The sequence below is a fragment of the Hirundo rustica genome, chromosome 20 (assembly GCF_015227805.2).
Source record: "Hirundo rustica isolate bHirRus1 chromosome 20, bHirRus1.pri.v3, whole genome shotgun sequence".
In the NCBI taxonomy this organism is placed as follows: domain Eukaryota; kingdom Metazoa; phylum Chordata; class Aves; order Passeriformes; family Hirundinidae; genus Hirundo; species Hirundo rustica.
Genome location: NC_053469.1, coordinates 2,293,820 through 2,360,805, shown reverse-complemented (window position 1 = coordinate 2,360,805; position 66,986 = coordinate 2,293,820). Strand labels below are relative to the sequence as shown.

Genomic DNA, 66,986 nt, shown 5'->3' with positions numbered 1-66,986 from the left:
CAGCTGAAGGCTTCTTTCCAATAGATCTTTGGCTGGCAAAGCTCTCTCCCCTGTCTTGGAGCGTTGTTCTGGGTGGGCTGAAGCTGTGGCTTTCCTTGGGGAGCCCTCTCTGCCTTAAAGGTGCAGCTAGGGGGGCAAACACAGAATAAAGAGTAACAATACGCTTCAGGGGGGACCATTATTACTCCAAATTTTCTCAGACCAAGACTCTGTCAACAATAGCAAAGGAGCTGTGCCAATGCACAGGCCCCACCGCAGCTCCCGTGATAAGATCACACTCGAGTTCTGTGGGAAATACAAAGAGATTTGGCTTAACTTCAGCACCTGGAGTCACTCGATCCCTCACAGTAAAAATCCCGAGCACCTCGTGTCCAGCAGCAATATTTCAGGAGACATCTGGTCTGCTCCGTGCCCCTGCCTGGTCCATTGTCAGTGACCAGGACAGGAGCACAGCTTTGCTGGATTTGCTGCCCACGAGCTGCCAGGAGCAGGGAAAACCCTCCCTGTGGGTGTCAGCCCATCTCCAGCAGGGACAGAGCTGCTCCTGCAGCACCTGCCGGCGACACCGGATCCCAGGCTCCCAGAGGAGGAGGAGGAGGAGCAGGAGCCAAGGTTACCTGCTCCCACCCCCAGCACTGCAGCACTGACTCGTGAATCAGGCTCTGACAGCGCTGACTTGCTGCATCAGTCACATCACAGACACTTCAACCCAAAATATTCCCCTACAGAAAGGAAGGGGAAACACAGACCCATTATGCCAGTCTCATTTACATGCTTAGCTCGGAAAAATCAAATGCCTGACTCCGTCTCTGGCAGTTTCACGCTCTCATCGAGGGTATCATCATCTCCCGCGGAGCAGACACGTGGCCACCTCCTCCCCTTTCCACCTGGCCAGAGTTATTTGCCCTCCAAGGGTGACCTGAGCGTCGATTTAAAGGCATCTTGCTCGTGTTTCTGAGCACCTACATCAGCAGCAGTGAGGGCTGTAAGAGGGTCTGGAGGGAGAGCCTGAGCACCATTTCCTGGCTCAGCGTTCAACTGAGCGGTCAGCTTCAAATGATTTAAAATCATGAAGCAAGAAGGACTTTGAAAGAGTGATGGTTGTACCAAAGGAATGAGCCACACCCTGAGAGGGTCTGCACGGAGTTTGGGTTGAGAAACACCGTGAGGGGCTGCTGGGTGTCCCCAGATCCCCCAGGCTGGCCTCAGCCACCCCTCCACATCACAGGGGTGCCCAGGGAGCAGCTTTACCTCCTCTGCCACACCCGAAAGAGAAGCTCCTTCCCAAATTTCCAAACTCTTTAAAGCAAACCCCGACTCCAATGCAGCAGGAGCGAGTCCCTTGGAGAGCTGCCCCAGCCTCCCAGGGCTCTTGGATCCGGCACCAACGGGACGTCTGCTCCCACAGCCAAGTGTCAGATGGTTCATCTGGGGAGCAGAAATCGTGGGCAGAGCCCAGAGAGAGAGCAGGCAGCCAGAGCAAGGCCGGTGCTGTCCTGTGAATTGCGCCAGCTCGACTTAAATACCATTTCTGAGCTTTAGAGGCAATTAAATATCAGCATCATTTACCAGAGGAGGTTCCATCCACCAGCACGTTGAGTCCTTGAGATGAAAGCAGACACATTTATGGAAATTTATTTTAATGCTGCTCCTGGGAAAACAGTCTGCAGGCCGTGTCCAGGGAGGTCAGAGGCTCCGGGGCTGGCAGCCTCAGCCGAGCCAGGCTGTGAGTACCTGCCCCGAATTCACACGGCCAGGAAATGCCTCCCAGGGCTGGGCTTTCTCTTCTCCCACTCGCACAGGCACCGCACCATTATATAATAAATAATTACTAAAACAGGCCAATGAGACGTGGTTTTCTGTTGTTGTCCTGCTCTCACCTCGGGGGACCCAGCTGGAAACAAGCGGTGCCTTGCGCTTCTGGAGCAATTCTCCCGGCAGGATCTGAAGGATTTCTCTATTTACTAACAAGCAAAGCCTTTTTACACACAGCCTTGTGCCAGTTTGGTCAGGACAATGCAGCTGCCTTGGAGACATCTCATTTCTGTTTGTTTTAACTTATTCCTAATCATTTTAATGTAACTCAAATAAGCCTGGCTGGAGTTGAAATAACCCACATCTGCACCGTGTCAGCTGTGCACAGGGCGATGCTCGAGCCTTGCGTAGAGGCTTCACGTAAAGAACTCAGAGATTTATTTATGTTACTCATAAAAAATAACAGCTTTACCTTCACCCCATCCCTGGAAGTGTCCAAGGCCGGGTTGGAAAGGGCTTGGAGCAGCCTGGGATAGTGGAAGGCGTCACTGCCTTGGACTGAGAAGGTCTTTAAGGTCCCTTCCAAGCCATTCTGGGATCCCGTGAACACCTGATTCCATCCCATTACCCCGCCAGTGCCCGGAGCAGTGAGGTGGCCGAGCCTGCCAGCAGTGCTCCCCTCTCCTGCCTGACATCTCGGGAGCGAGGCTGGGAGAGCTGCAGCCCTGCCAAGGCTGGGAAGGAGAAAACCCCACGGAGAAAAAAAAAAACAACGGCCCAGCTGAGCAGGCACCAAAGACAACGAACAAAATGCTTTCCTGGGTAAGGAATCACCCCCCTGGGTGCTGTGGCTTTGGCTGAGCAAAGGTTTCAGGGGTTTGTCCCTAAATGTGGTGTTAGAACCCCAATCCCTCCCCCTGTGAACGGTACTGCGGGCTGTGGGGATGCTCACCAGTGGCAATGGCTCTTGTCACCAGAGGCTGTGTGGCAGGGACCTGGCAGGGAGCTCAGGGAGCTCAAACACCCTCAAAACACCGATTGTGGACCCCGAGCTTCTCGGGAGAGCTCTGGGGGCTGACATGAAAACATTGCTGGGCTGGAACGAGCCCCCCCGTGACCCGGGAGAGATTTACTGGAGCAGGGTTTGAGCTTTCCCAGTGGAATCCAGGCCCGAGGGGCTCCGATGGGAGCAGAGGGAAATCCTGGGGCGAGGAGGGAGATGGAGACACCACAACACTGGAGGCAGGTGAAGAAGTCCCAGGATGGCCACACGTTGTCATCAAACCTCTTTTTCTCCCTTTTCCAGGAGGAAAGGCGGTGTGGAGCTGCCGTGAGCCCCGGTGTGAGCTCCGTGGCTGAGTGGGGTGTACCTGGAGAATCCCTCCTTGGCCAGAGGCTCTGCCCTGCTGACTGCCCCGAATCCCCCACGGCACCGGCTCTCCCCTCACTCACGGTGTTATTATTTCATTTTAAAGATTGCCTCCATTCCTGCGGGAGGGAGCCCAGCTCAAACACCGGCCACACGTTGGGCTGGGGAGATAAAACTTATTCTACCTACGAAGCAAACGGCAGAAAAAATCCTTCCTCGTACGACAATCGGTGTGCTTTGCAAAGCCCTCTGAAGGATTGCCGCAGGATGAGGAGTGTCCCGGCAGACTCCTGAATTTTTGCATGTCTTCCAGCATCCCTCCCAGCCCGGAGCTGCCCTGATGGGCGTTCAGGGTGATCCCCACGGCCTCAAAGTGCTGGGAATCAACCCCAGCCCTGTCCAGGGGCATTCCCACAGCAGCATCTCTGGGGGCAGGAGGATTAGAAAGACCTCGAAAGCCTTGTTCGTTACCGAGTTTGCTGGAAAGTCAAATAAATAAAATAAAAATGCACAAAATGCATCAGAGATTGGTGCAGGGGTTGATGCTTTGCTATGGGCTAGTCCTCAGCCAGACATCCAGAAATACACCTGGAAATCAAGCTGCAAAGTGGATTTTAGCCACCCCCAGTGGCCTCGGAGCCCAGAGTTTGGAGAAGGAACAAAATCCCTAAAGCTTTGAAGCGAACAGCCAAAATTCAGCTGAAGATCTGCTGCCAGAAAGGGTTAAAGGCACGTGGGATGCTGCAGGATTGTTTCTTCTGCTTCACCAAACCACTGCTCAGATGAGGGGGAAAAAAAAAAAAAAAAGTTAGCTTTTCTCCTGCAAGAATGTAAATGTTGGGTATTTCATCAAGTGATTTCTTCAGCCCTCAAGCCATTCCTCAATTTGAAATGCTAGATTGAAAAAAAAAAACCCACACAGGCAAGAGAGAGAGAGAGAGAGAAAGAAAGACAATATTTCCGCAGCCCAAGAACACTTTGCAGACATTATGGAAAATGTTGCCTGGTTTGTTTCCTCTACTCACTGAACCAATCTTTCGCATTAAAATCAGCAGAGTAGTAAATAAACATGTTTTCTCTAGCCCCGGAGCCATCCCGAGACATCAAATGGTACTTAAGAAATGTTTCTTTCTCCATCACAGAACGTTTTTGAGATGCCCACGGCTGAAGGGAGGGAGGATGCTCCTGGGCTGCAGCACTAAGGGGCTCTGCTGGCTCTCGGAGCTGGGGAGGCCCTGGAGGAGCCACAGAGCTCGGATTTTCTCTCCTGCTGGAGCACTGGAGGAAGAGCAGGAGTTTTCCAGCTCTGCAGCTCCCCGTGGATGTGGCTGGATTCCCTGAGAGCCTCAGAGAGGTTCCAAACCCCGCGTCCCTGCCAGGCAGAGCACGGAGCCGCTCAGTGAAGCGCCTCGGGACGACGGGAGGTCCCTGGGTGGTGTCCCCACGTCCTCTGGGGCGCTCAGGGAGGGACAGGGGGACAGTGCTGGTCACCCCACAGGGGTGTTTGCCCCCGAGGAGCAGCGCTGTAACCCCGGGATGTGGTTTGGGGCATCTCCTGTAGCAGGGAAGTTCTTGTAGGAGATATTTCTTGTATTTCACTTTTCCCCGTCCCAGGTTGCTCCAAGCCCTGTCCAGCCTGGCCTGGGACACTTCCAGGGATGGGGCAGCCACAGCTTCCCTGGGCACCCTGTGCCAGGGCCTGCCCGCCCTCAGAGGGAAGGATTTCCTCCCGAAAATCCCTTCTGACCCTGCCCTCTCTCAGCTGGAAGCCGTTCCCCCTTTTCCTATCACTTCCTCCTGAGGCTGTTGAGATGCTTCAGTGGAAACCCAGGAGCTGGGACTGTCACACTGGAAGGGTTCTACGACCGCTCTGCCTCCGAACGAGGTCTGGGGACAGATTTCTCATGCATCATTTCTAAAAAAGCTTAAATAAAGGAATGAAATCAATCCCAAATTTATCTTGAGCAGAAAAGCGAATGTGTTTGTCCTGACCTGACACTGTTTTTTAAAGTGTCAAGTGCTAATGAAATTCCTCAGCCTTGAGCAGTTCTCGGCATTCGGTGCTGATATTTAAAATATGGGGATATTTTGCTGCAGATTTTAAGGCAGCCTCGAAATGATGAACGTTCGCGGGTGCGAGAGGAAAGAAACTTCCAGATATTCAAAGAAGTTCTGACATAATCTCGCATGCAAAGCAGACAGCAAGAGGCTCCTGCTTTAAAGAGGTTTTTTGTTACTCCTTTGAAATTCCTTTAGCAGACGTAGGGCCAACGCTGCGCACTTTCATCATGCAAATTTGCTGATTTTAATATTTTGGGCTTAGGGAGGCAACAAAGCGAAAAGACTTTTTTTTTTAAATTTTTTTTTTTTTTTTTAGGCTACAGGATGAAATTTGGAATGGAAATGTGCCCACAAGGCTCGAGCAGTCCCACCTCAGATTACTCTGCTTTTTGTGATGCTTTAATGGCTTTTCCTGCAGGAGGAGGGTGCGGAAGAGGGGCAGCCCTGGAGAGGTGGGTCAGGGCTGTGACATGAGCTCAGAGCCGGGATAAAGACCAAAACTCCAATGGTTTTTCCTGGGGATGGAAGCTCATTATATAATGGAATAATTACGGTAATAAAGGTAAATAAAAAATAAATGACAGGAATTAGATTGAATGGGAAAAAAAATATTAAATGAAGTGAAAAATTAGAAGAAAAAATAAATTACCAGGTCAAAAAAGAAATGAAAAGGAAATCAGGAAGGAAATTGACATGAAATGAAATGAAATTAAATGAAATGAAATGAAAGAAAAGGTGATAATAAGATGAAATGAAAGTAAAATAGACTAAATTAAAAATGAAATAAAACAGATAAAAGTAAAATATAAAAAATATTTGGAAAAAAAATAAAATAGAATAGAAAATAAATAAAAGAAATTAAATTATATTAAAAACAAATAAATAACATTTAAAAGAAAGAAAGAAAGAAAGGATAGAATAGACTACAATAGAAAATAAATAAAAGAAATAAATTATATTAAAAATAAATAAATTACATTAAAAATAAATAAATAAATGATAGACTAGAATAGAATAGAAGTGAAAATAAATGGAATGGAATGGAATGGAATATAAAATAAAATAAATAAAATAAAATAAAGTAACATAAAATAAAGTAACATAAAATAAAATAAAATAAAATAAAATAAAACAAAATAAAATAACTAGAACACGTCCCGAGCAGAAGGCAGGAGCCCGAGCCCCGCGGTTCCCGCCCCGCTCCGGGCCGTGCCCGCCCCTCCGGGGGCCGGGGCCGTGGGGAGCGGCTGCGGGGGTCCCTCCGGGGTGCCCTCCCCGGGCCGGTCCCGCCCCCGGCTCCTCCCGCGGGTGCCCCCGGGCCGGTGCCGCCCCCCGCCCGCCCCCGCCCCGCGGGCGGCCCTGGCGCGGAGGCGCTGCCGGTGCCGGTCCCGCCGGGCCGGTCTGTGCGGCGGCTGCCGGCGCTGCTGGGCGAGGTCAGGGAAAGTCCATGTGAGGAGCGGCTGGAATCACTTCCTGCCGCCGCCCGGCCCCGCCGCGTCAGGCCCAGGGCAGCCTCGGGGGCCGGCGCCCCGCAGGTGAGCGCGGCTCCGGGACCCCCGCGGCGGCCCCGACCCCCGGCCCGGCCCCGGCCCGGCTCCGGCAGCGCCCGGGCCAGCGCCGAGCCGGGCTCCCGGGCCGGGCCGGGCCGGGCCGGGCCGGGCTGGGCTGGGCTGGGGGGCACACGCTCGTCGCGTCCTTCCCCCGCAGCCCCGGGGGTCCCGGGGGTCCCGGCCGGGCGGGGAGTGCGGGGAGGGGAAGGGGAAGCGGGGACCCCCCGGGCTGTGACCCCCGGTACCCCCGCGGGGATATTTTTGGGGGGGGGTGTCGCGGAGGTCCTGGCGGGATTGGGGCTGTGCGGGGAACCCCCCCTCGGCCGCTGCGGGAATGGAGGTCGCGGTTCGGGGATAAATGCAGGCGCAGGCTCCGACTTTGGCTCCCGGGGGAGGGAAAGCGCTGCGAAAAGGGAGAGACCGGAATCCAAAACCCGGCCGAACCCCGAAATTCGGGATTTGGGGACGGACCTCCGAGCCGTGGCGGGGGCTCTGGGGGTCGCCCCTTAGGCGGGGGAGATGTGCCCCCATCCCGGCGTGGGGCTGGAGCAGCTCCGGCGGGGCCAGAGCCGGGGATGGGAGCTGGCTCCGGCGCTGCCCTGCCCGCAGCAGCCTGCTGTAGTTACAGCGCTCAAGGACTTCTCCGAACATCTTCCCTGCCCTAGGAAAACCCAACGCCGGCGGTACATGGCGTGCTGCTCCGCCGGCCCGGCCGACGGCGAAGTGCAGGATTACTTCCAGCCAAGTCTCCATTACCCCGCCGGCTCATTAATTTGAATATTCCCTTTTTTTTTTTTTTTTTTTTTTTTTTCCTTCTCCCTCTCCTCTCCTCCTTTCCGGAGGCATTTGCGAGGCTTGTGGGCAGCTTGATGTGCTCGCTGCCTGCCAAGTGTTTGCCTCTCGCCCTGCGTAATTGAGGGGCTGGCGTGCCCGGCTCACCTTCTCCAGCTGAAATATTAAACAGCAGGAGAAGCTGGGATCGGTAAACAAAGCGGGATGATTGCTGCTGCTGCTCCGTGGGGACACTGCCCGGGGGGTCCTCGGGAGAACCGGGGCTGCTCCGAAGTGCGGCATCCCAGCACGCCTCGCCCCAAATTTCCTGCCAGGTTCGCAGCCTGCTCTGAAATTCTGGGAGCTTTGAACTGAGAAGGGCAAAGCTGAGCTGTTCCTTATGGCCTGGCTTGCCCAGGTTAGGACAGTAAGGCTGTGACCCCCAGGTGAGGATGATGGAGGTGATTTGAAGTAAGTGGCAAGTATGTAAAAAAAAAAAACTTAGGGGTGTCATCCTCTCCCTCCTGAGAGTAAATGTCCTCCTGTGGCTGTAACTGCTGTGTTTTGGGGTTTTTTCCTCTTGCAGAGGCCTCTTAATTAAGGCTCCACCGGGTAAAAGCTGTTGTTTTGAGACACTGAAGGGTGGGGATGGATTTCTGAAACCTGAAATCTGTCCAAAAAAACCCTCCCAAGGTGGCTGGAATTACAGAGAGCGGAGGAAAGCCAGGCATCAGGGCAGGAGCAGGGGGTCCCACTGGGGCCAGGGATGTGGTTTGTGTGCTGGTTGGGCTGTGGCCGTGCAGGGCAGCGTTCCCAAAACACTGTCCAGGGCTCCCCAAGCTTTTCCCAGAGCCCCCCTGTGTTCTGAGAGATGGATGCCATTAGCCAAGATGCATGCGTTGATGCTGGATCACTTTGGAAGTGATATTTTTGGAGACCTCTGGCAACATAAAAGCCTTTTAGCTCCCCCAGCCATGACTGTGCTTTCCTGAGGGAGCCCGCTGGAACTGGAGGCAGCTTTTGGCTCCTCTTGGAGGACAGTGATGGGGTGCCAGTGGCAGGGCAGCATCCCCACGCTCGGGGGGGACTCGGAGCATCCTCCCTGCTCCTAAATCCAGGGAAGAAAAATCCCTTCTCCTTGAGCTTGAGCCTGGCTGGAGCATCCAGGTGAGTCCCTCCGGACTGGGCTTTGGCTCAGATCCCAGTTGGAGGTGTCAGGAGGAGCGAGGCCACTTTGCAGCATTGCTGGCCGGGGAAGAAACACCAGCAAAGCTCCTGCCAGAGCCTGATGCGCCCGGGGAGCTCTGGGCTGGCTTGGGAGAAGCCTCCAGCCTGCGCTTTCCCGGCTGGGGACGCAGCCCAGCTCACCTTGGATTGGGAATATTTATTTCAGGCATGGTTGCACAGCCCGTGGTCCCTGCCCGGCCTCCTGGAGGGCTCGTGCCAGGCTGTGGGATGGGCAGGGGTGGGATCAGAGCTGGCACAGCGGCGCTGGGGTGACGAGGATTGGGGACAAACATCCTGCAACAACCTGGGAAAGAGTGCTGGGACTCGGCTCCTGCTTTGCTCTGTGTTTAAAAATACCCGAGCCTGACAAAATGGGGTTAGAAGGAGGATTCAGCCATGGCTTTGAATTTTTCCAGGTTTCCTGAGCCAGCAGCTTTTGAGGTGGGGAAATAGGGTGGGATGTGCTGGGCCCAAGGGAACTGCTCCCAGACAGCTCCAGGGATGCTGAGGAGCAGGGGGGGGGGGGGCTACGCTTGAGTGGCTTTTTCCCCCCTCCTCTTTTCTAACCTGCCTTTGAGTTTACTCGAATGCCGCGAAAGAAATAAACCCCAGGCATTCAGCCGGAGGAAATGAAAGGGAATTGTGAGTTCCCTGCCATACCTAATGGCCAGAGCGAGCATCGTATCTTGCTGCAATTAGGCTTCAAATCGAGCTGAGCCTGTGTTTGGCATCCAAAGAGCAGCTTCCCAGCCCATTTATTCCTCATCCAGGGAAGTGGCAGCGGATCCATAGCCCTCAGCACCCACCGGGATGGGCACACCTACGGGAGGGCGTGTGGGGTTGTTGGGTTTTTAAATTTTATTTTATTAAATCAAGCCTGTAGAGCGATTGAGAAATAGGTGAAGCGTGCTTAAAAGAGGGTGAGGCTGTTGGTTTTCTCTACCTGACTTTATTTGCGGAGTGACAGGAATTTTGACAGGCTTTGTGTCTTTTTTAGCAAATCAAGTGTCATGCCAGGTTTGCCTGTGGATGAGATCATTTGCAAAATATGTTTCCCAGCTTGCTTCAGGCATAATTCATTGTGTCAACTGCAATTGCTCATTTGCTAGGAGCTGTGATTCATTAGTGGTTTATTTTTTGTTGGGGTTTTTGTTTTTTTGTTGTTTTTTTTTTTTTTAAGTTCGGCTTGTTTTTAAGCGAATGTTTGGAGGCAGAACAGGAATCTGAAAAAGGAAAAAAAAGAAAATTAAATCTTACAATCTTCGTAGCCACAAATTCTGCTGTGGAGGGAAAACTTGCTAAAATGTTCCCGGGGAGGGAGAGGCGATCCCAGGCGAGCTCCCCGGGCAGGATTGCGCTCGGGTTCGTCATGTGGTTACTCCTAAATGGGGACGGAGGTAATAAAAATCGGACTGCTGGGGCAGAGGATGGAAAGCAGCCTGTGGAGCTTCCTCCTGCTCCCTGCTGGGGGGTTCAGCCTGGTGAAGGATCCCAGGGATCCAGGCTGGGCTGGAAGGGAGGGATGGGGGATGCCAGTGCCGTTGGGGCAGCGGTGACGAGAGCAGCTCTTTGGTACGGCGACCAAGACCCCCTGAAAGCTCCTGGCTCAATGGGATAAAATGAAGATAAATAGCCCTTGGCACAGGTTTTGTGCTGTGTGTGTTCCCGGGGCTGCTCGCAGCCCGGCGCAGTTTGGCCTCGGGCTTTTCAGAGGTCCTCGCGTCAGACTTTTCACAGAATTTTTTGCCTGTCAAGTGCATTTTTTGCTGTTGCGTTTCCTATGAAGACAAATATTTCAGTGCATTTTGGTTTTTTTTCCCCCGAGGTGGGTGGATTGGGGAGGGCAGGAATCTCAGCCACAAGCTACCCTGCGCTGACAAACCAGCCTGTGTGGGCTGCATAAATTGATACGCTTTCCGCCAAAGGATTGATTTTATTTTTTTTTTTTTTCCGTAAAACTTCTAAGTGATTACGTACGTGAAATGTACATTTAAGCAGAAGTAACTTGACAGGTTGTGGTTCTTTTGTCTTCCCCCCCCGTACAACAATTCTCTGTAAAGCGCTCTTAAAATGTTTCGAGGTTGGGGTGGTTTTTCTTGTTTTTTCCTTGAGTATTTGCGCATTCTCTCTGGTTTTTAACTGATAGAAGATTTTTGCTAGCCAGGAAAAAATTGGGAAAGGGGGAGAGAGAGCACAGGAACGTGGGGAGTCTGCTGACTTCTGGCGCGCCGGCGCCGTGCCCAGGCGCTGCCAGTTCTGCTGCGGAGCCCAGTGCCAGGAGCCAAGGGCAGCGGAGCGTGAGCGGAGGGAGGTGGCTCCATCAGAGTGACCATATATAGTCACTGGGGCGAGATTAAACACTTCACCTCCCCGGTGTCATCCCCACGGCCCTAAAGCCGTTATCAGGATCTATCCATCATGCATTAAAACAACAGCAGGAAATTCCTCTTTCCCCCTCCCCGCTCCGCTCCCAGCAGCATCTCGTTGGGAGCGGTCAGGGCTCCTCTGGATGTGGATGGAGGGGGGAGCAGCCAGGTGTTTTCCGTCCCTTGGGGATGGATTTCAGCAGCACAGCCTGTGCAAGGAGCTGGGAGTCCAGTAGGGCTGAGGTTGAGGTGGGGAAGGGTCCTGAGCGCGGGTGCCGGCGCTGGCTCGGCTCCACGCGCCGTGGCATCCACCGGGAAGCATATGGCAGCCCGGGAGATATATTTATATAGATATATATATACATTTTGTGTGGGGGGAGATGTTTTACATGCCAGTTCTCCCTGTCATAGGACAAACATTTACTCTGGGATTCTATGGAGCGTTAGGGAAGCAGGAGAGAGCGTCGGTCCTGGCTGTGGGAGGCTGTGGGAGACGCTGGGCAGGGGAAAAGGGGAAAAGGGGTGATGGTGGTTTTGGCCCTCCTGAGCTTGGTGGGGTTGTGCTCCACAGAGGTTTAACATGAGACATAAATAAAGGGTTGGTGGTTCGTGGTGTGCCGTGCAGAGGGCGATGGACGGGCGCCCAAAGGAGATGGGGAGTGAGGATTTATGCATTTGAGGGTGGATAAAAGGATTTGATTTCCAAGGGAAGAGGCAGAGGTGGGGTTTGCTGGGAGACTTCCAGTGGGATGCACGAGCCTGGCTGCCCTGTGGGAGTACAGACCCCTCCTGGCAGAGGCACTGCTCCATGGCTGAGATCCTGTGGGATGAAATCCCCACAAGCAGGAGCAGCCTCTCTCCATAGGTGCCCCTTCACAGGAAGCCTCCCTCAGCACCTCATCAGCTGGACTGAACCCGAGTAGGATAATGTGCATTTTGTTTGTTTGTTTGTTCTGTTGTGGCTGGAATCACATCCTCGTGGCAAATTTAGGGATTATAATTTCCTAATGGGGCATGAGGAGGCTTTGAGTCCCTCTGGCTGGATCTTCTCCCTTCTAAGAAGTTCTGATGGACTGGGAAGGGAAACGTTGTGGGTTTTGCGTCACCCTTGGCCTCAGGGCAGGTGACAGAACCGTATCTGTCACTCATTTCTACAAACCAAAGTTGTTTAAAATTTCATCTGTCTGCTCCCCAATTATCTGTGCCTCCGTTTATCCGTGCTAGCACCATCAATACATGCCCATGCTTAATGAAACGTTATTGCTTAGGTTTAATTGTCTGCTAATTGAGTAAAATAGAATTTTGCACGGCGGTGGCAGCAGCATCTTTCCTGTCTGGGAGTTCTGCTGTGCTCGAGCCCAGGGAGTGGTGACAGCCACAGCAGTGCCATGCCATGGAGAAGGGGATGGACAGCAGCAGCAGCCTCCTCCCCTGAACCTGCTGCTCTTCTCTGTCACCCTGGGTAAATTAGATTAATTGCCAGCAGCTTTTTTTTGGTTTTTTTTGGATAAAGCTCTGCATTTGGCCAAGCTGCTGGGGTTGTTGCTTCAGCACATCCCCCGTGACAGACACGACGTGGGGTCGTGCTGAGCACCTGGGGAAAGGTGCCCCTGTTCAAAGTCAGGGCGTGCAAGTGTGGGGCTGAATTTTTGACTCTTGTCTGAGCACAGTTTCTACTCTTAATGCATCATTAACATGGTTCTCTGCATTTCATTCAGTTCCCATTACAGCACTCGGTTCCGTCTGTTAATTTTGGTATGTTGATATTTTTGTTGTCAGCAGTTTTTTTTTTCTTCTTCTTCTTCTTCTTTTGAAGCATATAAAAACCATTAGTGTGAAAGAAGATTAAAAAGATACATTACAATTAAAATGTTAATGAAATCGGCATCATACAACTTTTGAAACCATTTAGGCATTAATCTTTCTTGGTCTCATGTCCATTAACTCGGGCGATTCTTATTCCACACTGACCCCTGCTGAGAGAGTCGTGCTATAATTGGATTTTAAGAACTGGGGGGAAGGAAAGGAGGGAGAGAGAAAAAGCCTTGGAAAAAAGGGGGAGTTGGGAAGCTTGCCTTCGCTTTCTGCGTGGTGCCCGTGGAAATGAACCCAACAAATCCCAGCCCTGCTGCTCCATCACTCCCCAGCCGTGTGTTCCCCCCAGGTCCTGCCTGGGAATGAGGGAATGCCGGGGTCAGAGGCTGGGGCAGAGCCCTGGGAAGCTCCAGGCTGGGCTGTTCCTGGCTGTCACCGTGACCTTGGGCAGGACACGGGCACCGGACTCTGCTCGATCCCAGTGTAACGTGAGCAGGGCCGGAGCGGGATGGCGAGAAGCCTTTTTAAGGCTCTGGGAGGAAGGGAATGGGAGAGCAGCGAGGAATCGTTTGTCATTATTGCTTCAGCTTTCCCCCGGTCCCTCCAAAATAGTATTTCTGCATATTTTATCTGTTTGGGTCTGGTTTGTTTGGTTTTTTTTAATAAGAGGCTCTTTTTCGGCTTACACAATGTTTGAATTGGGACCAGCCCCCCTGGTCCCCAGGCGAAAGAGGAGGATTGACTAATTCACAGGCTGTGCAGTGAGTCCAACATCAGGACTTCTTGACTCATCACACGGCTCCCAGGATCCGTGCCATGGCTGCATCAGGGCCATGGGCCGTGCTCAGCCCATCCAGAACACTCTGTGCTGCTCAGTCCGAGCCGTGCACGCTCCTGGACGCCTTCTCCAGGGCTCTGCCTGTGCTGCCCAAGAACTTTTCACCTCCTGTGGGATGTTGGATAAATTGGGAAGGGCAGGTCCTTCAGGGAAGAGCGCTCTCCTTGCCGGCATGGGGTTTGGGATTTTGGGATTTTGGGAGGGTGGGTGCGCTGCTGTCCGGGCAGTGATGCTCCTCAGGACTGGCTGAGCTGGAAGGCAAGGGATGAGCACATCCCGCCGAGGGAGGAGTGGAGTACCAGCCCAACTTGTGTTTATGCTGCAAGCGTGACATTTTTATTTATATATTAAAAAAAAAAGAAAAAAAAGCTGAGCAGATCCGTGGAAGCCGCAGCGCTGCGCTCTCCCCGCTCACGGCCTTACGAGGCGGGCAGGAGAGCGGGGATGGGTGGTGGTGGGCTGGCCAGGGAGCCCACCGGAGCTGAAACATCTGCAGGGCTCGGGAGAACACGCTGGCAGCTCCCCGGGGCTGGGTTGATGCCGTGGGAAGTGAGGCGTGAAGCACAGAGCGTGCTGCTGGCACCGCATCACAGGGACGCGGGCGTTGGGCAGCCCGGGCCGTGGAAGCGCTTCCTTGGAGCCCTGGAGTGCTTCTGCACACACAGCACAGCCTGGGGTTTAATTGTTTTATTCCTTTTTTAATGTGGGATTTAAAAAAAATAATAATAATAATTTATAGCGGCGTTGTTTGGTGTGGAGGCATCGCGTGGATTTATAACCTGAGGGAGTTGGGGATGGGGGATCCGAAATTGTCAAATAATGGCAGGAAGGGGGGAGGCCTTGCTGGAGTGTGACCCATCCTTGTCCCAGCTCAGCTGGTCAGATGGGCTGGGGGTTTGTTCTGGCACAGGGGGTGGTTTGTGCCTTTGGGTGAAACCAGCAGCGTTTGTGCCAGTCAAGTTAAATGTTCCTAGGGAAAGGGAAAGTTCTAGGCTCAGGAAGAGGGAGCAAGGAAAAGCAGCCCTGGACATTCCCAGGAATCTTCTGGCCCAGCACACAGGTGGGATTTCTAGCAGGGTGAATTTCTGTGCTGCAGGCTGAGCGAGCAGCGCACCAGAATCAATATCTCAGTAGTCCAATAAAACCTGTGGGAATTTCATTTCAGCTCATTTCAAGTGATCTAATAACTGGCCTTTCAGATGACTGCCGGGCCTTTGGATTCTTTGTGCAACTGTAAAAATGTAGATTGAGCCCAGGGTGCTTGCAGGGCTTTGTTCTGGCAGTGGGAGCTCCATCCCAAGGTTTGCTCTGGGGTCGGGCAGCAGGGGCTGGGGCTGTGTCACCACATCGGGGCTTTGGCTCTGGCTGGTTCTCAGATCCACTGGTGGATCCTAATTCCAGATTGCAGCACTGATTTAGTGTCCATCCCACCTCTGCATTCCCTTGGGAGCCAGGGGGAATTTTAGCAGAGCAGCTGGAGGTACCGGAGCCGAGGGGCACCTTCATGAATATTTTTGCAATCAAGTTTAGGAAGTTTCCTCATTTACCTTCCCTTTAAGATCCCAAACTGGCTGTTGCTTTGTTTGTGAGTGCCTTAGGAGAGGTGCATCCTGCAGTAGTTGCTGACTAATCTGCATTTGGCAGGAGGAATGATGCAGGAGGGAGGACTTAACTCCTTGTGAAACCAAGAGAACCTGCAGCCTGTCTGGTCCAGGCTGTCACCCAGCACAGCTGGGCAGAGCATTGAGCTTAATTTTCTTTTTTTTTTTTTATTTGCTTGACCATCATCAGGGAACTCCAGTGGCACATCGGTGATGCCCACAGCGCCAAGTGTTGCAAGTGACTTTAAACAGAAATAATTCCAGTGGCTTTTACTAGTGTTCTGGTGGGGTTCTCTAAAGTGACAGCCGTGATTTCTTGGTTCTTTTTCACACCTCCCAGGTGGTATTTCCCCCCCAAAATCCCTGAGGCACTGTGGATGCAGTTGCAGTTGTGTTTGTGGATCAAGTGCCAGCCCCACCGGAGCCTCCCCTGGCTGTGCCTCAGGGATTTGTGCTGTTTGGGTGCTTCGGTGTCCCCTCCCCAGCCTGCAGCCTGCTCCTGACCTCTCCTGTGTGCCTCAGGAATGCTGTGTAAGGCCCGAGGTGCAGCATTAGCGATGGAAATATTTGGTTCAGGCGGTTCCCACACCCTGGTGCCCGCCCCGGCGCACGTGCCGGCGGCTGCGGTGTTCGCTGGGACACGGGAGAAGTTTTCCTTCCTGGTGTCCAGGTGACGGCTGTCCAAGGTGACAGGAGGTGGGTTGGGAGCTTAGGAATTGTGTCTGGTGGTGCCACCCACCAGTGTGGATGGATATGTCAGTTTGGGGAGAAAAAAGGGAGAGATTTGCTGGGGGTTTTTGGAGAAAAACCCTTCCCAATGCTTGCAAACCCACTTGAGGAAGCCTGGGATGAGGCGCAGCAAGGAGCTGCTTGGAACTTGTTTCAAAAGGTACGGAAAGGGGAGATGGGATGGGGTGAGGGGTTGTTCTCCTGCCCGTCACTGGATGTAGTCGGTCGAACTCTCCAAGTTAACCAAAAGCTGTTGAGGGGAGGGATGATCTCATGAGTCTGGGGTGGTTCCGTACCCAGGGCAGTGGCTGAGCTGCCTCAGCGAGCTCAGACTGACATCCCCAGAGGCTCTTTCCTCCTTGCCTTGGCTGCTCAGCTCTGCTATTTGAATTTTAGCCTTCGTTTTGTAGGTGGGACAGGACCCACCCGCCCTGCTGCGTGTGTGTCACGGGCGTGGGTGGCACTGGCTGCCAGGGCCCGCCAGGCTGGGGACAGCGGCTCTCTGGGACACGCTCTGCTGTTGGCGCTGCCCTTGGGAGCACAGCCCACCTCCTGGGCCCTGCTCCACGCTTCACCCCAAATCTGAGTCGCATCATTCCTTCGACCGGTCCCAAAGTGTCTTTCTTTGCTCCTCGCGCCGCTCCTGATTCCATCCCGGCTGTCCCAGGAGCCTGCCTCTGCTCCTCCTACTTCAGGGAAGGTTAGCTCAGGTTTAAACCGCTCGGCTGTGGCTGTTAAGCCTTAGTGACATATTAAGTATTTAATATCCAAGTGCATTATCTTCCCACCCACATCCCCCTTCGGAGATGGGCTGAGGGAAATCGCCGGCGCCCACATCTAATAGGATGCTGCCCGGCAGAGTTGTACAAATGGCTTCCTCCCGGACCTCTGCTTTTGTCGTTAGTTCCTGGCCTAATCAGCCGTGAGCGGAGATCTCGTGGCTGCGCCCAGCGCCTCGTCCCTGGCAGAGGCTCCGGGAGGATCCCTGGCTGCTGGAAGCGACGCCTGCCCCGCTGGGGTTGCGGCAGCGGCGTCACACTCCGAATTCCCATCTGTGATCCGGCTGGGCGCAGGCTGGAGTCACCCCGATAAACCAGAGCCCCCTGCACGTGGTGGCGGCAGGCAGGGCATGCCCTGGTGCCGCCACCTCTGCCTGGTGGCACTGTGAGATGGGAGAACCCTCCTGGTCGTGTTTCGGCTTCGTTTCTGGGCCCTTGCTTAACCCCTGCAGTGCATCAGAGGCTCTTGTGAAATGCGATGCGCCGGAGCAGCGGCGCAGGAGAAAAAGGCTCTGCCTTCTGCGAAGCCAGACTGTTGCAGCGTAATTTGTTTTGTAAGATTTTGAAAGGCGGTGTTGCAATCTGTAACAGTAGAATAGTGGGAAGATGGTCAGGTGGTTCTTGGGACTTCAACAGACAGATTTCATGTCTGTGTGTTTTTGCAACACCTTTCTATAAAGGGAAACATAATTTAAAATATGATTACTTAGTGTTGTAACAGTCTTCTCAAACGTTTTTGCATTATGCAGAGATCATTATCAGAGGCTGATATTAACTTGCAAAGAATATTATGCAAATCATTCCCCTGTTCTTCTAAAAAGAAATTTCCTTCATAATGCAAAGCGTGACAAAAAAAATTGTGCAGAGGCTTTTGGCAAAATTACATTCAGAAGATGTAACAGTTTTTCTGCTTACTAGCACAATCCGTTTCTGCCTTTTGACTGGATTTGCTCAACTCAAGCTGATAAAGGCTGAATTTTAAAACCAGGGCCGGGGTTGGGGGGAGCGCGTTGTACCTCGTGGGTTCGGGGATGGTCAGGGAGGGGTTTTATGCTTACATCGTTGTTTCAAATCCATCCTGGTGGCGATTCTGGGCTCTGATATCCTCAGCTGTTTGGTGCCCTCTGAAATTATGGGGTGGTGCCTCGTGCCCCACGGGGTGGGGATGCTCAGCATCGCCCTCAGCACGAGCAGCAGTCCCAAGGAGCAGGACTGGGGTAGATTTCATGGGGACAGACTCTCCCGGGTGTCCAGCATCACCAGCTTCAGCCTCTGGATCACTGGGACCAGTCAGACCCCCCTGAACGGGGGGCACTGCAGGGGGGTGGGATGGGATGGGATGGGATGGGATGGGATGGGATGGGATGGGATGGGATGGGATGGGATGGGATGGGATGGGATGGGATGGGATGGGATGGGATGGCTGCTCCTGCCCCGTGCAGCCCTCACAGAGTCACAGGATCACCGAGGCTGCAAAAAACCTCTGGGATCATCGAGTCCAACCCGTGACCCATCCCCAGCCCAGAGCGCCGAGTGCCACGTCCAAGCCTTCCTTGGACACCTCCAGGGATGGGCACTCCCCGGGGAAATGCCTTTCCATGGAGAAATTCCTGCTGATGCCCGGGCTGAGCCACCCCTGGCACAGCTGGAGGAGCTGTTTCCTCTTGTCCTGTCCCACCCTGGCTGCTCCCTGCTGTCAGGTGGGTGTGGAGAGCAGTAAGATCTTCCCTGAGCCTCCTTTTCTCCAGCCTTGGCATCTTCCTCGTGTTTCCCCAAGCATCAGCACGTTCCTGGAGGTAATCCTGGCCCGGCTGGAGCCATTGAGGATTTTGCCACTGACTTCATCCCTCCTCCATGTGGTTTTGTGTGTGTGTGTGTTACAAACTGGTTGTATCAGTTCCGAGCTGCCCCTTTCCCACACGGAGTCCAGAGCGTGGTGAAGTCGAGCCGATTGTTTTATAGGTATTGGCTGTTCTGCTTGAGTTATGGATTAATTGGCAAAAATAGAGCCTGATAAATATTGTAAATGACTAAAATACCTGCAAGCTGTGCATCATAGTCAGCTTTGGAGAGGCTCATTTGCTGTAGAACCCTGTTTTCCAGGCACTTAACACCATTTTGAGAAAATGAGGCCCTGAAGTTTTGTTGGTTTTTTTAAGGCGTTTCTCAATACAAATGTGATTGAGAAAAGTCAGTAATATTCAGACATGTAGATTGAATTACAGCAACAGGGAGAGTTTTCACTAGCACGGGAAATTTTCAGGCTCTCTTCTTGTGTTCTGGTTAGATAAATCAATACTTAAAAATCAACCCAAATTAGATAAATGAGCTGGAAGTCATAGTTAGCATTCGTCAAGCAACTTAGGCTGGATGTTCTGGCGCTGCCTGGCTCCACCTCTAGCTGCAGGGTTTCCCTGTTATGAACGGCTGAATACTAATCCCTGTTTATTCCCTGCTGCAGAGGAATGGATTTATCCGGAGCTTTCTGCCGTGGGAAGGAGCCCTGGGTGCCGGCGGGGTCGGGGCGGGTGCGATGCGCGCCGTGGGTTCCACCCTTCACGCCTTCCGCCGGCCCCAAATCCTCCATCTGGGTGACACAGAGAACTTTTAACGGCCCCAAAGCGGCCCCAGGGCGCGGCTGTGAGGTGAAATTCGGAGCGGTGAGGGGTTACACGGGTTTGCTCTGCCCTCTGCTCCCCTGGCATCGCCCGGGCTCAGGGTGGGAGCTGCTGCCTGAGCCTGGGGATCCGTGCTGGAGCCCACCGGGCGAATTATTTTTATTTTTGAAACATCGCAAGGAGGGGTCAATCAAAGCGGGGAGGTGTTTTATTCCAAGCAGCGTGGCGGAAAGGAATCTTTTTATCTTCTGGGTTTCTTTGTTTCCGGAATGTTTTGTAGCAGAGCGGCGTTAAGCACATTCCTGCGGATCTCTTTCTGGTAGCCTCTGGAAAAGGGTGATGCTGCCAAAATCAAATATTTAGCTCTAAACTTTTTTTTTTTTTTTTTTTTTTTTTTTGCGTCAAAGGATGCCTCTTTATGAGTATGTGGGGTTTTTTTGTTTTGTTTTGTTGTATTTCTTAGAGGAGCATTTGCAGTGTTCAGCGAGCTCCTTCCAGAGAAGCTGTGGCTGCCCCATCCCTGGAAATGTTCGAGGCCAGGCTGGACAGGGCTTGGAGCAACCTGGGACAGTGGAAAGTGTCCCTGATGGTGGCAGGGGTGGCCCTGGAAGGACTCTAAGGTCCCTTCCAAGCCAAACTCCTCCTGGATTCTGTGATTCCCTTTGTTTTCCCCCTTTTCCCAATTAACCTCATTTTAGGCTGTGAGCAGCAGCAGTGGCTTTTCCCCTCTGCTGCCCCTCTGCATGTTTTACATCCCCACCTGCCTCACTCCAGCCTGGTTCTTACCACCAGGCACGAATAAAACCAGAGCAGGGGCCAGCGTGATCATCCCCTGCCTCTGTCTGCCGCGGGGAAACTCTTCCCAGCAGAGTGGAAATTGCGAGTGGGTATGGAAATTATGGGGCAGGGGAGAAAGAGCATTCCAGCCTGGTTTAATTTGTGAGTGGATGTCCCGGAAATAAGTTACAGCAATGCATAGCACAGGTGGTTCCAACGTGGATGACGGGCTCGCCCTTGTGCGAGCGTGATGCTGGCTCACAGTGTGGGAGCAGATATTATAACCTTGAAGAACCTTGTAGGACATAAAAGTTTTAATTAAAAATCCAGCTTGGTTGAGGGTATTTTGGTTTAGTATGAACGTCTTCATTTCTTTTGAAAAAAGAATTAAATGAAACCCTTAGTATTCCCCCCCCCTTTCTTTTTTTTTTTTTTTGATTCCTGCATATTTATTCTTGAAGTTGAAGCATTAGAAAATAATTGAGTAAAACAAAATCCACAAGGCTTCAAATTACCTCTAGCTTAATGTTTTATTTAAAAGGTTTGCTAACTGACATTCTTTATAATGAATTAGGTCACGCGGCTCCGAAGAGTGTTGTCGGTTTTCTTTTTTACATTTAAATTTGAGGCTGCTTCCCTTGAAACTTGGGCTCTGCTGCCAGAGCCGTGCTCGGCTGTGACTCCCTGGCTCAGGGAATCTCACTCTAATTATTCTCAATCACACCAGTGCAAATGAATATATCCATGTTTGGAGGATCGAAGCGGTGTTGTCATGGCAATCTCCGTAAGGTCATGAGAAACTCGTGGATATTGTTCCATGCCCCTCCTGGGAGCCTTCTCCTACCTTTGCAAAGGCCCTGGGTTTGGGGAATAACTTTGAAGCAGGGGTTTGGTTGGAAGGATTTGCTGCTCTCCTGCTGGGGGTTCAGGTGAAGGTGGTGAAGGGCTCGTGGCTCGCTGCTCCTCTGGGCACCACATCCCAAGTCAGGATGGGGACCAGGTTTGCCCTGGAATGTGGGATCCTTCCAAACCTCAGGGGCAGCAGGAAGGTCCTTGGGTTGCTGCTGGTTCCTGGGGCTCAGTCAGCTTTGGCTTGGGTTTTGTTGGGAGAGCTTTGCCCGTATGCGACTTGAAAAAATAACAAACCCAAACCCCAGATAACAACGAGGCCCAGAACAACGACAAAACACCCAACTTCTTTTTTCTTTAAGGCCATGTTGGCTGGAGCAACCTGGTCTCGTGGAAGGTTCCCTACCCACAGCAGTTCTGATGGTTTTACAAATAATCTGATGTGGAAGGCCGAAGGAAATCACTGAAATTGGAATTCACTGAAACTGGAATTCACTGCTATTGGTGTTTTGCAAGTCTTGGTTGAGGCGATCCGTGTAGTTGTGGTTTTATGGTTTTCTGTTTCTAAATTCTTCTTGTTTTTAAAAGAACACCAAAAGAAAACGTAGCCAAAAAGTAAACATTATTGATAGAGAGCCATCGAAGCATTTTAATTTGCAACTAAACGCCTGTGAAAACAGTAATTATTTTGCTGACCCATGACATGCATCTATACATACATGCACATAAATATATATATAGATCCACACCCCTCTCTCTTTGAGCCTTCAGGCTGCTCTGGCACGTCCCTGTGCCAGGTTTTTTTTTCCGTGCAGGTGGCTTGGCCTGAAAGATCTGACATTATTTAATGATTGCTACCCATATTCTACAAAACCACTGAGAACTGAGAGAAAATCTTACACTTCGCTGGCCGTAGAGGAGCCGTGGCTGTGCCCGCAGGGTGTCGGGTGAGTCTCTCGCATTATTTGTGTTATCTGCACTTAATTGCTTCTGGTTGCTGAGTCTTTGGAGGTGTTGAGCCTCTCTGATCTTCTCCTCTCACACCCAAGGTGTTCTCACGCAGCAGGGGAAGGAAACAGGTTTTTCACAGGGTTTTTCACCTGCCAGGTGTGCCCTGGTGGCCCGTCCCTGCCCTGCCCGGGTGTGTCCCTGGCCACACAGGACACCCCGGGCTGGCACCTCTGCCCTGCCACTTGTCTGCCCACCCTGGGTCTGTTTGGACCTGGCTTTCTCTGGGACTCGACACGCTGGTGGGATCAAAGGAGTTTTAAATTGGAATTTTAGGTAGGCGGAGTCAGAGGCGTAGAGATGAGTTGGTGTTGAAACCCTCAACGAAACACCTGAGCAAGAGGAATTTGCAATTAAAGACCTGTTTGCATTTAAAAATCGTTTCTGCTGACCTTCTGGCCCTGGGGCTTTCTCATTGACTGTGGGATATCCATTGACACTTCCAGGTCTCCAGGATTTGCCAAAAGCCCTCTGAGCAGCTTTGATCCATTCTGCCTTGCCCACCCAACACCTGCAGGCGTGGCCACTGAGCAGTGAGGGGAGAAACGTGTCTGATGAGGTTAAAAAAGGCACAGGGGAGCCTTTAATGCTGGGAAAACAATTAGCTGCAGCTTCTGCAGTATTTAACAGGGCTTCAAACCCCTCTGATTATCCCTGGCGTTGGCTTTTTGTCGATCATTTAGTTGACTAACACATCCCTTTCAGCTTTGGTGACAATAAAATGTGAGTAAGCAGAAAACTCAAATTTCTAAACGATGGCTCGTGGCAATTTCCTAATTTCCTGAGTGAGCAGAGGCTTCTTGGCGTTTCATTCCTGTGCCAGAAAGACTATTTGCTCATACAAAGTTCTTCATTGTAATAGGAAAAAATCAATTTGATTACTTTCATGTCAGCATGCATGTCTAATGGCTTAGAAGTTATTGCAGCCATAAAATATACAGTATCATTTCTCTCTCACTCTGAAATTTGACAGGATTAATATAGTCAGCATGAAATCTTAGTCATAAAGTCGACCATAAGTGATGGTAAAATTAGCTGCTGAAATCGTCTGCTTATGGAAAGCATCTTCTGTTTTTCCTTCAGGGGAAAAAAAAAAAAATATCAAGGGGCTGGGAAGGGATGGGAAGGAAGTGTTTGCTCTGATGGGAACCTGTCCGTTTTACTTGATGTCCGTGGATCTGTGATGTCCCCAGCAGCCCCAGGTGTGCCTTCAGCACCAGTTTGTCGCTGCTGGGTGCTGCTGGTGGGGCTGTGTCCAGCACAGCCCTGCAAGTCATTCCCTGTGGGAGAGGCAGGGAGTTCCCTGCGGGGCCTGGAGAGCATCATCCCCTGCAGAGGCTGGCTTTGGGGTTGGAAGCCGGGGCTTGTGGAGCGTCCCTTGGCGCCGTGTGCTCCCCTGGCAGGCCTGGGGTGGGCTGCTCTGCTTTATCTCGTGCAGAGCAAGCCTTGCCCTGGTTGAAAGCTGTTTGTTTTCTTCCCTCGGGGTCAGTGAGGTTGGAGGGAGGAGAGGTGCAGCCGAGGTGGGTTTTGGTGGGTTTTAGTGGCTGCTCTTCCTGCTGGTGCTGCCTGCTGCCGCCTTTCCTGTCACCCGCTGTCCTCCTTGGGAAGTGGCCGAGCACCTTTGGGGGACGCACAGAAGGAAGCTCAGAGCTGAGGTTGAGAAAGCTCTGCTGGAAGTTGAGTTCCCTTCTGCGTGCCCGCCCTGGGAGGCAGCGGATGGCCGGGACAGCCTCTCCTTCCTGCTCCCCCACCTCCACACCTGCCCTTGGAAGGGGAGGCGAGCTGCTGGCTTAGGCAGTGTGTGATCCTGCTCCAGCCCAGCCTCTGAACTCCTTCTGAATGGTTTTGTTTCGTGATGTCTCTCTCATTCCAGCTGCGTTGGGTAAGGTGCCCGTGCTGCTTTTTCTGCTTATGAAGCCGATTCCAGGAAGAATTAAGGAGCTTGGTATCTTTAATAGCAATGAGCTGCTATCTTTAATATCAACTTTTAAATGAAAACCAAGGGGAGGCATCATCTTACGGACATTAATTGCCCATTCCAGAAGGTCCCAGAGCTGGGTTTTATTGCCGGCCCTCGCCCTGCTTGGCTTTGCAAGGAGAAATTTCTCCTGTTCCTTGAGCGAAGACACTAAGTTTTGCTCCTCCGGGAGGAACCAGGAGCTCCTCACGTTGCATCCGGATGTTCCAGCTTGGCTGGAAGCTGTGTCCTGCTGGTTTCACATGTTCTGCCTGCCTCGGCAGCCCGTGGTGAAAAGTTAATATCTGGTCATTGGTTTTGGCTGCATCTCCAAGGCAACTTCATTCATAGGCAGCTCCCGGTTGATACCAATCCGGACATGCCTGGGTGACTAACTGCAGCTCCTGTTACATCCCAGAGGAGCTTTAACTCCTTCAGCCCAGGCAGGGAGTGCAGCAGGGAACGGGCACAGAGCAGGTGGACGCCGTAAACACCCAGCAAATCTGACCTGCTCTGTTTTGGTTTCCTTCCCAGCGCCTTTTTCAGCGTGCGGAGAGCAAAGTCGCTGTTTTAAGATCCTTCTCAGTGCAGGAAGGTCTCAGGCTAAGTTCATTTCTCCTGGTGTTATTGTGCTTCGTTGTCCTCTGGTTTGGGCAGAACGTTGCCTTCAGGGTCTGAGCTTACTGCAGAGTTTCATCTGGGAGAAAGGAGCTTGGCTGCGCTCTGCAACGCGCTCTGAAACGCGGGAAAAATGTGATTTTGCATTTGTGCAAAACCAAGGGAGGATTTTCCTCCGAGGGGCGGGGGATGAGGTGACACCACCGTGTTCCCAGGTGTGATAGGATACACGTGCACAGGTTAAACGTGGAGATGCTGGTGTGCCTATTTCTGTGTGAGTTCTCCAGATCCAGATTTACACACACTGCTTTGATCCTCACCAAAAGACGTAGGAAGGGGGAAATGAGCCGACCTCTGGGATTTTTTGCTCTTTGTTTCTCTCACAGCAGTGCAGAGAGGTGCTGTTCCAGGAGATGATGGTTTGTCCCTAAAACCCACGGCGCTCGCTGGGATGGATCCTGAAGCACGTGCGGTGGGACAGGGAAGAGTCATGGAAGAGTTAATTAGACACAGGATGGATTATCCCAAGGACCTGGGGTGCAGCTGGGGTCCCCTAAAACCTGTCTGGCCGACCTCCCTGCCCCAGATGCTGCTCTCCCTTCCTGGGGAGGAGAACCTGCTCTCCGACTCTTACGGGGCCGCTAGAACTCTCAAATTTTAATAATAGATTACCATTAGTCCCAGCCTTATATAATGCGCAGCTCATTATTGCTTACTCCGAATAATTTTGCAGCCTCCTTATAGAACCTTGGAACTTTATTTGCTGAGTATAAAATATGCAGAAATGCATGAATAGTTTTAAGACTTAGTACCCTAAACTAATACAGTGTGCTGCTTTTTTTTTTTTTTTTTTTTTTTTCCTCCCTGCGCCATGATTGAAGTCAAATTAACATATTTACCTTCAGTGCTCCCAGGAGTAGCATTAAAAAATTCAAGAGGTGATTCAGAATAGTCTCTGATTTACTGTGTTTAAAGCTGGATTTCATTTCTCAGTAAAGCCATGCAAACACTTGACTCCCTTTCAGCTTTCCAGCCTCTTTGCTCCCTGTGAAGATCCTTGGACTTAGCAACAGATGGGAGCAGTGTTTTCACCAATGAGTTCCCAAATGAAAGCATTTTATTTTATTTTATTTTATTTTATTTTATTTTATTTTATTTTATTTTATTTTATTTTATTTTATTCTGTTCTATTCTATTTTATTTTATTTTACTTTATTTTACTTTTTCTTTTAACTTTATTTTATTTTAGTGGTTTTTCGGGGTGGTGGAGAAAGCAGGGGCAGAGAGTAAGGGAGGAAATGAGTTCTAACAAGTGCCACTGCAGTGTAGCCGCTGTTTTAATCTGGAGTAAGGAGAAGGATGCAGTGTGGTGGTTTCTGTCTTTCATAGGAAAAATCATGGAGCCTAATTTTGGCTCTATGTTCCCGTTTTCCCGGGGGGGGAAAAAAAAAAAAAAAAAAAAAAAGAAAACGAAAAAAAAAAAAAAAAGCTATGTAAAGGTCAGGGTAGGAAATGGAAACTGTTACTTCATTTTGTAAAGCAGCTTTTCCCCGGTAGTTTGTTTATCCTTGCAAATGACACCTGTGCCATCCTGCTGTGCTTTATCCCTACAGCTATAGGGTGTGGCTCCTATAGCTCCAAGGATTTCAGACCCCCCCAGTCCTGCTCCAGAGCCCCCAGGCTGCTCCAGCATCACCTCTGTCTTTAAAACATGTAAGTGCTGCAGGAAAAACTTTGACCTGAACACTTTTCCTGCCCCAGGGAATAAATATTCCAGGGGTAGGGTCTGTGGGAGGCGGCTGGGTCGGGTCAGATCTGCCTGCTAATTCTCTTCACCGTGCACCAGAGGTACTGCAGTGGGTTTTTTCCATGCCTGCTGCTAGATTAGGAAGTTGTTTCAGCAGATGTTGTTTCCTAAGAAAATGGGTTAATGCTTGGTGGTTAGGACGGTGTGGCAAAAAAGCTTATTTGTGTGAGGTTTTGGCTAATTGCCTTGCAAGAGTTACGGAGCGTTGCAGCAAATTTCCTGGATTTCGCAATCGCCGCGGGTCTGGTCTAACTGGCCAGAAAGATTTGCAAAAATACACAAATAAGTGGAAACGTAGAGGCAAAGAAATCACTGGCTGGCTTGCTGCAAAAAAGCTGGAGGGGCTTGTGAAGAGGTCTCCGGGTCTGAGCAGGTGTCTGGGGCTTGGGACTGAGTGGATCTCGGGGTTTTATGGAGTTGCAGAATGATTTTTATTGGAAGGGATCTTAAAGCTCATCCCATTCCATCCCCTCCCGCTGTCCCAGGTTGCTCCAAGCCCTGTCCAGCCTGGTCCTGAGCACTTCCAGGGATGGGGCAGGACTGGCTCATGGGACTGGTCCCAGCAGCACTGATGGAGCTGGGAGCTGCTCCGAGCTGGGAGCACGGGGAGGAGTTTCTGTCTGAAGGCAGGGATTCAGTAAAATGGGCCAGGAGAAATGCAAATCAAGTGTTGCTGTTTCAGAGGGTATCACCGCGAAAAGACTTTTACTGCGTCAAAAAGCACGGCGGCGACGAACTGGTGGGGCTGGGAGGGGCCTGGGGGGGCTCCTGGGAGCTTTGGGGTGCTCCAAGGAAGGGTGACCATCCTTCAGCCACTCCTGCCATGGATAAAACTCCATCTGGGCCAGAATTCCCAGTGCTGGCACAGCTCCGGGCCGGGGGCTCTGCATCCCCCAGTGCTGCCTGAATTCTGAATTCTGTCTGAGCAGCAGCATAAACCAGGGATAAATGGACTTGGCTCCATAAACTTAGCTCTTCAATATTTTCCCAGGCAGTGGGGAAAAAAACCAGGAAAAACAAACCACCAACATTTGCTTTCCATGCAAAACACATAAATCTTGGAAAAGTTCCCGAAGTTGCGTGTTTAACCGTTCCTATCTGTGTGTCGGTAGGGGAGGAGTGGTTATTCCCCTGGCACAGTTATTTTTCCTTTTTTTAAAAGGAAGCTGGGATGTTTGTGAGGAAGACATTTTAAGGCAGTGGTGGGGATGAAGGAGAGTTGAGGACAGGGTGAGGTTGGATGGAGAAAGGAGGGAGCTTCCCCTCGTTCCCTCCCTGCCAGGACTAACCACGAATGCTGCTTTGACTTGCTGTGTTTTTGGGGCTGTTTCTGCTCATCTGATGAGTTTTAGTGGAACACTGATCTGGTTGTTGGTTTCTTTTTAATCCTACCCCAGCACAAGAGCTGTTAGTGGAGTTTATTTAAAGCTGAAATCGCGGATGCTGCGTAAAGCACAGCTCTTCCCTCCTTCCCAACGCCGCAGGTGGATGCTCCGTGATTTCCTGCTCACCCCGTGAGAGACCCCACTGTAGTTATTCAAACAGAGGCGCAGAGACACATTTATTTTTTGTACAAAAATCACTGTTTCTCAGAAATTCCCCAAGGAGATGGTGTGGAGAGCCTTCACTGGGGCTGGGGTGGCGCACAGCTCACGGTGACACCTCCCTGTCCCCGTCCTGGGGGTGCAGGTGGCGCTGGTCGTGGCACTGGGGTGCAGCTGGGGATGGGCACTGGGCGTGGAGGAGAGGCTGTGAGCTGCCTGCAGCAGGGCAGGTTGGAGATTTTCCAGCACACCTTCCCTTGGTGAGCACTGCGAGCGCACAGCCGGGTGGAAACCGGGAGCTAAACCCACCCGGGTCTCCTCTGCGGAGGGGAAAAAAATCCCAGCCACCATCCTCCAGCTTCTCCCCACAGCCCTCTGCGCCTTGCTGTCGCTGCAGTCCCCGTTCCGGGGCTGGAGATGTTTCATTTATTTGTGCTCTCCTAACACCTTTCTGTTTCATAACAGGAATCACTCCCTGGTTTGGCCGGGAGGCAGCGGAGCTGCTGCGCTCCCTGTAATCCAGGAGTGAATCAAAGCAACTTTTTACAAAACAAGATTCTCTCTCGCTGTTGCAAAAGAGCTTTGGGGAAATCTGGTTTTTGTGGTTAAGGATCTTACTCTTGATGCACAAGGAAAATTATGTGTAGCTTTTATTTGGCCCAAAGGATTCTTACAACATTATCCGTATTTCCTTTAATTTGTGGGATTTCTAGTAAATGGGCTTAAAAATAGGTCTGGGCAAGATGCCAGGGTACATACGGAGAGCAGAAAAGCTTTGCAGGCTGTGAGCTACTCGCTTTCACTTCTCCCTGGGCACGGGCTGGGGGCACGGGGCGGTTGCTCACCGTTCGGGGTTAAATTTAATGATGTCTCTGGAATTCTTTGGGAGTTGGTAGGACAGGGAGAAAAAAAAAAAAAATCTTTTCACTCTTTCCAGTTGCTGAGCCGGACTCAAGTCTGGAAAGGGGCAGGGTGAGCTGCAGCACCAGGGGAGGGCAGGGAAGGGGAGGGTGCGAGGGGAAGTCTGGATCCGTTCGCTGATGGGGATTTAGGGACCCTGGAAAACCAGAGTACAAGTAGGAGCAGAATATGGCAGTGATAATACGGTTTTTTGATTTTTTTTCCCCCCTTCTTTCCACTTTTCATTCTCAGAAGCCTCTCTAAGCATTTTGTTAAGTGGGAGAAACCTCAGGAGGGAGAGGCAGTGGCTCGGAGCCGGGGTGGCCACGGTGTGCCCGCCTCACTGTGCTGGTATTTAGCTGATTCCTTCAAAATCAGCCCGGGTTCAAGTGACTTAAAAATGCCTTTTCAACCCTAGGGGACAGCCTTTCCTTAAGATGTGGTGGGTTTATGCAGCTGGAGCCCCAGTGGGAAAGGGAAGGTAAGTGGGAAAAGATCCGTGTGGCATCCAGCCTTCCTCGCTCCAAGCTCCTCCGCCAGGCCAGGGCACCTCGTGCCTTCCCAAGGAGTGGGATTTTTGTCCTGCTTTTGTAAAATTAATTTGATCTTTGGGCATAAATCTGTTAAAACTTGGAGTCTTGTGGATGCCGTGTCTCTCTGCTGTGAGTAGTTTCTTGGGAGGTGAAGAGTAGGAGTGGGGAGGTGGATGAAGATCAGGAAGGTTTGGAGCTTCCTGGGAGCAGCAGCAGTTGGGGTTGGATCAGTGTGGTGGGCAAGGAGCAGGGTTGGGTTGAGGTTGCAGTGCTCTTGAACTAAAAATGTGCATTTTCACATGCTGGTGCTGATGGACCATAAAATCAAGAGGATTTCCATAAAGGCTTTCCATAAAATCAGGAGGATTTTATGGTGCCCGATGCAGAAGCATCTTTGTGCCACTGTCAGGAATGTGCTAGCAACACTTTTTTATCCAAGGGCGTGGAGGTGCTTTGCAGATTTGAAGTCTTCTGGTGCCTCTGTGGGCTGGGGGAGGTGGGCTCAGCTCGCCCGTGCAGGTCAGGACACCTCACTCAGTTTCCCCCAAGGGTGCAGCCTGGCCCCTCGGCTGATGCCACGCTTTTTTTCCCTAAAAGCTGATAAACCGAGTGTTTTTGTGGAGCAGTCCTCCAGGATTGTGGTGGCTGGGGACTGAAGTCCCACGAGCCAGCAGCACACAGATCCCCAGGATCCTTTCCGAGGGAGGCAGGAGAATTTGCTGCAGCTCCTCTGAGAAGTGCTGATGTTTGGGATGTGTCAGGAGGGAGCACAGGGCTCCCTGACACCAAACCTTCCATGGCAGCGCGTCAGCAGCAGCTGAATGGGTTCTTGAGCTTGTCCACAGGACTGGTGCCCCACTGAGGGGCAGCTCCTGCCTTTGAGGGCTCTCCCATCTTCCGGGGAAAAACACAGCAGAGAAAAACACCCTGTGCTGCCGCTGCGTGCTTTTGCTACGCCGTGTGCAGGAATCAGCTGTTTCCTTCTCCACACGGAGCTGCTGAGCACCAGCACCCCAAAACTTTCCTCGTTAAACAGTGGGATTGAGCAGCTCCCAGCCCCAGGGCCTCTCTCCTTGCCTCTCCCAAACCCAAAGCCCCGACCTCCAGCCAGCCCAGCGCCGTGGCACAGGTTCACGTTCGAGCTGATGTTTCAAATTCGCCTCCTTTGCTGGGGATCAGCTTTCCCGGGCACCCCGGAGCGAAAGGCTCCTGGTGTTCCTCCAAAGACCAAGGTTAAACGGGCAGCTGCAGCCCAGCCCCGTGGGAAGGGCAGGTTTTTAGGGGTGGTTTTGGGGAGACGAGCTGGCACTGGTGGGGTGGCAGCTGGGAATGCTGCTGGGTCCCTCACCAGGGCTGGGATGTGTCAGCTCCTCTTCAAAAACAGACAACGTGAGCCCCTTTGATATTTCTTTTTAAAAATAATTGGGTTTGTGCGCCTGGTTTGGGGGGGGTGATGTTTAAAAGATTTTTTAACCGAGAGCCAGCAAATTTTAATATTTTCAGTGTCTCGGCTGTGTTGTGATTTCCATTTGATTTTAGGCATAATTAGAAATGCAAGCGGAGCGCTTTGTGTTTTACCTCTGCTTCAACTATTTATGGCATGGTATGCAAATGAAGCCAAGCCATGAATATTAAAGATTAGAGCGCGTTACAAAGTATCACTGTCTTTAATGAGTTCGGTAATTGGGCGCAGGCTTTGGAATATGGAGGTGTCTGCTGTCGTGCGCCGCCTTGGCGCTCCGCAGCTCGGGCTTTGCTTTCATCCCAGGAGAGCAGGGCTGGGATTCGAAGCCTCTCCAGCCCCTGCTCGGCTGCAGTAGGTAGGTGAGATTCCCCGGCGTTCCCATGACAAAGGCGGCTGCGGCTGCCGAGGGCTGCTGATGGATTATTTCACGGAGGCTCTTGCAGTTCTCGTCTAGGTCAATCCGCTTCATCCGCGCCGGCGTTTGGAGATGGAGCTGGGAGCGTGAAAAGCGCTCCTCGACCTTTCAAGGTGCTTCGCGGCGCTGGGAGGGAATCTTAAACGCGCTCCCTTTGCCGGCGTGGGGGGGCCCGAGAAATTCCCGGGGCTGCTCCTCGAGGGTTAGGCTGGGAATGGTTTGGGGGTGTCTGAAGGAACATCTTATCCGCTGGAGAGCAGAGGGAGTGGGAATGGGGCTCCTTGGATTAACCCCTTCTCCGTGGAGGAGTTAGGACAGCCTGCGTTTAGCTCTGGGTCGCTGGCTAATTTCTGCTTTAAATCAGTCACTGGTTTTAATTCTGAATCAGCCACTGGCTTTAGCTTTAAATCAGAAACTGGTTTTAGCCCTAAAACAGTCACTGGTTTTAACTCTAAATCAGCCACTGGTTTTAGCCCTAAATCACTGACTGGTTTTAGCCCCAAATCAGTAACTGGTTTCAGCTGTAAAACTGGTCACTGGTTTTAACTCTAAACCAGCCACTAGTTTTAATTCTAAATCAGCCACTGGTTTCAGCTTTAAATCAGTCACTGGTTTTAGCCCTAAATCACTGACTGGTTTTAGCCCCAAATCACTGACTGGTTTTAGCCCCAAATCAGTCACTGGTTTTAGCCCTAAATCACTGACTGGTTTTAGCCCCAAATCAGTAACTGGACTTAGCTCTAAATCAGTGTTTTTTACCTCCAAACCAATGACTGATCTTATCTCTAAAGCAGCGACTGGTTTTATCTCCAAGCCAGCCTCAAGAGCTGTAAAAGAGGAAGCTGGCTGTGTTTTGGGGTGCACACGGAGGCTCCACGCACGGCTGCCCTGCGGAAGCAGCTCTGCTCCGGCGCTGGGATCCCTGCGGGATGCTGGGGGGCTGCAGGAGGAGGGGGAAAACCCAGGCAGATCCAGAAAGCAGCGGATTTTATTCCAAGTGGGGCTTGGGGAGGGGGGAATGCAGCGTGCCCCGGGGAGCGTGCTTTTCAGATTTGAGGTATTTAAATTACAAATTTTGATGAGGAAGATTGTCAGCAGTATTCAAAACAGTGCTTAAATTCTTTTGAAACACTGTCGAGCTGTGCTGTGGCAGTTGAAAAGTTTGGCACACAAGAACTTGGCCCAGAAGTTGCTGCTTGGGGTTTTTTTTTTTTCGGGGTTGTTTTTTTTTTTTCCCTTTAAAACTCAATTCATCTGTATTCAAGTATCCCACATGCTTAAGGGAAAATAACCCCACCAGGCTCTGAGACAGAGCCTTGCCTGCAGGAGAGGCTGCAGAAGTGATTGATCTCTAATATTAGGGGGGGTTCTGTGCTGATTAATCAGCATTAATAAGTATTTATACTTGGTAAAAAGAAAGGATTTTGTTTGTGTCTGCTCATGAAAGCAACCAGCAGAATGAACTGGGGTTTGGCATTTCTTGTGATTCACTGGGGTCTGTATGAATTAGATAGACCTAATATAAATTTATATATGTATTTATATTTATAGATATATAATCTATATATATAATAGACCTAAAAATATTTCTATTTTTGAGGGTTGGTCAGTGTTTGTTGAGCTCAGGTCGTGAGCACTGAGGAGACTTTCTCACTCCGACCTCTTCCCCCTCTCTGCTGCAGAGATTTAAAAAAAAAAAAACAACAGATTTAAGGAATTTCTGTGCAGGGCTCTCCCAGCGGGTCAGAACTTGTCAGATGTTGGTGGACATAGTTTAGCCTATAATATATATATTAAAAAATAATATATTGATCATACATCATCTATACTATAATATTTCATATATGTAACCATCAGCAGTGTATATATAATGCAACATTCCAGGCTGCAGCGTTGTCTGGGGGTGTTTTAGGGTGTGATACAGAAATAGTCACGTTCTGGGGCTTTGGGCACAATTTGTTGCCCCCAGTGAAGGGTTTTGTTGCAGGAGGAGAGGAGGCAGAAATGAAAAGTCAGTGTTGAGGCTCCTGTACTCGATGCTCCTGGGAGCAGGGATCAGTCTTGGAGGGGTTTTTCCCCCAGGGAGAGGGGAGACAGGGAATTCTTTGCTGGAGTACAAGCAGTAAATGCGATATATTAAAAAAAAATGCAGATTTTCAGCTTTGCCGTCACCTTCCTGGACATCAGGCTGGGGTGGCCTCCTCATGTCACCACTTTGAGGTTTCTCAGGGTTTTTGCTGAATGACCAAGCCCCTCGTTTTTGAAGAACCTCCTGTGCAGTCTCGTGCTCGCCTGTCTGAGCCCAGAAGCGCAGAGTTAAATTTCTGCAGTCTCCAACTTCCCTTGTCTGCAGGCTTCTGTTTCCATTAAGGATCAAGCTCAGATGCAAATTGTAGCTTTGCTTTATAGAGTATTAAAAGTTTAATGTATAAATGTCTCCCTTCACCAGAACTTTTTGGCAGCCCTGAAATTCCTACAAAAACAAAAAGATCCCAATTGCTGCATGGGTTCAGCTGCCCTTGAAGGGTTAAATATATTATGTCCTCTTCTTTTTTTTTTTTTTTTTTTTCCTTTTTTTTTTTTAAGCAGGGAGAATAAGCTGTAGCCAAAAGTAAAAGTCATTAATTTTAAGACAGAGATGTAAGCAAAGTTTCCTTCCCCTCTGCAGGTTGGTCAGGGTAGGCTATGCAGTAATTGAAAAGTAAAGGCAATTGAATTACAGGCTCCCGTCCAAACCGAGTGCGATTTCTTCTTCTTCTTCTTTTTTTTTTTTTTTTTTTTTTTACAACCTCCATTGCATCAGAACTAGGCAGTATTCCTGATGTTCTCATGTGTGTTAATGCTGACTCACAGACTAACTTGCACAAGAAAAAAAAACACACAGGCAGCTCCACCATACTAGGTAATGAGCTCTAGCAAGAAGCAGCGTCTGATGTTTTGTAAGCCTTTTTTTAATTGACCTTTTAAGATATTTACTTTATTTTAAAGCTTTCTGTTCCGTAGTGGCACGGTGCTAGGACTGAGTCATGCATGTTATATATTTGCTAGCTCTGCTGTTGTGTACTAGGAGTGAGGAGAATAGGATTCAGCATGGCACTTGTCTTTTTTTGATGTGTTACGGATGGGAATTAGTGCTTGTGATGGGATGCCGCAGGCAGGGTGATGGGGTGCTCTGTGCTTTTCCTGTAGCCATAACTTACTCGGGGTCTTGAGTTTTTATTAGATGGCAAAATACTCCGTTCTGCAGAATAATTGTATTTTCTAGCCGTGTCTCTCTCCCTTCTCCCTTCCCCTTGCAGCAATCTGAAAAAAAAAAAAAAAAAAAAAAATTTTAAAATGTTGCATTTTCTATTTTTGCTTCTCCTTGCTTTGAGAGCTCTTAAGATCGGTGTTAGGGAAGGGGGAAAGAGAAAGAAAAGAAAAAAAAAAAAACAAAAACAACTAATTAAATAATAATGGCAGTAACACGCTTCGCCTTGGCTGAATGACGGCACTTTTGGGAGCTGCCGGGTGGGTGACCTCGAGGAGCCGCGGTGCACCCGGGCTGCCGCTGCCTTCACCTTGCAGCAGGACACAGCCCGGCTCTGCTGGCACCGGGGAACCGGGGCTGGGCCAGGGGGAGCAGGAGAGACCCTCAGGAATGTGCCAGGGGGAGCAGGAGAGACCCTCGGGGATGTGCCAGGGGGAGCAGGAGAGACCCCTGGGGATGTGCTGGGGGAGCAGGAGAGACCCCTGGGGATGTGCTGGGGGAGCAGGAGAGACCCTGGGGATGTGCTGGGGGAGCAGGAGAGACCCTGGGGATGTGCTGGGGGAGCAGGAGAGACCCTGGGGATGTGCTGGGGGAGCAGGAGAGACCCCTGGGGATGTGCTGGGGGAGCAGGAGAGACCCTGGGGATGTGCTGGGGGAGCAGGAGAGACCCTGGGGATGTGCCGGGGGAGCAGGAGAGACCCTGGGGATGTGCCGGGGGAGCAGGAGAGACCCTCGGGGATGTGCTGGGGGAGCAGGAGAGACCCTGGGGATGTGCTGGGGGAGCAGGAGAGACCCTGGGGATGTGCTGGGGGAGCAGGAGAGACCCTGGGGATGTGCTGGGGGAGCAGGAGAGACCCCTGGGGATGTGCTGGGGGAGCAGGAGAGACCCTGGGGATGTGCCAGGGGATTGGGGTGAGACCCCTCAAGGCTGTGTTGGGGTCCCTGGGGCTGTGCCAGGGTCCCCACAAAGAGACCCCTCAGAGCACTGCAGGGGGATCAGGGAGAGACCCCTTGGAGCTGTGCCAGGGTCCCCACAAAGAGACCCTTGGGGATGTGCCAGGGGATTGGGGTGACACCCCTCAGGGCTGTGCTGGGGTCCCCACAAAGGGTCCCTTGATGCAGTGCTGGAGTCCCCATAAAAAGACCCTGGAGCTGCAGGGGGACCGGGAGAGACCCCTTGGGGGTCTCTCCAGGTTCCCCATGGAGAGATGCTTGGGGCCGTGCAGGGGTCCCTGGGCAGAGACCCCTCAGGGCTGTGCTGGCATCCCTGTGGCTGTGCCAGGATCTTCAGAGAGACCCCTTGGGGCTGTGCCAGGTCCCCAAGGAGAGACCCCAGGGCAGTGCCAGGGTCCCAAACTGAGCGCTGCCAACCCCATCCCCGGGCTGCCCTGGCAGTGGGGCTGCCCACACCCCCTGAGCTGCACCACCAGCATGATTTCAATTCACTTTTCTATCTTTCCCCCCCCATCCGCTGCCCCAGGCTCCGGGTCTGTACTTTCTGGGATAACTTCGAGGGTGCTGCATGTCTGCTGCGTGTGGGCTGCCCGTGTGTTACTGAGTAATATTTGCAAATTCACTTTTCTGCTCTTAATAAGGCAGAAATAATCTTCTTTCACCCATTGCCACTGGCTGCTACACTAAAAATAGGGTCCGTCCGCGCCGCTTGCCACTTGCAGCATTTCAAAAATAAATACTTTGGAGCTGCAGATACCAGTGCTGCAGGAGAGGAGTCTCGCTGCCATTCGATTCCTGAACTTAACCTTGTTTTTCTTCCCCCTGCCCAACGCTGTGCAGGAATCCAAACCTGTGCCCCAGTCCCTCTCCCTCCCCCTCCTGGGTTTTCTCTCCTGGAAGAGGGGATGCTCAGTTTTTGGGGTGGAGGTGCAAAGACTTTGCATTTTGGCTTTTTGGCTCCCTGGCACAGCCGGTGATGCAGGGGTGGGGGGGGGAATGTGCTCAGCCTAGACCTGAAGTGCGTTTTATTTGGCTTTATTTAGCTATTTATTTTATTTAACTCATTCCTTTACTTAACTCTGTTTTGTTTAACTCTTTCTTTTATTTGCGGCATTACAGCATCTCCGGGCTCAGGGAAATGATCCTTGGCCACTGAGTTTGCAGTGAGCTGTTGCACATTTTCCCCCCGGGTTTATACATTTCCTTTGCATTAAAAAATGGGGAAATAAAACCCTGCAGTGAGAGCAGGGCAGGTGCCACCCCTGGGCCTGGGTGGCTTTGGGGAGTCCCCCTGCCCAGCTGGGTGACATCCCCCTGCCAGCCTCAAATCCAAGGGTGGGATTTTCCGCCCCTCTCTCCTCATTTACAGAAGAAAGGGAAGTTTCCTTTGACCCTTTGGGGCCTTCAAGGGCAGGACTTTTCAGCTCTTTTCTTTCCCGGGGCTTTGGCTGGGGGGGGTGAAAGCCTTTGGCTGCTTTGTCTCCCACCCCCGGAGGGTCCCTGTCCCTTTGTCGCCGTCCCAGCTGCTGCCCAGCTCACCTTCCTGGGGATATTTGGGGGCTTTTTTGGGGGGCATGGTTCTCCACCGAGCCTCTCTGTTGTTTGGCTAAGAAAATAGACAATTTCAGTGCATTATCTAATTATTTCTGATTACTCCTGGGGGAGCTCTGATGGCAGCATCTTATTCTATCTAGGTCGATGCTTTTTTTTCCTTTTGTTGCTGTCGCCTCGCCCTGACCTTTCAGGCCTCGGAGCAGGGAATTAGTTTGGAAAAGAGCAAACCTGCTTTTTTTTTTTTTTTTTTTTTTTTCTTTTTTTTCCCCCAAAGCAGATGAATGCACAAACTGAGAATTCCCAAACTCTCCTGGAAGTCGTCTCAAATAACGGCTGCATTTTTTATGAACGTCTTGTGACAAAGGCTATGACTTTACAAAAAATCAGGCAGACACGTACAAATTATCCTCCTGTATCCACGAGCTGGGGAAAGAGGGCTGCCATCAGAAAACAAAGTGGTGTTTTGCTTGAATGGTCACATACGTAAAATGACCAAGGTGGGGGTTGTTTGGCTGCTTTTCATCCAGTTTTATCCAGGTTTTCCCATTTGGAGATGTCCAGTTGATGGTCTGTCACGTGTAGGACACTCCAGCCCAAAGGGGACTGGATTTTTTGGGGTGATGGTCGTGCTGAGGGCTCCTCCTGCACCTTTGGGACACGGCTCATCTTGGGAGATGAGATTGGAAAAATACAGTTTGCAGTTTAATTGCAAAGGTCATTTCTCCTGCAGCGCAGCTCTTCCTGTGTCAGGTGGGCTGAAGCCATTTCAAACCCTTCAAAAGTCACTTGGTGCTCTATTTAAAAGAAAAATGATCATATTTAATAGAGGATTTTTCAAGTTAGAAATGATCAAGCTTTATTGCATTTGCTGTCTAATCGCAGTAGCTTTTTGTTGCTGTTGTTTTTAGGGAATGTGAGGTTTGGTGGTGAGCAGGTTCTCCTGGGCTTTCAAGACTGTTTCATTTTATTTCTTCATGATTTGGGCTTGTTGGTGGTTTGAGGTTGGGTTTGGGGAGGCTTTTTTTTTTTTTTTTAATATACTCTTGCCATAAAAAGGAAGGGGCAGAAGGAGGAGGAAGAAGAAATTCCAGCAGTCCTGGCTGATGGTTTGTTGGGGTGGTTTGGGCTTTTGCAGCTTCCTTGTGTGGCTTTGCTCGTGTTCCTTGATGCTCTTTCTAAACCAAACGCTGTTATTTCCCCCTCCCCCATTTCCCTGAGAGCTGCATTTTGGGAGGGACCAATTGTGTGGAGCGTCTTGGTTCAAGCTCTCCTGGGAGGTTTTTATCGGAGATTTGCCAAAGATTTGGGATGCTGGGGCACTTTGTTGCTTCTCTCTGGCTTAAACACACCCTAAAAGCAGCACAATTTGGTGTTTTTAGGGAGAGACAGGGGTTGCTCCTGACAAGCCTGTTTGTTTATAGAGCAAATTCTAAGTAATATTAATAATTGATATTTATTTTAAGTTTGGCTTGTTCTGCTGTTGTTGCTTGTTCTTACCGAGCTGTCCTTGGCTGGTCCCACACATCCTGCCCTGCTGGGTCCAAGGAGGTCCATGCAAGGTCTTCTCCAGCTCTGAGGGAGCCCTTCCTGGAAGAAAAGAGGAGGAAATCCTTCCCCACCCACGTTCTTCCCATCACCATGGATGAGGCTTCCTTAGCGCCTGGACACTGATGGTTTTTCTGTAACTCATTAATTTTTCTCAGCAATTTTCACAGATCCCAGAGTGGATCTTTGACTGCCAGGGCAGACTCCATCCTGTCTCCAGCAGAGTGGGGTGGTGTCGTGGCCGGGAGAGGTTTTGGGCTCTCGGGCGTGGCCGTTGTGGTGTCACCTGTGGCCTCCTCACGGGATGTCACCTGGGTCCCCTCTCGGCGCCTTGGCCTCCTCAGCAGCGCCGGGCAGAGACCCCGGTGAGCTCCCCGGGGCTTTGGCTGAGTGTGTTGAGCGTTCCCAGGGCAGGGGTGGGAGCAGCGTGGCTCCAGGCTCCTCTGGGACTCGGGGCAGCCGTGCCAGAGGGGAGCGCGGCGCTTTTCCGCCCTGGCCTTGCCCTGGCTGCACCAAACTTCCCTCTGCATGTGGAAGTGGAGCTGTGAGCAGGGTCAGGAGGGAAGGGTCAGGCTGGAGCATCAGCAGTTATGCTCCCTGCAGTTATCCTGCTCTAGGGATGGCCTCGCCTCTCATCCTGGAGTTTTAACGGTGTGTGACCCTCCGAGCGCGGCAGCTGAGCCAAATCCGGAGGCCGATGGCACAAGGAAAAACGCTCTGGGCGAGGGAGAAATAAGCAAAGGGAGGCCCCACCCTCTTTCCCAGAAAAAAGCACCAAACATGCTCAATAAATGCGAAGGTAATTTAAAATCTGAATCCAGGAGACAATGTGACTGGGATTTCATTACTTAAGCAAATGGATTTGCTTTTAGTGGATTCAGCCACAGACTGAAAGAAGCTTTCCCCAAGGGGTAAACGTTTTTCCTGCATTTGAAAGGCTTTCTTTGACTGGGGGTAGATCTTGGGGTGGGCAGGAAGCAGGACTGTGGCTGCCCAAGGAGCACCTTTATTTTGGGCAGATTTGGGCATTCCCAAAGCCGTGCTTTTGGGTGGGTGCTTTTGGGGAGCTCTTGGGGTGGGATGCTGGGCCAGGTGGGAGGATGCTGGGGGGGATGCAGGGAATGTTGGGGTGGATGCAGGGGACGTGCTGAAGATGCTGGAGCGATGCAGGAGGATGCAGGGGATGTACTGAGGATGCTGGAGGGGTGCAGGAGGATGCAGGGGACGTGCTGAGGATGCTGGAGGGGTGCAGGAGGATGCAGGGGATGTGTTGAGGATGCTGGAGGGGTGCAGGAGGATGCAGGGGACATGCTGAGGATGCTGGAGGGGTGCAGGAGGATGCAGGGGACATGCTGAGGATGCTGGAGGGGTGCAGGGGATGTGCTGAGGATGCTGGAGGGGTGCAGGAGGATGCAGGGGATGTACTGAGGATGCTGGAGGGGTGCAGGAGGATGCAGGGGATGTGCTGAGGATGTTGGAGGGGTGCAGGAGGATGCAGGGGTCGTGCTGAGGATGCTGGAGGGGTGCAGGAGGATGCAGGGGATGTGCTGAGGATGCTGGAGGGGTGCAGGAGGATGCAGGACGATGCTGGGGGCATATGGGGGTAACGCAGGAGAAGGTTGAGGGCATGCAGGGGTGCTGCAGGAGGATGCTGGAGGGATGTGAGGGGATGCAGGGGATGCAGGAGGACGCTGGGGGGATGCAGGGGATGCTCCCCACCCCTGCTCTGTGCCTTCCCCCGGCCGCAGGAGTTAACCAGCAGCAGTGCCAGCTCTGCAGACTGTTTGGAATAGTTTAAATGCTTTGACACTCTGGATGTACTAGATGGCAGGGGAGGCAGTTTACAGCGTAATTCATATGCAAAACTGCACTATAAATTTAAAACCTGTCTCAGTTGCCGTGGCACCACTAAGCATTTCATCAGCATACAGTACAGTATTTCTGCCATCTTTGTTTGCATTGCAGTGACTCATCAAAAGTCTGTCTTGTACCAACACTGAGAGCATTCCTCTGGCACTGATATTTCTCTGTTTTTAAAGCTTCGGTTTGAAACTGGCATTTACTTCAGGTCCCTAATCAAAGGGCTCTATTCATTGCAGAGAGCAGCCTGAATGTTAATCTGCATCCGGCCTATTCATTTAGATGCTGTGCGCTGCCGGGGAGATTTGACTTGGTAAAAGCTTGAGCTCCAGCAGATACAAACCCAGGGCTTGATACTATATTTTATTTTCCCCCTCCCCTGGGCACTCGGGGGAGCGGAGCCCCTCGGCAGCGGCAAGGTACGTTCGCTCCCGGCCAGGCGAAGGCACCGCGAACTTCCTCGCTTGGAAGAATTTTTTTTTTTTTTTTTTTTAACCATGCAGATACAATTAAATTGGCTCCGAGTGTGTTCCCTTTTCTTCCTGTTACCCCGTGGCCTTGCAGATAGGACTTTTTTTTTTTTTTCTTCTTCTTCTTCTTTTTTTTTTTTTTTCCCCTCGGCAATGGGAACAGAGCAGCTCTTTGTGGGTTATTATTTTCTTTCCAGAGATTTTTTTTTTTTTTAAATCTTTCTCAGATAAACTTCTATTTCCCCCCTCCTCTTTTTTTTTTTTCTTTTTTTTCAATTTTTTTTTTTTTTTTTTTTTTAAATATCGCTCTTCCGAGCTTTCGGTCTTAGTTCACCGCAGTTTTTCTCCAGTAGAATTGCGGGCAGACAGGGTTTTAAATCTCCTGGACTCTTTGGGGAGGGAGCACGGGGGGTGGTTCTGGGCTCGGTGAATCCGCAGTGATTTGCTCCGCTGGAGTTTCGGCTGCACCAGCGCTACCTGCTCCGGCTCTCTTCCAACGCCAGGCTCTTTTTATATTATTATTATTATTATTTGCGGGGGGAGGGAGCTGGAAGCAGGAATTCTGCCCATGGCCAAAAGGTACAGCTGGCCCTGAAGAGCGGCCGTGGAGGGATGCGGAGCCCGGGGTCGCGCGGAGGATCCTCGCTCCGGTACCCGGGGGCACCGGGCTGGGGGCCGGGGGGCTCTGCCTGCACCAGGGGCTGGGCTGGGGCTCCTCCTGCCCCCCTCGGGATGTGGGGGAGGAAAATCAGAAGACAACTTGGGTAGGCGTCTCGCTGCGGCAGGCACGTTGGTTTGTTTTATTGGGGCTCAAATATCTGGCTTAATTTGGAGATAAGCCTCGTTTTGTTGGAGGATAAATCTGTTGAGAAGGGGTTTAACTGTTGAAATGCTCCCTCTTTTCTGGTGCAAATGGGAAGATTGCTTTTCAAAGTGCTTTTTCCTGGGAGCTCTCTGCTCAGGCAGAAATCCTGTATTTATTTCGGGCAGAATGGCACATTGTTTTATAAATATCTTTTCTGTAGTTTCAACATAGCTGCTGGTTGTTGTGTTTCTTATATAATGCTACCGAGATCTGTCTGACTGCCTTTCCTTTGCTTTACTGTTCTCTCCCATTATCGTTCAGATTTTCCTGCATAAAGTAAAAAAAAAAACCCCGGGGGAATAAATCAGTGGTGCTTATTTAAACAGACCACAACTTGAAGGAAATATTTGCATTTTTTTTGAATATCCTTTGCCATCCACCAGTAGCATTCCCAAAGTCGCTCGAAACCATCGATAAGTGATTTTTATAAGCGATTGCTTTTCCGCCTTGGCTCTCAGAGCTCTGCTTGGAGCCTTTGATGTCGGGCGAGGTGGGTTCCCGTGCTCCTGCCTGCCTTGGTGAACTGTCTAAAAACGCTGTTCCTCTCTCCCCTGCCTTCTCCCTTTTTCAGATGTGCCCTACTTTGGATACTCCTGCGTTGAATGTCTGAGGAGCTCCGGCCGATCCTGAGCCATGTCGCAGATGTTGCACATAGAGATTCCCAACTTCGGGAACACCGTCCTGGGCTGCCTGAACGAGCAGCGGCTGCTGGGGCTCTACTGCGATGTCTCCATCGTGGTGAAGGGCCAAGCCTTCAAGGCTCACCGGGCGGTGCTGGCCGCCAGCAGCCTCTACTTCCGAGACTTGTTCAGCGGGAACAGCAAAAACGCCTTTGAGCTGCCGGGCACCGTCCCCCCGGCTTGCTTCCAGCAGATCCTGTCCTTCTGCTACACCGGCAAGCTGACCATGGCGGCCAGCGAGCAGCTGGTGGTGATGTACACGGCGGGCTTCCTGCAGATCCAGCACATCGTGGAGAAAGGGACGGACTTGATGTTCAAGGTCAGCTCGCCCCACTGTGACTCTCAGACCACCATGATCGAAGACCCCAGCTCGGAGCCGCAGAGCCCCTGCAACCAGCTGCAGTCGGCCTCGGCGCCCTACGTCGTGTCGCCCTCCGTGCCCATCCCGCTGCTGACGCGCGTCAAGCACGAGAACCTGGAGCTGCAGGCCCTGCCCGGCCTCCCCGGCAAGCGGCCCCTGGAGCCCGGCGCCCGGGACGGGCCCGGCGGCGCCGGCGGCGGCTCCAACGCGGGGCCCCTGAAGCTGTCGCGCGTCTCCTACTACGGCGTTCCCAACCTGGCCACGCTGCTCCCCAACGTGCAGCAGGTGCAGTACTCGCAGGGGGAGCGCACCAGCCCCGGCGCCAGCAGCATCCCCACCACCGACAGCCCCACCTCCTACCACAACGAGGAGGACGAGGAGGACGACGAGGCCTACGACACCATGGTGGAGGAGCAGTACGGGCAGATGTACATCAAGTCTTCGGGAGGATACTCCGGTAACGGACGGCTCTCTCCTCGGGTTTCCCGCCGGCCGGCAGCGCTCGTGTGGTCCTCGTCCAGCCGCCGTGGGCGGTTTCGGGTCGTTCACCAGGGTTTTGGCTTTTGGTTCGTTGGGTTTTGCCCGCGTGGCGGGCTTGGTGCTGGTGTTCAGGTTTCCCCCGTGCCGTCGCTCCCCGGCTGGGAGACTCTTTAGATGAGAGGCTGCATCGTCCACCGGGGTCAGCTCAGCCCTTTGCTTTTTGGCTGAGGCTGCCAGCGAGGATCCTGGTGGTTGCATGAGGCCTGGGGAGGTGGCATCCATCCCAAGGTGGTGGCTGAGCTCGCCTGCCGTGGGACATCCATGGCAAGGGAAGCCCCAGCCCTTTTGGCCCAGGGCGAGGTGGTCGCTTTGGGAGTTGTCTTCTCTCCTGGCTTTTCAGAATAAGGGTTTCTGAAAAAGTGATGAGGGTGTGATATTCGGAGGAAGGGAGAAGAACACCAACTAAATCAATTTTATAGGAGTTAACTAGGAATATCTGCAGAAAGAAGGAAAGGTGGACTTTTCTCCCCACTGCCTGAAGTGCCCCTCTCTCCTTTGCCAGCCTTGTCCCACACATCGCTGTCAGAAAGGGAAAAGCACTTTGGGGGCTTGGTGTTCTTTTATTTCCCCATTAGGAACACAATGCCCAGAGCTAAGTAAAATCCCTCTCCAGCCCTTCCAGGATTTGGGATTAAGGGATGATGAGTGCGAATCCCTCGATGGGCCTCAAACAGAGGAGGCAGCTTCACTTTGGTGGTGCTCAGCCCCAAGGTGGGCACGGGGACGCGAGATGTCCTTCCCCTCCCACTTCCTTGCAGACACAGCCCCTTTCCCTGGGCGCCTTGCAGGGCTCAGACCCTCCTGAGGAGCCAGGACAGGTGGGGTGCAGATCCAGGGGCTCCATTCCGGAGGGGAGATGCCCGCTGGGTGCTGTCCCGTGTCCATCCCGCGTGGAAGCAGCTCCCAGCACGCCGCCCAGATGGAGCTGGCAGCGTCCCACGTGGAAGCTCAGCCTCGCAGTGGCCTCCCCGCGGGAGCTGCAGGTGTTTGTGGCAGCAGCTTTGATCCCCAGGAGCTCCCCAGGGAGGGACATCTTCCCGCCGGCTCCGGCCGCACGCAGCATCCCCTCGCCTGGAGCTGCTTTCCCTGCTCGGCCTCCTGGAACTGCTGCGCTAACGTTGCAAATATTTTACCTCTGCTTCCTTGGTGAGCTTTCCTCAAAGCTGTTTTAGTCTTCACCAAGGAACAAGATTTGGCAAATATAGGACGGGTTTTGTTGCCTAAAGCCAGGCTTCCTTAGTGCTGAGAATGGGATCACCCCTACACAGTGTCCCATCCCATCCCAAACCAGGAACAGCAGCTCAGCACCCTCCTGGCACGTTCCCCTGCTAGACAGCGAGCAGATAAGCAGTATTTTCCAAGGTTTTTGTGGGTTTTTTTCCACCAAGCCATTTGAAAAAGGGAGAAAACATAGCAAAGTTTAATATTAGAAATATTTGCTAGGAATGAGTGGACAGGCAGTTGTAGGAAATGAGCCTCAAAAGCCTGAGTGCTTCTCCCTGCCCTGCTTCAGGTCATAGTGGTTGGGATGGGGCAGGAGAGGAGTGGGATCAGGGGTGGGACAAGGTCAGGGTCTCGTCCGTGGCTTCTGTTGGAGCCAGACTGGACAGGAATTGTGCTTGTTGCCCGCTTGTTTGGGGTTTATTTTGCTTTTCCCCGCTGTGGTGAGTAATGTGGGTTTGCCCTCAGCGTTATTCCTCGGAGCAGTGGGATTATGCCCTTGGACTGTGTTTTCTATCGCTGTCACGGGGCCAGTTCCTGCAGAAACAGAACAAAACCAACTCAGAAGGCAAGGACAGGGCCAGCCCGGGGATGGGATGGTGCAGGCAGCAGCTCTGAGTCTGTCCCTAATCCTTGTCGGGCAGGAGTCATCCCAGTTGGAAAAGTGAAAATCCCAGCAGCTTTCTCAGGTGTCACTGCAGATGCTGCAGCCCTTGTGCCAGAGCTGGGCATCCCACAGCCAAGTTTTCCTGCTTGTTTTCTGTAGGGAGAACCAGGTGGTGATGCCGAGGCCATGCAGGGAAGAGGCAGGTTGGAAGGCTCTAAATATCCCGCATTTCTGCTAAAATTCCTCTTCCTCACCTGCGCCTTTGGAGGGAGTTTCCTGTTTGAACTAAGCCAGCTATAGGTATCAGCCTTCCTGGGAAAAGAGGGCACACGAAAAAAAAAAAGAGATTGCAAAGAGCAAAACCGAAGCTGTTCCATTACGGGTTGGAGTTGCAGAGCTAACTGTGTTTTAATTACTGGGGATAAACTGTACCCTCTCAAAAGGTGCGGAATAATGAAACCGTAAGATGGAAGAGAGAAGGCAGCTAATCCTGCTCCTGGCATGGAGATCCCGACAGCCTCACAAAGGCCTGGGGGAGGGGGGAGCCCTTAAAAACAGGGATTGCCGAGGTTTCCAAGAGCCCTGTTAGTGAAAACAAAAACAAAGCCAAAGAGGAGCAGGGCAGACGAAGCTCTGAATTGCAGAGAGGGTTGCTGGGGATTTTTCTCTTTCTTTTTCTCTGCTTTTTTTGTTCCCCGTCTGAAGTGTTGGTGCTGGTGAGGGAGTGGTGGGACGCTGGTGGCTGATGCTCTTCACCTGCCTTCAGCATCACCCACCGCCCATGGAGGGGTCACCAATCCTCTTCTTGCCCCAAGGCTGGGGGTGTTTTAATTTATTTTCTTCACCCCTTTTTATAGTCAGAACCATTCCAAATCTCCAAAGCTGGATCGGAGCCACATCTCCACACCAGAGAATCCTTAGGTTGGAAAAGGCCTCCAAGACCAAGCTCTGACCAAACACCACCAAGAGCACTGAGTGCCACGTCCAGTTCCTTGGGCACCTCCAGGGATGGGGACTCCAACACCTCCCTGGGCAGCCTGAACACCTTTTCCATGGAGAAATTCCTCCTGATGTCCAACTTGAACCTCCTCTGGCACAGCTTGAGGCTGTTTTCCTCTTGCAGGAAGCCTGGGAGAAGAGGCTGGTGCCACCTGCAGCGGTGGCACCGGTGTGAGCGACCGGGGCAAGTGTTGGAGCTGCAAAAGGAACAGCAGGATGAGGCCAGAGTTAAACACAGAAGGGTCAGGCTTGGGTGTTGGCAGACGAGGTGGCAGCTGGCAGAGGTGGGGGGGGGGTAGGAGAAGGTGCCTCAGTTTCCCCCGCAGGCTCCGGCCGCGTTTGGTGGCCGCGGTGTCACCGGTGCCATGCCAGGCCGGCGGCACTGCGGTAAAATGGCTCCTGGCTCCGTAACTAGGTCTGCTGGTGGAGAACATGTGGGCCTCGAGGACAAGGAGCGAGACTTAATGAGGTTCCCAGCATCTGATCTGAGGAACGCGCAACTCCAGAAAATATTAAACAAAAGCGAAGTATTTTTATCCCTGTTAATTACAGCGTCGTGGGCCTGAGCTGAAGTGGGTTTCAGCAGGACTTGCAGATGCTCGGCGCTTTTCTGCGCTGAGCCGCGTTCTTGTCAGTCAGCTCTCTGCTGAGCAGATGCAGTTAATTTAATTTTGACAGGCACCAGCCAAGTTGTGCGAGGGTCCGTCCCCCTCCCCTGCTCCTGCTGCACCCGCTTTGCAGGGAGAAGGGAAAATCTTCATGCAGCAAATGGCTGGGATGTAAAGGCTGGACTTGAAAGTTACGAAATCCTGAACTGACAAGAGCGCGCTTCATTAAAAATTCATCTAAAATAGCCATTACAGGATAGTTGTGGTAATTAGCTGAGAGAATAGTTTTCTCTCCTGGCCTCTGATTCCTGACGGTAAGGAAAGAGGGCAAGGAACAGCCCAGAATCCGAAATGATGCATCCCGAGCGCAGCCCCGGGCACGACGCGCTGCAGCGACGTAAATCACGGCTGCCACGCCGCGTAGTCGCAGCGGGATGGAGCAGCTGGCTGCAGCTGCAGCCACGGGGACCTGACCCTGCAAGGTCCCGCTTGTCCCTGCGCCGGCCAGGCCGTGCCCAGGGACGATGCTCAGCGCCGAAGAGCTCGTGGGATTTTCTTAGGAGACGAAGCGAGGGCTGTGCCAGTTATCCACCGGAGCACTTTGGCTTTTTGCAGAGGGATTCCAGCACCTGGAAGCTGCTGCAGAGGAAGGGCGTGTGTCTTTGTGTGACGATTGGTCACAGGTTGGACTTGGTGGTCTTGGAGGTGTTTCCCAGCCTGGGTGGCTCTGTGGTGGCACTGCCCCATCCCGACCCCGCTGTGGGGCTCAGCCTCTGGCCTTTTTTGACATTAAACTCCCAGCCCCGTTTTCCTCGCTCTGAACCACAGATGTTTAATTTTAGGCTGGCAGATGTTTCGCTCCTGGCTGAGATCGGAGGCGAAGGCAAGATAGGGGTATTTATAAACCAGTAATATTTTTCCTAAACTAATTCCAGATTACCTCCCCGTATAAATAGGTCACAAATCAAACGGCTGCGTTTCGGTACGTTGGTATAAATGTACTATTTGGGAAATGTAAACTCTCCCCTTCGGGACTCCGTGATGGATCTGTCCCGTGGTGCCTGCGTGTGTCCTCTGCTCCAGGTTTACATCTGCAGCAGATGCTGGTGATGCTGAGGCTGTGGAGGGAAGGTGTTTTTGGGGTGGTCCCACTGCCAGTGGAAAATAGGCTGATGGGAGAGAAATGTTGTTAAAATATTGCTGTTTGAAAAGAGATCTCTGGCCATGTAGGGAACGGGGAAGAGCCATCCATGTGTTTGCATCCATGGTGGAGCAGGTGGAGATGGGTTCTCAAGCCTTTTCTTCAGGGCTTGAGATGTGTGGTTGCATGTTGGGACTCTGTAAACATCATATTTTGGGTGAGGCTCCATCTCTCTGATCTTTCTGTATCTCCAAATCCCGTTCCTAAACCAGAAACTGTTGTTTCTTAGCCACAGGAAAACCTCGATGTTTATGTGCAGTTTGGAGAACCCAAACTGCTGGGAATTGGGGGTTCCTGACTCATTTTGAAGTCCTGCTGATAGGATTGTCAGGAACTCAGGGGATAAGCGAGTGCTGGGGCCAGGTGTGTGTCCAGCAGTTCCCAGGCACTCACCTGAGCAGCTCATCCCCAGCAAATCCGGCCCCAAACACCTCAGGTGGGACCTCCAAAAATCCCAATGTCACCAAACCGTCCTGGGCTCAGCACTAAAGCACTGGAAGGGACCTCTGGAGTGGACAGTGTGTTTTAGGGATAAGGGGGACACGTGCCCCAGCATCATGCAGAGCCTGGAGCCGTGGAGCATGGACCAGTGAGTTACTTTGAGGCTGTTTTCTTCAGCCAAAAAATCCAGGGAAATGGGCATTTCCCATTCTGCACCACCTGTTGCAGCTGCAGCGTCCAGCTAAGTTTGGGATAAAAGCATATATCCAAATAAATAAAATATTCCAGTGTTTGGCTGGCAGCTCCCGTGGCTTCCTCTGTAATGATTTCCTGCCCCTCTCTGCTGGCTGGGAGCTCCTTTCTGGTTCAGGAACAAAACTGTGTTTAACAATGCTTCCCATTGTTTGCCCTTTCATTCAAAGGGAAGGAGCCGCTGCCCTCTGAAGATACAAATTAATTAGAAGCGAATACTCTCCTGTTCTCTGGAGCAGAAAGGCCAAACAGAGTGGCTTTCTTTGGAAACAGGGGACCAAAGTGGCTCTTGTGTGCTGCTCCTTTACATAACTGATTGCTATCTGCTCAATTGAGGTGCCACTGAAAGCCCCAAACCTCTTTTTGTTCCCTTGATTTTGTGCTCATGCTCGAACGGAAAACAAAGTCCCCCAAAATGGTTCGTGGCCGTGTTTAATAAGGGGTTTACAGGCAGGGAGCCAGCAGGGCAGATGTAACCAAAATCCAGCAGTGGGCTGAGTTGTGCTTGGTCTTTTTAGCTGAGTTTTAGTTTGGTTTATGAAGTATTTGATTCCACAGGAAGGAATAGAAACTTCTCCATGTTTTCTTGTGTAGGAAGTGAAATGTCTTCAGAATCAAAGAATTGCTTTGAGCCAGGAGTGTCCCCAGCCTGTCCTGAAAAGCTGCTGCTCTTTCAGGAAAGAGGTTTACACCAAATCCTTCAAAATTCCTTCAGGGAGGGAGAGTGAACGCAGTGCTCGTGCTGGTCTTTCTCTTCCCTGCCTTGTTAGTGCTACTGTAGGATCCCTTTGGCCCCCAAATTTGGGGTTTTATGGGATATTTGCCTGTGGAAGGTGGTAGAGCAGGTGGGTTTGTCCTCGTCCACTGGAGCTGTTTCCACTTGGATATTCTAGGTGTTTGATTTCTTCAAAGACAACAGCCTCGAGGAAGAGTCTTGACCGAAAACAGAAGAGGGTTCAAGGCTGAGCTTTCCTCTTCCCTTCACAGCAATGTCGGGTCACAGGCTGAACTCATCTCATTTGATTGCAGCCACATTCCCTGGAAACCTGCAGCCTTTTATATCACTTAAAAAAATACCTGGAGTCCTCTGATCCAAGAGTCCATGCAGGATTCTGCTTCCCTTCAGCAGCTCCGCTGGTTTGTGGGTGCTTTTGACCTGAGTCATTGGTTAAAGGAAAAATGAAATGTTAAAAATTCGATTTTAATAACCTGGGCAGAGCCCTGTGCTGGGATTGTGTAGGTCACATACACAGCTCCTAGGGGTCGTATATTTAATTTTACCTCTGAGTAAAATTTAGCGTCTGGGAGCTGACTGAGGCGTCCCTTCCTTCCCTCGAGCTGCCCCTGCCTTGCCAGAGCCAAAAAGCCAAAAGGGAAGGACAGCAGAGCAGGACTGGCTCCTCCATACCCACTGTCCCTCTGCTTTTGGTTTCTTAAAGCTGGGAAAGATCAGTATTTAATTGGATATCATTTGCTTATCACTCTTTAAAAGCCTCAAAATGGAGCTGGCCCTTAAGATTCTCCCTCAGCAGGAGCTGACCCCCATCTCCAACGGGATCTTGGATCTGGATGCTTGGGAATGCTGGGAATATTGCAGCTGGGAATCCCAACAGCACCGATCCTGCACAGATAACGGGGCTGCGATGGCGCCAGAGGTTTAAAAACACCCCGTGAGTTGTTGTGCTGCTGCTGTGCCCTGACTCCCTGAGCAAGGGCCATCCTCCTGGTGTTCCAGAATCCCTCCTGGTGTTCCAGAATCCCTCCTGGCGCTCCTCGGGGCCGGAGGGAGCCGTGAGGGTGGGGATGCTGGCGGAGCCTGCGATAGGATGCCACGGCCCAGCACGGCATCGCGGGCATGTCCTACTTAGAACACTGCTCCCTTTGTCCCCGAGCCATCACCCTCGGTTACTGCAGCAACAAGTCTGCAAAACTTGTTATTTTATCTGCAGAGAGGAAAAGTGGCCCCCAGAACTCCGGGATAATCGCAGGGACAGGCACCTCTGGGGCAGGAGACATTTTGAGTTCAGGGGCGCTCGTAGCTGGGGTTTCTGCTTCTCTCTGCTCGCAGATCCCCAAGCACAGAGCCGGGTTTGCGTTTGTACGTGGCGCTTGCCACATTATCAAACAGTTTTGGGGGGAAAAAAAGGTGGCTCATGGTAGAGCTGGGCTGCAGTTCAGCCCTGGAACTGTTCCCACCATGTCCTGAAGTTGATGTGCGTGGTCAAGCTGTTGTTGCTGTCAAAAATTATCATTTTAGGCAATCCGGTGGTCTTGGACTGTAAATGGGCTTTAGAAACCAGTGCTGTGTGTGCCCACAATACCCAGATGTGGAGGTGCTGGCAGCACTGCCCAGTATTTCCAGCTTTTCCGTGTTACTGGTGGCCCCTGGGCAGTGGGGGGCTCTGGAGATGGTGCATCAGAGCCAGCCGGGAAAATCTGGTGTTTTGGTTTTGAAGCTACATCTTAATGACATTTTTTGCCTTGTTGGTGGGGGCTTCTCTTGTTACTGAGAGGAAAGGCTGGCCTGCAGGAGGCAGAGGAAGAGAATGGGCTGGAGGTGGCATCTCAAGAGAGGCTCTGGTGACCTTTCTCAGAGCAGAGGTGTCCGCAGGATTTTGACTTCAGCAGGAAAAACCATCAAGAGAAGGAATGATGGAGCTGCTGCAGGTGTCCATCAGACTGTTTAGAACCCCCTGGTGAAGTCCCTGCCACCCTTCTGGGGTGTTTGGGGCAGCAGCTCCATGTGCTGCGCTTGCAGAGCGATTCCAGCCCTGCAGAGCTGTCCATTTCCACAAATGATTAACTCAGGAGAAGTTAAAGCATAATTAGGTTTTAAGAACCCCTCTTGCAGAACCTGAGGCTGCCGTGGAGGGGGAGACCAGGGGATTTTTCCGAGCTTTCAGGTGGCACCTGCCCCAGGGCTGGACGTGTTTGGACGTCTGGAGGAGGGAATATTCCCAACTGCCGCATGACGAAGTCAAAGCCTGACCTCCTGTCAGCGTTGTGCCTGCGTGACAAGTTGTGTTAACGGCTTTCCCTTTTGATTTTGAAGTTGCCCAGGAGAAGCCGGAGCAGATCCCGCTGGAGAACCGCTCGTGCGTCCTGATCCGCCGGGATCTGGTCGCTCTCCCCGCCAGTCTCATCAGCCAGATCGGGTACCGCTGCCACCCAAAGCTCTACTCGGAGGGAGATCCTGGAGAAAAACTCGAGCTGGTTGCAGGTAACTTGTCTTTAGAGTGGATTGCTGCTGTTCTCCTTCTGGAATCGTGTTCTCCATCTTGCGTGCCCTTGCTGTGTCTTTCTGGACGATTCCTCACCAATCGTCTCTTTGAAAAGTTCCGAGTTCCCTTTAATTTGCTGATAGAAAAATGTGTCATTAACAGGATTTATTCAATTGAATTAATTTAGCATTTTAATTGAATTCTGCAGCTTGTGTTCTTCCTGCTCGGCGTGGCTGCGGCGAGCGTGTTTTCATTTAGAATCACAGATCTAAAAACCCAACAAACCTCCCCCGCCCCCCCCCCCCCAAAAATTACCACATTATAAGATTTTCAAAGCAGAGGAGATAAAATTTGTGTCAGTGAGCAAGCTTTGAAAAACCTGTAGAAGCTCCTTTATAAATTTACTAAGTGGTCAAACGCTGCAGCAGGAGGAGAAAGAATAGAGTCTGGTCCTTTCTTCTGTCTTTATTTTCATTTTGGGGGGAATTTACAATGCTGAGGGAATTTACCCCTTCCCTATAAAAGATTTCTGGCCAGTGTGAGGTGGAAGATGTAGAGCTGGATGAAGAGTGAAACCAGGTGGCTGTGCCAGCCCAGGCACCCCCAGCACTGCGCAGGAAGCGTTTAACTGGAGTGACCAGGTCAAATTCCAGTGGAAATAATCATATTCTGCTTTTAGAAGTTCCCCCCAGCTTTACTTTGCAGTGGGCTTTTTTTCCCCTTGGCTGTAGCTGTGTGGGGGTGACATCCCAGACCTGCCCCAGGTGGGGAGGTTTAATTAATCCCTGCAAAGCCTTTGGTCCAAAAAGGACATGTGGCAGCACAGTCCATCCAAACCAGTTCTTCTTCTTCCCTTCCAATCACCTGTCTGGGGGAGCAGCATGATTTCACTTCCAGCCTCTAGAAGGAGTCAGGATTTCAGGGGATGCCCACAAAGGTTTGCAGCTGACGGAGGACGGGGCTTTGGTGGAAGGCAAAGCGCAGCGTACGACCACAAGTGTTTATTTTTGTATCTGGAATATTCATTTTGTACCCACTTCCATTTCATGTCAGACTTCTTAAAACCATCGAGTGGTGCAGGTTATTTTCACAGTGAGAGCTGCAAATTGGCTTGAGGCAACACTGCTTGATTTACATTTTTCAATCTGGGAAAAAAAAAAAAAGTAGATTAATATCACTAACCGATAGTGGCTGCCCGGTTATTTTTCATTTATTCAAGTGAAGTTCCCCTCAGTGGCGGCTGGTGTTTGCTCTGATGCCTTATCTCTTAAAACACAAAACAAACCCCCCTAATTCCTGTCTCACACCTGGAGTGGGGGGCTCGATCCTGCCATGAAAGTGTTCCTCAGCTCTCCAAGTGGGAGTGTTTTCCTTTTGTTCCTGGTTTTTCATGCCACAATTGATTCAGCACGTTTGAGCAGCCCTCTCTGAAAAAGGGTCTTTACCAAGGCTTGCAGTCAGCACAGCACATCTGAGGGAGGGACTGAGGCTGTTACTCAAAAAAAAAAACCCAGAAAAACTCATTAATGGAAGAGAGTATGAGGAAAATTCGTGGTGAGACGAGGCACGGCTCAGAGATCCAGAGTGATGCTGGATCCTGGGTGTCTCTGGTGCCAGGGGAGGTGCAGAGGGTCAGGCCCTGAGCTCCAGCTCCATCCAGAAGGTCAAGGACAATCATCTTCCCTGGAAATCCAGGAGGAGATACTGCTTCTCAAGCAGATGCTTCTATGTCTGGAGAACAGAGTGTGTTCTGGATCCAGCTATGACCCATTATTTAATCTTAATTAAAAGCAAATACCAAAACCCTCTCATGTAACAGAATGCTTGAAAAATGGGATAACCTCTCCCTGGAAGCGGTGCCGAGGCAGGAGCGGCTTGGTCTGTGAGCAGAGTAAAAAGGCTTGATATAAAACCTGCTGTAAAGCACTGCCAGACCTCTGGATGTGTCCAGCTGCTTTGCAGAGGGTTCCTTTCTCTTCCAGAAAACATCCTGAGAGGCAGCATGTTCAAAGGCAGCAGCTGCTGTGCATTAGAAGGAAAATTCCCTGCTCACCAGAGGTATCGAGAGGTGATGGGCTGGGCTTTTGGAAGCAGTTATATCTGTAACCAAGCACCTCTTTCTGTGCTAGATGGGTTTTTTCTCTCATTCCCAGCTCTGTGTTCTCCAGTTCTTGCACTGGAAAAAAAAGAAAAGGCCAAATGGATCGGGGTTTTCTCGCTTCAGAAAGAATGAATAATCGCGCCTGTACATATGAAATCACGGTGTAAGCCTTGCACTGTGTGCATTGGTGAGAAAATGAGAATCCTTTCATTTGATTCCCATAGACTTCCTCTCTGAACAGATAAAATGAGGAGTTGTTATTGCCTGGCACTTGCCAAGGCCCCAAGGATTTGTCAGGATTTTCCAGAAATCCCGCTGTCCTTGTTGCAGCAGATGAAGAACGGGTTCCCCAGCGAGGAGGAGCTGTTGGTGGCTCAGGGGTGGCTCTGGGTGTGTCAGGGGCTCATTTTGGATTGTCCCTCTGCACCCTTGCAGGCTCAGGCGTTTACATCACCCGGGGGCAGCTGATGAATTGCCATTTATGTGCTGGTGTCAAACACAAGGTGCTGCTGAGACGGCTCCTGGCCACCTTCTTCGATCGGTATGTCCCATCCCATCCCATCCCATCCCAAACCTTTCCATCCCATCCCATCCCATCCCATCCCATCCCATCCCATCCCATCCATCCCATCCCATCCCACCCCATCCATCCCATCCTAAACCTTTCCATCCCATCCCATCCCATCCCATCCCATCCCATCCCATCCCATCCCATCCTCGTGCTGTCCCAGGGCATTCATTCCCTTCCTCTCCAGGGGTTTAACCCTGTGTCACGAGTGCTTCATCCTCTGCACTCAGCTCTGTGCCTTCTCCTGACGGTGCTTGAAAGCTTTATTCCATTTCCACGCACATTTCCCATTCCTCGCCCTAAAATCCCGGTGATCCCTCCACCAGAAGCTGAAGGGAGGAGGGCAGGGCAGTGGCTGTCCCCTGATGCCCTCTCCAAGGATCTCCCTTTGCCTTCCCCACAGGAACACCCTTGCCAACAGCTGCGGAACTGGAATCCGGTCCTCCACCAGCGATCCCAGCAGGAAGCCCTTGGACAGCAGGGTCCTCAATGCGGTCAAATGTAAGGAGAGGGAGGTTCTGCTGCTGGGGTGGAGCAGCATGGCCCAGCCCCGGGCAGGGGTGGCCACTCTGGCGTGTGAGAATGGTGGGATTAGGCTGCAGGAAAATCCATTTGTTTTTTCAGTGTGCATCGTTTTTTGTGGGTGGGATCTGCTCTCACTCAGCCACTTCCCTGCAGTCACCTGTGGATTCCTGCAGTGGTTTGGGACAGGAGGTGCTGGAGAGGGAGGAGATGAAGGCTGGAGGAAACCCTGAGGGGTGCAGAAAATCCAGAAAATCTGGGCTTCATATGCAGTGGAAATCACTGTGTTCTCTCACCCTGGCTGAATCCTGGGGAGTAAATCTTTGTGTAAATGTTACTGTGCCGGAAAACAAAACTCCAAGCAATTTTTCTGATTTAGTTCTTAAGATTTGGAAGAGAAATCTTTCTCCTAATTGTTAAATCCAGGGGCCTTCCAGCAGCCCTGGGAGATCTGTGGGGAAAAGGGATAAGAGGGCAGACGTTCAGTGATGGGAGGGAGTCAGCTCCCTGTTAGCAGCTTTATCCTGGAGAGCCCCAACTCCGGACTTTCCATCCATGGTCCTTCCTGAGGGGGCTGGAAGGGCATTGCTGCTGTGTGCCAGGGTACAGGATGGGTTCCTCCTGCCTGGATTTCTCCCTGTGCACGAGCTTTAGCTGGCGGTTCCCTGGATGCTGCTCCAGAACGTCAGGGGCTTGGACGCGAGGGATTGCCGGGCTCCTGCAGCTCCCAGCTCCTGCTGGATGTGCCAGCAGAGGGATGTTGGAGCAGCCAGACTGTCGGGTGGCACAAGGAGAGGGGCAGGCAGAGGACAATCCCTCGGGCAACCCCTCAGCTCTGCCATTTCCTGCAGCGCTGTGGGGTTAGGAGCAGTTAGTGGAGCAGTTTGTAGGATCTTTTCTGCGTCCACCTCCTCTTTGGCCATCCCCAGGTGCTGTGGCAGCTCTGGGAGTGAGTGCACTCTGCCATGGGCTGAGGGGCCCTTCTCCAGCCCCCTCCCTTCCTGTTTTATCCCTTCCTGTCCCCGTCTCCAGCTGAGGAGCTCTGTCCGTGCGGCGAGCTCAGGCCCGCGGGCGAAGCTCCGCTCCCACCCACGATTGCGGGCTCACCTTGGTGCCGCTCCCCCCGAGGCCTGAGCTCCGCCGTCTCCCTGTCTTTGCAGTGTATTGTCAGAATTTTGCCCCGAGCTTTAAGGAGAGCGAGATGAACGTGATCGCGGCCGACATGTGCACCAACGCGCGGCGCGTCCGCAAGCGCTGGCTGCCCAAGATCAAATCCATGCTGCCCGAGGGGATGGAGATGTACCGCACCGTCATGGGCTCCTCCACAAACGCTGTCCCCCTGGAGCCCGACTTCCAGGCCAGCACCGCTCAGGTCTTCGAGCAGCGCATCTATGCAGAGAGGAGGAGCGACTCGGGGACTATAGTAGCCTTGAGAACTAACACAGTGAATGTAGAGCTGAGCAATGGATCCAACCAGTCCTTCGAGCAGGGCGAGGACGCCGAAGGCGCCGGCTCCGTGATCCAGGAGGCAGCTGCCACAGATGCCATGGCATCGGAAACCCAAAGCACTCCGCAACCTTTTGAGCAAGGTTCGGGCTCCTCCAGCCGGCCCGAAACCCCCGTGAGAAGACAAGATGGTACTTATGGAGGGACTTTATAAAAGAGAGCAAACATTTCATGACCTATAAGGGATCTGTAATACTAAAGCTGCTTGCATGCATTACTAATACAAAACAAAACAAATGTGATCAAGCCACTTACCTACTGAACTGCTACTGTTGCCTGAAAAAAATGTGATTTTTATTCTGCTTGTATTTAAAATTTATGAAGGAAATAATCGCATTCGTTATACTGTAAACGACTAGGTCTGTGGCGACCTACTTAAAAAAATATTGGGCTCCTTTTTTGATATTCCTGAGGTTAGTCTATACGACTGTAGCTTTTGCTTTTTTTTTTTTTTTTTTATTTTTCCTCCTTTCCTTTCCTTCTTCTTTTTGGTTTTTTTGGGTTTTTTTTTTGGTTTTGTTTTATTTTATTCGTTTGTTTCAAGAAGGGGAGGAGAAAAGCTAGCCACCACCCCCCCCCCACCCACCACCACCCCGTCATCACCCCATCCATCACTCAGCTCAGAAGTAAAGCCATCGTTAACCTTGTCCTCTGAGGAGAGTTTTGTCACTGAACAGGAAAGCGAGGTGCGTTGGGGTGCAGGTGCTGCGACTGGCCGCGATTGTCTCGGGAAGGGCTCGAGCCAAGTGGGATGGGCTGGGGGAAATCGTGACAGCGATGGTGACCGGATCCCTCTGGATCAGGGGCAGCGCTGCCCGCGGGTGCTGCTGTCCCCGGGAGCTCCCCGCAGCGGGGATGGTTCAGGCTGGCACGCGCCGGGAGGGCTGCGGGATGCAGGTGGAGAGCCTGGCCGCCCTTTGTGGCTGTGGTCTGGTTTTTTGCCCAATGCTGCTGGGGTTTGGGTTTGGTTTCTCTCTCCCTCTCTCCCTTCCTCCCTCCCAGCCGCTCCTTTTCCTTTGCTTCTGCGTGTTTGCACCTTCGCCTCCCCGCTCCTGGGCGGACGGGCTCCGTCACCCCTCTGCACCCCAGGGTGATCCTGGGGCACCTCCTGGGAGGGGAGGAGCCCCCCTCCGCCTGGGAAGGGATTTAGGGAGGAATCTGAGCATGGAGAGCGCGTTGTTCTTGCTCCAAAGGCGTCGGGAGCTCTTGGTGTTGGCTCCTGGCAGCATCCGTGCCGGGGACAGAGCTCAGCTCACCCTCTGCCCTCTCCCTCCTCCCCAGGCCAGCCTGGCCTCTCGCTTTTTAAAAGTCTGGAGTGCATTGGATGCAAAAACTAAACGAAAAAACGAGCTCTGTGCCCTTCTGTGAAGAGGTTTTGGGGAGGAGGAAGCGCTTTGCCTCCTGCTCGCCCTCCCGCAGCCCCTTCTGGGGAAAAACCCAATGTGGAGTTATTTGTCTTTATTTTTCTGTCGTTGCAGGCTGACGTCCCCAGGCTGTGGTGGCTTTGGTGGCCTCGGGGTGGGACCTGTGGGTGTCCCTGGAGCCTGATGGGCAGCAGGTACCTGCTCTGTCCCTCACCTTTACAAACCCCGAGGTGACCGGGGTCTGGACCCCGCAGTTCCCCGGGGTGCTGGGGCCAGGCTGGGGGTCCCACGGGGATGGCACTGCTGGGGTGCCCCCAAGGCATGGGGACAGTGCCGTGGAAGCCAACTTGGGCTTGTTCCTTTCTTCTTTTTTTTTTTTTTTTTTTCCCTTTCCTTTTTTTAATGACGGTTTATTTTTACTGTGACTTAACGACCTGCTTTAACGAGGCTTGCAGCTTGTTCTCTGACGCGTTTGGGACTAGGAAAAAGGTGCACCAAGAGTCGCTTTCTGGCTGCTGTGGCTGTGCTCCTCTTTTCTTTCCTGCTTTGATTCCCTAATCCAGACAAGCGCTTTGCTCAGGGTTTTCTTCCTTCTTTGTATTTCCAGGGGGAGCGGGGAGAGGATAACCCAACTTCTGGCCCTTTGTTTTGTTTTCTCTGATACTTGAAGCAGGTTTTTTTTTTGCATCCTAAATAACGAGGCTGCCCGGCCTGTGCCGCCGCTCCTGACACAACAAATCGGCGATGGGGTCGGGTTTTGACGCGGCTTTTTTTATTTTGGGGGGCGGACTGTGACGCCCCAGGGCAGGGTTTGGGGGCAGGCACAGAGGTGTGGGATGCTTTGGAGAAGTGGGAGTGGGCACGGCTCTATTTGCACTTTACCCACGTCACTAATCAAACCCGGGGACCACGGGCTGAGCTCCAGGGGGGAGGGCTTTGTGCCCAGCCGTCCCTGGGGACACGGAGCAGTTCCTCAGCCCTGGGGTGTCCCCGTGCCCCCGGGGCAGCTCAGCCAGCTTGGTGGGGCTCAGGTTGGCCTGAGGACCCTCCTGGTCCCCAAACCTTCGGGTTTGCCAAAAGTTTGAGGCGAGCTGGGAAGCGGAGGTCAAAAGTCGTCCCTCGTTTTGTGTGTGTGTGTGTGTGTATGTGTGAGTCTGCGTGCATATATATAAATATAAATATAGAGAGAAAAGGTATTGCGGAGGATTCTCCCTCCTCCTTTTTTTTTGGCACTTGCTGGGGGTGGGGAGCAGGCTGAGCCCCCCGGCCGGGGGCTGCACTTGGCTGGAGGGATTAATTCTGGACCAAACCTGTTCCCAGGGGAGCACCGGGGGGGCAGCAGCGAAGTACTTGAATGGTTTAGGACAGAGAGTCTGGAGAGAGTCAAGTTGCACAGTGAAAATATATATTTTTATACCTAGCACAACTTCCTGTATATTTTGGGTTGGTTTTTGGTTTTTTTTTTTTCCTTTCTTTTTATTTTCTTTCTTTTCTTTTCCTTTCTTTTTTTTTTTTTTTTTTCTTTTTTTCCTGATTTGGGTTTGTTTTATTAATTATTGTTGTTATTATTATTATTATTAGGAAGGCAAACTTCTAAAATGTGAAGGGCGTTGGGTTTTTCCTTATCTGGTAGATGAGGGCAAGCATTTTGCACTAATGTTTCCTGTGTGTGGAGGATTAATGATATGTTTGAAAATGTTATATGGTAATGATTGTATTCTTCCGAGAAAAAGAAAAAGAAAAAAAAAAAAAAGAAAATAACCCCTTAAAACTGAATGTAAGGTGAGAACAGAGCAGTCCATCGATTGTATGCGGCTTTCCTGAGTGCCTTAGAATTTTTTGATCATTTTTTTTCCAAGGAAAACAGACTAAGAAGATCAGCTCATAACCGACTCCTTCCTCCTCTTTGTTTACGACGCTATTCTCAATTCTAGAATTTTTGGGGCTGCTTTATAATGTGAATAGGAAACTGCATTCATCTAGGTCTGACAGTGTAAAAATCAGAGCATCAGTATTTATGGTATGTCCGCACCTTTATTCTTATGCTTGACTATTAGCAATATTACCTGTATATTCTATATCCGAACTTATACCGAGCACCTTGAACGAGCGCCGAGCCTGAAAGCGCCCGAGTTCCCCGCAGCCGCCGCAGCGTAGCGCCAGCTCCTCTCCTCCTCGTTAGCGCTAATTAATTAATCCCCGCTTTGCCGAGGGGCTGCATGACCCTCCGCGCCCCCCGCGCTGTCCCGGGGCCGGCGACACGGTGACATTCCCGGCGCGGGGGCGGGCAGGGGCCGGGGCCCTTGGGAGCTGCGGGTTTGCCCCTCTGGAAATGCCCCCGGAGGGTGCGGGGTGGGAGCTGAGCCCACCCAGCGCCCCCGAAACTGGCCCCGGTGTTTGGGGGACAGGGACCCCTCCGCCGTGTCACCCAGGGGGGGCACATGGGGTGTCCCTGACCCCTCCGCCGTGTCACCCAGGGGTGGCACATGGGGTGTCCCTGACCCCTCCAAGGTGTCACCCAGGGGTGTCCCCGACCCCTCAGCGGTGTCACCCAGGGGTGTCCCCAATCCCTCAGCGGTGTCACCAGGGGTGTCCCCGACCCCTTCACGGTGTCACCAGGGATGTCCCTGACCCCTCCAAGGTGTCACCCAGGGGTGTCCCCAGCCCTCAGCGGTGTCACCCAGGGGTGTCCCCACTCCTCAGCAGTGTCACCCAGGGGTGTCCCCACTCCTCAGCAGTGTCACCCAGGGGTGTCCCCACCCCTCAGCGGTGTCACCCAGGGGTGTCACCCAGGGGTGTCCCCAGCCCTTGTCCCGCCGGGTTTGTGCTCAGATCCCGGGGTTTTTTTCTGGAAATGGCTCGCTGCGAATGGAGAAGGAGCCGTGGGAAGGCGGGGTGTCCCCAGAGTGTCCCCAGAGGGTCCCCAGAGTGTCCCCAGAGGGTCCCCAGAGGGTCCCCAGCTGTCCCCCGAGCCCCCCACGGCCAGTCCGCAGCCATCCCGGGATTCAGCTGCTGTTCCAAGTGTTCCTGCTCTCCAAACCGTGCTGGGAGCGAGCGAGGGGGCGAGTGGGACACGCTCACATCGGAAACCCCTCCGCGCCTCCTGTCAGTTTCTTCCACTGTTAAAAAAAAATAAATTAAAAAAAAAAAAAAAGCGTTTTGCACACACACAAAAATTTAAAAAAAAAAAATTAAAAAATATATTAAAGAAAAAAATCATGGTTTTTATGTCGAGGTTAAAAGGAATAAAAAAAGAAATAAAAATAGAAAAAGAAAAAAAAAAAAGCCAAAACTTGCAATACTATTTTTAGCAGACAAGAATAAAGGAAGAAAGTAAATAAATAAATAAAATAATTAATAAACAATAATAAAAAAACCACAACCGAGTATAAATGTATAAATATTTTTGACTTGAACATTTGGATGGCACTTGATTCAAATAGAACATTAATCCTTTGGACAGAATGTTTGGGGGAAAAAAAAGGACTTAAAGTACAAGGTTGTTTTTAAAGCGTCTTCATAGGGTATTAAGTAGTACTGTAATTCATGACTGTTAAAAATACTTTCTGTGGTGTAAGGAAATCTCACAGTACCACTGAATTATGTTCCTCAACTGTCTCAGCCACGAACGATGCTAGCTTCTTTTTTTTTTTTTTTTTTTCCTTAATTTTATTTTATTTTATTTTTTATCGTGCATTATTCACTAGTATTTATGTGCTCTTACTCTGTATAGTTCAGACTGTTATTTTGTAGCCATGGCTGACACCATATATCAGTAACTAAAAAAATAAAAAGAGAGAGAAAAGATGAAACCTCCCCCCCTGCCCCGAGCTGGAACTGTGCTCATAGCTGTTTTCATATGATGAAAAAAAAAATCCATTAAAAAAATAAAAACAACAAACAAAAAAAAAACCCCGGCCCAATGTGATCATTAATTGTAAAACGCTTTGTAAAATTCACATTTACAAAATAATAAAGTAAATTACAATTAAAAGGTTTCCTTGGCCCTGTTTTCTGTCTTTCTGGGTGGTGGGTAGTGTTAAGCAGGGGGTTGTTGGTGGATGCTGAAGGGGCTCTGACGGCTCAGGCTCCACCTCAGGGTATGAAACAACCCCCAGATTTGGCCAGTTGAAGGGTTTCGCCCAAATTTTGGGGATTTGGAGTTCCCTGTGCTGCCCTGGGCTCTCCCCGCACCTCACCTGATGGGGTTTGGACATCTTTTGGCTTTTTTACCTGGACACATCACACTCTCCCTCCCTCCCTCCGCATTTACTGCTCGCACAAACTGGTATTTGTTGTTTTTATTATCACTGTGTAACCCTGAATTTGCAGCGCTCCCCAATCAACCCGGGGCTTTGCCAGCGAGTGGGGCTGAGACCGGAGGGTGCAGCAGCAGCTGAAATCCTCCCCTCCCCTGCTCTGCTGGGAGCTTCCCTCCTCTTCATCGGGGAAAAACCTCACCCAGGCTCCGGGAACGGGCTGGAGGGCTCTGCCACCCCCCAGGGAGACGTGCGACGAGTTTGCTGGGGCAGGGGGAGGATGGGGCAGGGGGAGGATGGATCCCTGGGGCGGGGTGAGGATGGGGCAGGGGGAGGATGGATCCCCGGGGCAGGGTGAGGATGGATCCCTGGGGCAGGGTGAGGATGGATCCCCGGGGCAGGGTGAGGATGTGGATCCCTGGGGCAGGGTGAGGATGGATCCCTGAGGCAGGGTGAGGATGGATCCCTGAGGCAGGGTGAGGATGCTCCGGGGGATGCCAGCCCCACTCCAGGACGAGGAACCCAGGCCCCGCCAGGGGAGAGGCTGCGGAGCACCGGGAGCTCCAAGGAGCGTCCCAGGACTCTGCCCAGCGTGGGGCTGGCGTGGGGGGGTTGTTGTCTTTAGGATGAGGAGAGGGAAAAGGTTTCAAAGCCAGAGAGGCTGAGCTGGAGCGGGGTCCCACGGAGGGCTGGGGGTGTTTGCTGTCAGGGTGGTAATTCTCCTCTCTGTAATTTTTGCCTTTATTTCCCCCCCTCCCCAACCCAATTGGCCATAAAATTGCTGAGAAGCTGCAATTTCCCCGGCTTAGCAAAACAGAAGTGCCCAAAACCACTTGCATTTGGGGTTTCATTTAATCTCATCTCACTGAAAAGGAAAAAAACACAGAAAACTTGGATGCTTCGCGTACGGGCGCATTCCGCCGCGTTACATAAACCATTTCAAACTGATTTATTCTAAATGAGTTGTTATAATCAGAATTTTCCTTATGAGCAGCTTTCTTGCAAACGTCAGTATTTCGGGGCCGGGGTTGGGGGGGAAGGAAAAAAAAGGGGAAAAAAAAAAAACAACAACCCAACAAAAACCGACCAACCCCGAGCCCATCGAGCGCCCGCTCCAATATTTCAAACTGATTACTTCTAAACACCAGCGCTAAAATTAGGTCTTTGGTGTGCGGTATTGTCAGAGTGGGTGTATTATGATCTGCAGAGAGTATAAAAAGATAAATGAGTTATTTAACCAAGTAAACGACGTTGCTGTAGAAATGTTGCTGTAGAAATGTGCCGAGGGAAAATGCGCAGGGGAGGGGTTGGCTCCCGCCGCCCGGGCCCCGGGATTGCGGCAGCGAGCGTTGGGGGGGGGGTGAGAAGGGCTTTTTCTTTGCATTAATGTTATTGTTTTTATTGCTATTGTTATAAAAGCGGCGGTTCCCCCCCTGCCTGGGGTGGGGTGGCGATTTTGGCGGCGGCAAATTGAGAGGGAGGTGGCTGAGAGAGGAGTAGGGGCACCCATGGGTGCGCTCCTCCCCAGGGCATTGGAAATGACTGGTTATTGGTGTATTCTTTGGGACTCGACCTGCCTCAATTTCCATGGGATCTGCTCCAGAGGCAGAGATGTTGGAGCACCGCACCGGCTCGAGCTCTCTGAACCTGGCTCTTCATTTCCACCCACACAGTTGGGTGTCACAGGTGCAGACTGTCCCCACTGGGGGCCTCCAGGGACCAGAGTGGAGGGATACAGGGATCAGGGATCGCCAGCCCAGGGACGGACGACGCTGGGCATTGCAGGGGTTGGTCATTTCAGCTGGCATTGGCCGTTGCAGGTGGTGCTGACCGCTGCAGAAGGTGTTGGCCACTGCAGACATCGGCCATTGCAGGTGGTTTTGGTCACTGCAGGTGGTTTTGGCCACTGCAGGTGGTTTTGGTCACTGCAGGTGGTTTTGGTCACTGCAGGTGGTTTTGGCCATTGCAGGTGGTTTTGGTCGTTTCAGGAGCTGGCCATTGCAGGGGTTGGTCATTGTGGGCATTGGCCATTGCAGATGGTTTTGGCCATTGCAGGGTCTGGCCGCTGCAGGAGATGCTGGTCCCTGCCCCTGCAGCTGGAGATGCCGGCAATGGGACCAAATCCGAGCCCCCACCTCGTGCTGGCTCCATCCCGCTCATCCCCCTCTTCCCAAGGCTGCTGCCCCTTGGTGTGATCCCGGGGGTGCTGGGGGTGCCCCCGCTCCCCCTCCTGCCCCGTCAGTGTGGGGTTGATGTCAGCCAGGCCCCGGAGCCGCTGCCATAAATCTCGGCCCCGCGCCGGCGGCTCCGGAGCGCTCCAGGGCTGCTCTTATTTATATTCATCTTTTGCACCGAGCCGTTTTATAATCGACTGTGGAGCGGCGCTCCAGCGCCAGCCACGGCTCAGACGGATCGTGCAGGACACAAAATACGAATAAAGGGTGAGGAGTAGGAACTGCATGGTTCCTGCCGTGCCCGCCGCGCTCCGTGGCCGCTCCGGAGGATTCATCGGCTCCGGGCAGGGCTGCAGAGGGAATTTTGGGGTGTTGTCGTGGGGCAGATCAGGGGTAATAATGAAAGGAATGATAATTCCATGGTGAAGGGATGGCAGGGGTGGGTTGGAGTGACGGCCACGTCCTCGGGGTGGTGGCAGGAGCGGCACGGTGACAACTCAGACGCAGACAGGAATCTGCCACGGGCGTGGGGGTAATGAGGGGTTGCTCAGGTGAGGCAGGAACTGGATTTTTGGCTGTCTGTGCTGGGGCTGTGATGAGGCAGGGCTGGTGTTTCGGTACCCAGATCCCTCATGGTGGGGCTGGTCCCCGCCAGGGTCCTGTGGGACCAAACCTCATCCCTCCGGGGCTCCGGGAGAGGAATTAGATCACAATTCAGTGGCAGGACAAAAAGAGGGGAGGGGAAAAAAGGCAGAAATGCCGAGCCACAAACCGAGGCAGCTAAATCCAGGAGGGCAATGAAATCTCACTCCCCGGGCCTCACCAGAAGTTACAATACATAAATTATTGCACCTAAAAGCATCTCTAATTTCACTTGTGAGTGATTCACCAGGGCGCACCAGGCTGCCCTCCGCATCTCCCTGCTCGATTAGACGCTCGTACCAAGGCGAAATAAAATAACATTACTGGAATGGAGACGGACAAGAGAATTCCTTTGGATGGAAATCAATTTGATTAGAAAAGTAAATCACCCGCAGTCTATGGGCAGCACGTTGTGGCTCGGATTAGTAATAATAATAATAATAATAATAATAATAATAATAATAATAGTATCAGTGGTAGCAAAGGATCTTAAATGTTTTTACGGACCTGGCAGTGACTGTGATCACTTCCCACATGGAAACAGGGCTGGGTGCCCCCCTCCCTGTCCCGGGACACTGCCAGGCAGAGCTGTCCCGGGTCCCCAGAGCCCCCTGTGCCACCAGGAGCCTCTGCAGGGGATGAGCCCATTCCTGAGCCCCGAAGCGGCGGTGTGGGCATGGGGCTGCAGGAACTGGGCACAGCCAAAGGGCTGTGAGTGGGTTTGTGTGGCTGCAGGTGCCCTCAGGGGGGTGATTTCACGTACCCAGGGGTGACGCTGGTGTGGACGAACCACCGGAACCAGCCCAGGTGTCACGGCCCCCGTTTGGGTGGCGCTGGGACCCCGGGGGCGCTGGCCTGGCTGGGGGGGGAGGGCAGCGTCCCTCCCTCCGTGTCCACCCTCCGCTGCCAAGTGTCACCACCGAGGTGACAAAGAGCCAGGGAGGCCAAGGGTGCCTGGCAGGAGCCCCGGGCACTCCCTCAGGTCCCTCCCCGGTGCCAGCTGCAGTGCAAGGAGCTGCACGCTTTGCTGAGCCGCGGCACCTTCTAAATAATCAATTGGTATTTAATTCCCATGCGATAACTGTCTTATTAAATCTAAATTTAATGTGTATTTGGGAAACCCTAATTTAAAGTGTTACTGCATGCACCATCTGGTGTGCTCTCTAAATACAAATGCAATAACATAATTCAGAATTACATCATAAAAGTAAGTTATAAGAGATTAAAATGCACAACTCTGTTCTTCAGTCAAGGCAGCTTTTTATGCTTTTGCTCCTGACTTAGACACAAATCACAGCCAGAACATCCCTACCCCGATGAAGTGATTTTTTTGCTGGGATTTTGGGTTTAATGGGGAGCAGGAGTGCACAGGAGGGAGGTGAGGAGATCAGGAACACTGGAGATGTGGAAATGTTGCCCAGAGAAGCTGTGGCTGCCCCTGGCAGTGTCCAAGGCCAGGCTGGATGGGTTTGGAGCAGCCTGGGACAGTGGGAGGTGTCCCCATGGCAGGGGTGGGATGGATTGGGTTTCCCACCCAAACCATTCTGGGTTCCCATGAAATCCTCTGCTCCCTGATGCCAGGGAGGCTCAGAGCTGGGCACAGGGAGACTCAGCGACCCACTGAGCTGCCTTTTGTTCAAAAGTCAGTCAAATATAGCCCAGAGTTGGGCGCATCAATGATCTTTTATAGCGGCAGTAAATCTGGTATCTTCGCAGAACCCCCTATTCTCTCTCTACCTTGAATGAAACATGAGATCCCTTAATAGAGAGGGAAATTAAAATCTAGTTTTATTGCAGTTCCTGTAACTGGTATCTAAGCTATTAATAATCAATCCATTCTTGCTTAAAAGCCAACATTTATCACCCCAG

The 66,986-nt window shown here is 51.8% G+C and overlaps 1 protein-coding gene across 7 annotated transcripts; it reads left to right on the top strand.

Annotated features, from left to right (window-relative positions):
- Positions 1-6,583: 6,583 nt before the first annotated feature.
- On the top strand, positions 6,584-56,943 carry NACC2 (NACC family member 2). 7 transcript variants are annotated; one of them, XM_058423074.1, is made up of 7 exons: positions 6,614-6,720; positions 21,921-22,052; positions 42,422-43,348; positions 51,813-51,980; positions 54,518-54,623; positions 55,054-55,151; positions 56,333-56,943. In XM_058423074.1, exons 3-7 carry the CDS (start codon positions 42,484-42,486, stop codon positions 56,830-56,832), a joined length of 1,737 nt encoding a protein of 578 aa, XP_058279057.1. In that variant the 5' UTR covers positions 6,614-6,720; positions 21,921-22,052; positions 42,422-42,483; the 3' UTR covers positions 56,833-56,943. The 7 variants fall into 7 exon arrangements, with proteins under 7 accessions (XP_039939167.1, XP_058279057.1, XP_039939174.1 ...); XM_040083233.2 differs by lacking the exon at positions 21,921-22,052 and having other exon boundaries at positions 6,584-6,720; XM_040083240.1 differs by lacking the exons at positions 6,614-6,720; positions 21,921-22,052 and adding an exon at positions 31,271-31,292.
- Positions 56,944-66,986: the final 10,043 nt, after the last annotated feature.

Bases quoted from the DNA above. Each gene is read 5' to 3' on its own strand.
- NACC2 (XM_040083233.2), top strand. From the start codon at position 42,484: ATGTCGCAGATGTTGCACATAGAGATTCCCAACTTCGGGAACACCGTC. The intron at 43,349-51,812 runs GTAACGGACGGC...TTGATTTTGAAG, and splicing joins GTCTTCGGGAGGATACTCCG to TTGCCCAGGAGAAGCCGGAG. The intron at 55,152-56,332 runs GTAAGGAGAGGG...CTGTCTTTGCAG, and splicing joins GGTCCTCAATGCGGTCAAAT to TGTATTGTCAGAATTTTGCC.